Raw genomic sequence first — 67075 nt, 5'->3', positions numbered from 1 at the left:
GCTTTCTGACCAAAATTGGCTCCCGGTCTGATGATTGCCTCGAATTTAAAATTCTCATCCTTGTGTTCAAATCCCTCCATGACCTCGTCTCTCCCTATCTCTGTAACCTCTTCCAGCCCTACAACCCTGCTAGATCTCTGCATTCCTCCAATCCTGGCCTCCTGTGCATCCCCAATTTCCTTTGTCCCAACATTGGTGGCCCTCAGCTCCAGTACACCCTCCCTAAACCTCCCCGCCTCTCGACCTCTCCTCCTTTAAGATGCTCCTTAAAAGCTCCCTCTGTGACCCTCACCTGCCCTAATATCTGCTTATGTGGCTTGGTGTCAAATATTACATTAACGGCATTATATAAATGTAAGCTGTTTAAAAATTGCCCTGGTTGTTACATGCAGTGACATTGTGTTCCTGAAGGTTTCCTTTGCTCAGTATTTCTGGCGAGGTGGCAGAAAAGGGAAGACCGATAAAGGTCTTTAAGCAAGGTGTTTGATAGGGTAGATGTAGAGAAGATGTCGCCACAGGCGGGGGGAGACCAGAACTATGGGCCATAAATATAAGATAGTCACTAATGAATCCAATAGCAAATTCAGGAGAAGCTTCTTTACCCAGAGAGTGGTTAGAATGTGGAACTCGTTACCACGTGGCATAGTTGAGGTGACGAGCATAGATGCATTTAAAGGGAAGCTAGATAATCACGAGGGCCGAAGGATAGGCTGATAGGGTTAGATGAAGTAAGGAGGGAGGAGGCTTGTGTGACCATAAACACCGGCCTGGACCTGTTGGGCCGAACGGCCTGTTTCTGTGCTGTACATTCTATGTAATCGTAACCGTGTTCTCTTTGGATTGGTGGGAGCACTCTTGCCTTTGTGTCAGCAGGTCGCCAATTCCACCCCCCCTCCACTCCAAAGCTCAACACTTTCAGTATAGTAGTGAGGGAGTGCTGCATTGTCTGAGGTATCGTCTTTTGAATAAGACCAATGTCCTGTCTGCCTGGTCAGTAGATGTAAAAAAAAATCCTATGGCACAATTCAAAGAAGAGCAGAGAAGTTCTCCCAGCAACATTTATCCCTCAACCAAAACAAATTAACTAGTCATATATCTCTGCTGTTTGGGGAACTTGCTGTGTGTGTTTTTGCCTACATAACAAATGACTGCACTTCGGAAGTAATTAATTATCTGAAGCGCTTTGGGATGTCATGAGGATGTGAAAGATGCTATATAAATGCAAGTTCTTTCTGCTTTGTTTTTGAACATATTTATGATGTTGCTAGAAGTAGTGACCAGATCAAATCTTCATGATCACATTGACAATGTGCACATAGCAACCAGAGCCCCCCCTGCCAGCTGCAAAGAGCTAGAGGTATTTGTTGTAGCCTACTTTAGCCTGCAAGGGGCGAAGCGTAGACCATTACTGTGATTGACAGAGGAGGCTGCTGGAAACAGCTGAGGCTGTTCATGGGAAGGCAAAAGAAAAGGAGGACTGATTGTCGCATTCATTAATTGTAACCATATTCTTTTTGGATTGGTGGGAGCACTTTCACCTTTGTGAGCTTGGGGTGGGGGGTGGAATCCATGACCAACACTTTCAATGCAGTACTGAAGGAGTGCTTCATTGTCTGAGGTGTCGTCTTTTGGATAAAACGTTAAACCTGTATTCATGGATGGTAGCAAGGGCTAGGAAAGTACTAGGATTAGTATACCTTAGTAATAGCAATGCAGCTCCTGTAACTTCCACAGGAGAGTCATTGCTATTATTAAGGCTACATTAACCACTTTGATGTTAGCTCACTGCATTTTGTGTGTAGGTATCAACTGTTGTTGTCTTTTTCACAAGTACATATACCAATACTGGATGCAACAAACAATCTGCGTCCACCAGCACTTTACTGCAACAGTATCACTCCCTTGCGCTTACTCTGTATTCAAACAATTTCACTAAACTTGTTAGGCAAGATGTACCTTTCATTAGCCCATGTCAAATTACATTGCTCCCACCAATCCAAAAAGAATATGGTTACAATTAATGAATGCGACAATCAGTCCTCCTTTTCTTTTGCCTTCCCATGAACAGCCTTAGCTGTTTCCAGCAGCCTCCTCTGTCAATCACAGTAATGGTCTACGCTTCGCCCCTTGCAGGCTAAAGCAGGCTACAACAAATACCTCTAGCTCTTTGCAGCTGGCCGGGGGGGCGGGGGGTGAGCACGCGGGAAGAGGGGAAAGAAAACAAATTGCTCTGGTTGCTATGTGCACATTGTCTTTACTCCCACTAGATGCTTTGAATGTTTACTGTGGTAAGATGAAGGGAAGGGTCTATTTTAAGCAGGGCAGGGTTTCCTGCTGCTCTCAGTGCTGCATCCACTATTAAGATGGCAGAATAATTACATTAGAAGGCTTTGTCACTTCTGTCAAGAAAGTGGAAAGTCAGTTGTTGCCTTTGAGACAAATGATTTTGTGGACTGTGTGTGGGGTTCAAAACACCTTTAACAAAAGATATTTGAAGGAAAGGGTTAACTGCCCCATTTGGAAACCTGTAAACACAGTAATCTGGTAAACTGTGTTCTCGTAAATCCTGATTTTTCCATCGCTGACGGCATTGGAGAACATGATGTGGAGATACCGGTGATGGACTGGGGTTAACAATTGTAAACAATTTTACAACACCAAGTTATAGTCCAACAAATTTATTTTAAATTCCACAAGCTTTCGGAGGCTTCCTCCTTCGTCAGGTGAACGGTGTGGAAAAGTATTGGAGAAGTATGAGTTTCGGGATCGAAGACATTGTACTGCGGATAGATATCTAGATTATTAAATACATAAGCTAGATGGATAAGACTGAGCTTAAAGCAGTCAGGCCTTCAAAATGCATAGGATTTTGGAAGCACAGACTTTTCAATACAGCGGGGGGTAACGTAAGAAAAGGCGACAAGGACCTAATCAGGCTTCGGATCAGGAAAGCAATGATAGGTGTGAAAATAAGCATAGGCCTCTCACTCCTATCTGGTAATCTGTTCAAAAGAACTGGGATTTGTAAAATGTCAAACAGTGTTGCGCCCAACATTTGGTCGACTGGTATAAGGAATGGATTTGACGCCATTGGAGAAATCAAAATTGGAGATACAACAAACATTAAGAATGTCTGGGTACAGAAATGTAAGGAGCCTTTTACAAACCATTGTTCAAACGCATGGTCTTTTCTACATCAAAGGGTCTCCAGTCACATGATCAAAGCCTAAACTGTCAATCATTGAAGTATGTTAATGATTGAGGCATAGCAACGGGGAGCGATTGGACAAAAAGAATGACCCTCCCTAATCCTACGTCCTATTGGTAAAAAAACAATATAAAAAGACTTTGGGAGAAGGCGGCTCGCTCTGCTCTTCCCTTCTCTATCTCTACTCTTCACCACCCGGCAGTCACAAGGAATGCACACTGTAGTTGAACATCACGCAAGAAGACGAGGACATCGAGTTCTGAAGAGCTGATCAACCTCAGGCCCGATAAGCAAAATCCTTAGTTTAAAGGTTGTATGTGTATTAATGATTTGCCTGATGTCTGTATGAATTGTTAAGTCATTACATAACAACGTTGCGAATTATTAAGTGTATAGTGGGATTTTATAAAGGAAAGTCATTTGCTTCATGAATGCTCGTATGAATGATAACATCATTAAATAATTACTTTTGATTAAAAAAACTACCGTGAGTGAGGGTGACTTTCTTTGTTTGACTATTCGTTCAGGGTCCAAGAATCACACAAAATAAGGAATTCCCTTCATGTACAAAGGTTGGTACCACTATAAGGGTCTATACTATTGCATGAGCTCTATTAACCGTAACCTTGTCCTCCCATTTCTATTTTATAAGGGTTGAGAAAACTCTCCAGTTACAAACATTTGGCTCCTTTATTGGGTAACCACACGCTTGATTGGGTTGGCTGGCGACCTTATTCCTACATTGTTATGAGACACAACTTTCTGAGACTAAGTTGCACCTACACGCAACCCAGGAGAAAAATCATAGGGGCATTAAAAAAAGGTGCGTTTTTAAAATTTTCTTTGAACACTTTCGTTTGTTAATTATTAAAATATTGGAGATAGGAAGAATGGATGTTTGACCAGATGGGGTGTTTGGGGGCAGAACATCATGTGATAAAACCCCCAGGAATACGTCCAACCAAAGTTGGCAACCCTATTTAGGAGTAGGGTTGGCTTGTTGGGTTAGTGCTATTACAAGAGCCCTGTAGCATGCTGCTGTTATTCTCTTGCCAGCTAAGATATTGATCATTGTGAATGATGTTGAATATTAGCATAAGCTCTAGGACAAAGGGGCATAGGCTCAAAATAATGTGGCCCCTTAAAAGGGAAGCTATGTTTTCTATAATACATACTAACAGCTTTAAATCTGCACTCGTTATTTACATTGTACCAGTTTCACAATTACCAGCCGAATAATCCATGGCAGTGTTCTTTTTGGAAGATGCCCTTTATTGGAAAGAATACTCGCACATTACATTCAGCAAAAGGTACCGATAAATCTGTATATTTCATGCAATGAAAAGTATTGTAATTTGCAGTATGAAAGTGAGGAAAAAGCTTTTTATGGCAGTGCCTTTAGGGCTGGTTCTGGCACAAGAACGTCATTCAAGGCAGGTGCCAAGTAACCACTGAATTACACAGACCCCAAATTTCAAATCTTAGAAGCCTAGTTGGCTCCTCAGTTTTTTTACCATTCAAAAGATTCTCCCTGTGCTGTTATCTCTGCTTCAGTCTCTATGTGCTAAGTCCATACTGAACAAGTCCCACCTTTCCACATGGAAACTGTTATTAGTTTAATAAATCTAACCAGAGCGCACAGTGACTCAAAAACACTTGGTTAATATCATCTGATTTGAGCTACAGACATTTTTGATGGACCACCAAGTTTAATGAGTTGGCAACACACATAACCACCCATAAAACATTATAATTCCACCTTGCACAATTAATCATTGTGTAGAATTACATAAATAAACTAATCCATTAATGGCAATATAATTTTTTATTTATACACAATGTATAAATTGCAATTTCATTAACAAAATTGTGTGCATAATAAGCATGCATAAATGAGAAACTAGCACCTTACTGGTCATCGAGGGGCATATTTTTCTTTGTGTATAAATTTTGATGCTAAGGTACACGTGCATAAAAGGAAGCAACAGCAGTCGAAAATAACAGCAGACTTTTTATCCAAGTAGTGTTAGTAGCACTACTTAGAGTCTTGCACCCATCTTAAAAATGAGTTCATGGAAATTAGCAAAAACATTTTGTTAATGTTAAGGCCTTGTCAAAGGCCAATTGTGAGAAATCTAATGTAGCATGTATGCACTGGCCATTGCTGGGCATATCTTAGTGCATCAGGAGCAGGAGGAGAGGGCAATCCAGGAACCACATGGGAGTCGAGGAGGTGCTTCACTCACATAACAAACTACTCCAGATGGCGGATCATTCACACCAGAGTCAGCTACTTGGGCATGAATGGGGATCAGTGTGTGATAAGGTACAGACTCAGCAGGGTGGTTGTGACTCAGGCTCCACAAAGACCTTTGGGGACAGTCATCCGTCTGCAGTGCAGTAATAGTTTAAAGTCACCGCTGCCATAACATTTATGCCAGTGTCATTTCTGGATCCCACAGCGAACCTCATAGAATCATAGAATGATACAGCACAGGAGGAGGCCTTTTGGCCCATTGTGTCTATGCCGGCTCTTTGAAGAGCTATCTAATTAGTCCCACTTTCCTGCTCTTTCCCCATAGCTCTTCTCAGGAATCAGTTGCTTTGTAGCTCACATTGGTACTTCTAAGCCTGTTTTGTCATGCACTCACTACATACACTCCAGCAGTGAACAGCAGCAGCAACACAGCAGTGGAAGCTACGGTTTTGCCATATTGATGGCTTCCCCAAGCGGAAGATCAACATTAACATATAGCCATTCCTGTGCTTACCAACAATCCTATAGCATACCTAACTCGGAAAGGCTTTTTTTTCATCTATATCCAAATAATATAGCTCCACTGGAAAATAATACACATCAATGCACAGTTCTTGGGAGTAGTTTAATTCAGAGGCAATCAAACTTTACATGGCTCTTGAAGGAGAAGGAAAGAGAAGACTGGTTCTTCGAAGATATGGGCTGTGTAGTGCGATCATGGCTGATGACACCTCTGCACAACTCTTAGTATGGAACAGATGTTACAAGTCAAATGGGCAAACCAGGGTCCTCATTTCGGATATTAAAGCAACACATCAGATGATTATACTGGTCAATGGGAGTAAGGGGTTACAATAGAAGGTTGACAAAATTATAACAGTGTGCTATATGCTCACCGTGGACCTGAATGAAAAGCAGGAGCAAGCTATAGGAGACCAGAAGATTGACGGTGCACAGCAAACCAATCACTACAGCCAGGGGGACAGGCGGCGCATTATCTAGTTCTTCCAGAGAGCTCTGCAATTGGTCACCATGCCTTTCTATTAAGTATATCTAGAAGCGTGAGATTGCTAATTGCTTTACTGGTTTAGTCAATTTATCTTTGGACAACTAGTGCTTCCCTTTCTGCATAATAAGATAGTAATAGATTACAAGATGTATTAAAAGTGAAGTGACTTTATTGTGTTCCAATGCACTTTATGTTTGAATCCATGGGTTGTACATGTTCAATGTGCTTTTCTGTTGCATTTACCCATTTACTTCTACATGTGCCTGTGCATGTGATCTCTGCTTAAGTCTCCTCATACCCGAGGAAGGTGCAATGGTGGATATCCAGTCAGCTAAATGGTAAGTTGCAGAGGATTCAGAACCCCCACGACCAATATCTGCAACTTCTTTTGATATACCTGCCTCAGTGCCAGGAATCTCCTTTGTTCAAGTCACTGGGAGATTCATTGTGTAGTACTGTTACTTCAGATGCCATCTCTGAAAGAACAGCACTGACACTGAGATAAGCACTAACTGGGTATCCTTGTAATTATACATAGAAATACATAGAACTTACTACACAAAAACAGGCCATTCGGCTCAACCAGTCCATGTTGGCGTTTACCCTTCATGTGAGCAATAGTCTTAATCACGTTTACCCCGCCAATTTCCATATCTCTTTATCCCCTTTTCCTTCACCCACCTATCCAATCTAACCTTGAATGTTGACAATACTTCTCCATGATGCCACTGCTGACTCTGACTCCTTACCACATCCACTGACTCTCTGATCGTTGAACAGTGGGAAGCTCTGAGTTCTCTGAATCCCTCCCTCATGCTCATCTATTAACACTGCAACCAGCCATGGCTGCTTGGTCCCACCTATCCATGACCAGCTTCTAGTATCTTACTTATGGAGGCAAGTGACTGTGCAACATGATCCACATATTTTAACATCCTGCATTGAAAGAAGGCCTACTAAGGTTGGTATCCTGAGATAAATCAGGAGGGACGGGCAGCACACCAGACCTGATCACAATCATCAACCCTTTGAGACTAATCTCTGTTGATTCTGCGTCACCACTGCCCTGTGCTTCACTATGTACTTCCTCATCCACATTATTATTTGTCACAGCGTGTCCCGCTGGAGTTTCAATTGTGTAAGAGAATGGTTTTGCACTCTGCTCTCTTCTGCCTTCTAGCTGAGCTCCGGGCTACTTTCTTGATCCTTGCTGTGTGAAGAGAGCAAACTGGACACTACTGCCTGAAATTTCTTGTGGGGGTTAGAATCATAGAAAGGTTACAGCACGGAAGGAGGCCATTCGGCCCATCGAGTCCGCGCTGGCTCAATGCAAGAGCAATCCAGCTAGTCCCGCTCCCCCATCCTTTCCCCGTAGCCCTGCAAATTTTTTCCTTTCAAGTACTTATCCAGTTCCCTTTTGAAGGCCATGATTGAATCTGCCTCCACCACCCCCTCGGGCAGTGCATTCCAGATCCTAACCACTCGCTGTGTAAAAAAGTTTTACCTTATGTCACCTTTGGTTCTTCAGCCAATCACCTTAAATCTATGTCCTCTGGTTCTTGACCCTCCTGCCAATGGGAACAGTTTCTCTCTATCTACTCTGTCTAGACCCTCCATGATTTTGAATACCTCTATCAAATCTCCTCGCAACCATCTCTGTTCCAAGGAGAACAACCCCAGCTTCTCCAGTCTATCCACATAACTAAAGTCCCTCATCCCTGGAATCATTCTAGTAAATCTCTTCTGCACCCTCTCTAAGGCCTTCACATCTTTCCTAAAGTGCGGTGCCCAGAACTGGACACAATACTCAGTTGTGGCTGTACCAGTGTTTTATAAAGGTTCTTCCGATTGAGCGGAAGATTGGCGGAGACCCCTGAGAAATGGCGTAAACGGTGGGAGACTGGGGAACCCTCGTGGAAACTCTACCCGATATCTGTCAGGTATTGTGTTGTGTTATCATTATTCGAACGTTTAAGTACTTGTGCACAATCAGTGTGCGAGGATAAGTTGCTTAACCATTGGCATAAATCATGAGTAATACTGTAAAACTAATACAGATGAGGACTATGTTATGCCCATCCACAATAAAAAGCATACTTTCTCTCCAACATGTCGTCTAATTATCTTCGAATATGTCTAAGGTTTTCACCTTCACAATCTTAACAGGATAACCATTCTAGGTGTGATCATTCTTTGCATGAAGAAATATTTCCTGGCAGCTGTCCTAAAATTCCTTTTTACCATTTTTAACCTATGCCACCTGTTGCTATTGTATGAACACACCCTTACATAATACTATAGATTAAATTTATCTATGCCATTTAGCCTATTTTTTCGTCTTTTCTTGCAAATGAACCTTTTGACACCAACGATCACCCTAGTGGCTTCTCTGAACTACCTCAATGGGTTCAAACAACTCCCCTATGTCTTGGTGACCAAAACTGAACACAGTACTCAAGGTGCAATCTGACCAGGGCATTATACAGTTTCAGCATGATATCTTCTGATTTATAGTTAACTGACCTAGCAATATCCTTAAGCATATTATTCACTTTATTTATTGTAGTAAATTGACGTTTTAAGTGCTGAATCTACTATCAAAACCAGATTCCTTTCTGCTTCTCTTTCAGCTACATCCACACTGTCCGTAGTATCCTTCTGGCATTCGTTTTTCCTTTTAATGTGTAGTACCTTGCACTTGTCTGTATTGAATTTCAACTGTCACTGATTTACTCATTTACAGACTTTATCCAATTCCTTTTGTAGGTCCTCTGATTCAACTATCCCCCAACTTAATAACATGCAAATTTGCTGCTTTGAAGTTCATTCATTTTTTGTTATGCGTACAATTTTACTTTTACATCTATAAAACAACCACTTAGTTTAATCTCCTACTTAGTTTAATCTGCTCCTACTTCACAGAAATATTCTTACTTTATCACAGTCATGAAACTTCTTTCCAGACCTCCTTTTAGCTCCTCGCGGTAATCAAGCTTCTTTGCTTATTATTCTTGTGGGCTGCCCTACCTATAGAGGAACAGGAGTAGGCCATTCAGCCCCTCAAGCTTGTTCCGCCATTTAATTAGATCATGGCTGATCTGTACATCGACTCCATTTAACTTGCCTTTGATCTGTATCCCTTGGTACCTTTACCTAGTAAAAATATATCGATCTCATTCTTAAAAATTTCAATTGACCCAACAGCCACAGCCTTTTGAGGGATAGAATTCCAGATTTCCATTACCCTTTGCCTGAAAAAGTACTTCCTGATTTCCGGAATGGCCTAGCTCTAATTTGAAGATTGTGCCCCCTTGTTCTGGATTCCCCCACCAGAGGAAATAACTCCTCTGTATCTACCCTATCAAATTCTTTCATAACTTATTTTTTAAAACAAGAGGAAAATATCATACCTTGTGTTTTCTTGTTACTAGATTATTTGCAATCAAAATTAGTTTCTGTACAATTTAATTTTACTTCGGTAGAAGTGTGCATGGTTATCCTTGTTTAACACCTTGACTAGAAGGAGAAAAATCAAGACTAACACTTTATTTGAGGTTTTGCTTATTAGTGTCTATTAAGGAAGAAGAACTTGCATTTATATACTCCTTTCACAAACCCAGGATGTCCCAAAGCCATTCATAGCCAATGAAGTACTTTTGAAGTGTATTCACTGTTGTGATGTAGGGAAATATGTTAGCCAAGTTGCACACATCAAGGTCATTACAAACGGTAATGAGATAAATGACTAGATGTTGGTTGAAGAGTAAATATTGGCCTGGAGAACTCCCCTGCTCCTCTTCCTAATAGTGCCGGGCAATCTTTTACATCCACCTGAGAGGGCAGACGGGGCCACAGTTTAACATTTCATCCGAAAGATGGCACCTCTGACAGTGCAGCACTCCCTCAGTACTGCACTGAAGTGTCAGCATAGAGTATGTGCTCAAGTCTCTGGGTGGGCCTTGAACCCATGATCTTCATGATGTGGAGGAATGAGTGTTACCAGTGAGCCAAGATGGAACACCGATCTTTACATGTGGGACCTAGATTTCTACCCAGCTTAAACAAGGGGAACAAAGGCTTCCTCTTGTTCATAATGAGTGGATGATGCAAAATCTTTTTAAAAATCTGCTGCCTTTTGACTTCTTAGACTGAAGCTAAAGTCCAATCTAGGAACAGAAAATGAGATTTCCTCTTTCCGATAGCTCAAAAAAAATCCCAAGTAAAATTAGTTTGGGAAATTCAGTTTCCAAAAAGTAAACAAAATTTTCCTTGGTGACATGCTGGCACTAATATCTCAGCGGAGCTCACAAACTCAACGTATGGATAAATGAAAAATGAAAACATTGGAACACCAGGACATTGAAACACGACTGACGCCACTGCTTCTGGGCCTGACCTTAAAACACTTATCCTTCCATTGTTAAATCAAACTTGGAAAAATATTTAGTTCCCCAATACTGTTATTGCTCACTCTTAAAGAGCAGAAACTCACACAAAATTAATGAAGTCAAGCTGTGGTAGAGACTTCTGGGCTGGTCTGAGACACTTATAAATCAGTTGTTGCTTAAAGGCAAACAGCTGAGATTTTATAATCATTCCTGCTATTAATTCTCTGCAGTGAAAATTGGATAATATATACATGTGACTTATCATTGAGTGGTGTACACTGCATGCTAACATTTCAAATATTGTTAAATTGACCAAACAATGATTATAGAATAGTGTCTCACAGCAATTTCTTGTTACTTTTGTTCTGTCCTATTCATCAGTCATGGATCTAATGTCTTTCAGGAAAGGGCCAATATACCACTAGAAATGTAGAATCATAGAATGAATCAGCACAGAAGGAGGCCATTCAGCCCAACATGCTTGTACCTGCTCTTTGAAAGAGCCATCCAATTAGTCCCACTCCCCTGCTCATTCCCCATAACCCTGCAAATTTTTCCCCTTCAAATATTTATCCAACTCCCTTTTGAAAGTTATTATTGAATCTCCTTCCACCAATCTAGTAAATCTCCTCTGCAGCCTCTCTAAGGCCTTGATATTCTTCCTAAAATATGCCTCTATTTATAAAGCCAAGGATCTAGTATGCCTTTTTAACAGCCTTTTCAACTTGTCCTACCATCTTCAAAAACTTATGTACGTACACCCCAGGTCTCTCTGTTCCTGCACCCCCTTTAAAATTGTACCATTTAGTTTATATTGCCGCTCCTCATTCTTCCTACCAAAATGTATCACTTCACACTTCTCTACGTTAAATTTCATCTGCCATGTGTCTGCCCATTTCACTAGTCTGTCTATGTCCACTTGAAGTCTGTTACTATTTTGCTCACTGTTTACTACATTTCCAAGTTTCGTATCATCTGCAAACTTTGAAATTATTCCCTATATACCCAAGTCCAGGTCATTAATATGTATCAAAAAGAGCAGTTTTACTACTAATTCAATACTTGAACAGTGCTAACCCAAGATATGTGCGACTGTTGGTCATTAATATATTTTGTTTATTATTGCTTATATTTATTTTAATTCATTATCGAAGCAGTTTACCCTCAGGTGGGATCAAGGATAAAAATATTTTTTATTTTGCAGCAATCTAGGTGCAAACGAAGAGTTTATGCCCGTCCTGTTACTTGGTAGGGTCTTTCCTTCCTATAGTGGAGGTTACTGCCATATCTATAGGGAGGATTGGGGCAGTTGAAATCACAATGGGGCAGCCTGCTGAGTACCCATGTCCTGTCCCTTCATCTTTTAATATTATGAAGTGTTATTTTTATTAATTTTTTAGAAGTTAAATTCCTGTCTCCATCACAACAGGAGTCCAGACAATCAATAATGCATTTTATCCCCTAACAAAAAATGAGCTCAAATGGAATCTCACGAGGAAAGACGAGTCACCAAATCCAGTGGCCGTTCCTCCCGTGTGAGTTCCAATACAGGCACCCAAAGCTCTCAAAATGAGTAATTTCAACACACTGCGCAAGGAAAGGGTGGGGCTCCAATTCTTTTTCCTAATCAGGTGAAAATCTCAAACGCAACTAGCTGTTGTTGGACCGTTGCAGGAAGGATGGATATCAGAGCAGTTGTCAGAACGATATGACTGATTATAGGCCATAGCGTGGAACCAGAATCATTTTCTCCCTACATTTTGTTGTAAAGCAATCACATTTTTATAGGTCTGTTACAGTATTTCTTCATCTCTTCACCAAAAAATCTAATAAATTGCACATTCAACAGAAATATCTGAGGGAAAGATCTAGAATTACATGTACAATATGCCTGACCTTATCAGCACTATCTATGGATAATACAATATTCAAATATATGTATATATGGGTACTTGTGTACATACTGGCTGCAAACCAACTCAAAACCACATACACCTCTAATTCATCACAAACATTCTAATGTTCTATATATAATATAGACTGTGTGCTGGCTCCCCTTATTAATTGGACAAAAACCTTAACAAAATGCCAGAATATGCATAAGACTTTTCCTGCGTGTCATGTATATTTTATGTTAGTTTGCATTTCAAATATTATACATTCAAGATCCCTGCTGATCTGTGCAGTATGTTCATTGCGACACAACACCAATCATTGTTTGCACACTCTCTATTATAGCATATTTTGTAAAAGAAAACATTTTTGGAAGGATTTAGTCCAGTGTTGATATATGGGATTGTTTGTAGGTTTAGGGTTAACATGGGGACTCTTGGCTGTGCCTTCTGAACAGATAGTAGCATCAGATGATTCACCCCTTTGTTATCCTTGACCACCCTTTAATCTATAAATATAACCAATGCACCATTCAATATGAAGCAGTCAATGGGATGGCTGCTTCATAGCAGCTCTTTTTACAGATGCATTCATTTAATAAGCCAAGTTCATTTAGATTTGTAATTGGTTCTTCTGTTACCCTACTACAGATTTTCCAGTATCAAGCCGATGTGAATAAGTTGAGAAAGTATAGTGAAAAATAGTGTCTCAAATTTGAATTTCCCAAAACACCAGCATTAAAGAGTAAGAATTTAGTCACCATGCAAAATATTTACACAAGTGCTAAGAACATTGCAATGTTCCTTTGCTTTAATTCTTTCGGAGCTGGTGCCACATGGAGACGGGTTTCCTTAATGTTGCCAGCATTTGGTTCCAGTGAGTGACGCCCATCCCACTGCTCTCGGGCCCAATGATGACGTGTCCTATGTTCTCAGTTCTTCCATCTTCACAGCATTCAGCTACTGTCACTCTCAGGGACAATTCCTGTGCCACGAACAAAGCAATAGACGGGTCATTCAAACTCTCAAAAGATAAACAAGAATAGCAGCGTACAGTTATGATACGCCCCAGTGAAACCATTCGAAAATATCCTTAGATAAGGGCAGTGATTGTATAATTAATATAGTCCTCACTGCTGGTGTTAACGTGATTTACCCACTCCAAGCGGTGGATGGTCAAACCAATCTCTGCTGCTGCGATTCCTCCGGGCTGTACTGATCACTAAAATACGGACTGGTGTGGGTTGCAGCTTCCACTCAGTTCCTGTACTGGCCGAGAGAAGCGCCAGCAGAAAAAGTGTGTCTGCCAGCAAAGAGAGAATCGTGGGAGAGACCCACGGCAGCACCGAGGCTTCCTGGAGTCCTCATCGGGGATAACAATCGCCGATTGGTAAATACTGTACAGGGGATTAATCAGGTATGAAGAACTGCCTGAAATAGCCGGCGTGCTCAATACATTATAAGCGGCACCTTTGGAACTGACTCTTATGGTAATGGCAAGTGGTTAGCGCTTTTTGGCCGATGTAGGCGGCTGCCCACGATAAGCGTGGACAGTATATGTGGTGGGGACTGTACTGGTTAATTTATTATATATTCTTATGTTTCATTGTTAAACAGTGTCCAGCACTGGATCAGGGTACATTGACTTAAGAGATGAGGAACTCTGTGCCTCACTGCCATAGGAGTGAGTTTGGGAATTCACTGCAGGCACAGTAGTGGGCTTCAACCCTTCTGCAACACCATGCATTGAGACTCCAAACACTGTGCACATGTTGCCATCAGTAATTCTGTTCATAGCACTCATTTATGTGATACAGTTACTTACATTTTTAAAAAAATTATAAGCTGCATTGCGTTAGAACTAGGGAAAACAGAAAGTTACACTGGGATTGTACCTGGATGACAGATAATTAGCACCATCTTCACATTAAATCAGTTGATCGTGACACTCTCAGTATCATGATTGAGAAAAGGAACGATTCTCTCGACACCCAGCACCCATCAATCATATTTACAGCCTTCGAGAGCTCACAGGCCACACTGGGTACAACTTGTACAACTCTAACAGAAACATTATAAATCTGTTTAATCCAATTATTTTTTACGTCAGTCCCTATTTATTACGAAGCAAAGATTCATCTATATCGACTCAGCTGCAAGACAATGATACGATACCGAAGGTGTTGTGTGGAATATTAACAGTGATGGCTATTAAATAGAACCAAGGAAGATCGAAGTACCTACATCGATCAGTTTTGTGCTGCCGGTTATTTATGTTGAATGGCACTTATAGGAACCACATAGTTCTCCAATGATCAACGAGGATAACTTTTTTTGGCGGCATTGGCCCCAGTCCAATATTGAACGAAAGGGAAACCCCTCTGTCAGCTGTTGCACAATCAGTCCAGTTTAAACATTGGACTCTATGGGGACGCTGAAGGCCACATGGATAGTGTTTTCACTTAAGATAAGCGGCATGTTGGATTCTTACCTGCAGAACAATTGCAGGAACTGAAAATATCATGGCTTCATTGAAAACAGGATTGGGGTCATCTCTCTTCATCCCCGTCTTTTTCTTACTTATTTTCCTTGCATCTTGAAGGAGATAAACTTTCACAAATGGATCTGTTCAGAGCCGTAAAAAAGACAGGGAAGGAGACATTTATAAGGAAATTAAAATCCATTTGTCACACTTTTGCAGTACTGCACTTTCTTTATAATTATAGCCTATCGCTGTGGTAGAGGAAAAAATTCTGTCTCTGGTATCAACTTTATTACCAATTTGCTCATAATCTTCCATTGGATAATAGAACATATAAGACAAAACTGTTAAAGATTTCTGTATCCTTTCACTTTATTTTAAATTCAGCAAACCTAATTAAATAACATCCTGGTAATGCATTAATCTGGTAGTAAAGCTCTTTCTTAACTCTCCTTTTGTCAGAATGCCTCATACATCCAAGTATAAAAAGACATGGTTACAAAAGCAAAATAAAATCAGATCAATAGCTTATTGTTGATACCATTTATTACAATGCTGGAGTAGTTTTAAAAGAGAATTAAAGCCCAATGTACACTAGTTGAAAGCTGAAAATTAACTGAACAAGAGAAACACCAACGGGATCACCCACGCTACACACAGTGAATATCAACAGGATCAACATTACACACAGTGAATAATGACAGGATCAACATTACACACAGTGAATATCAACAGGATTAGCATTACACACAGTGAATATCAACAGGATCAGCATTACACACAATGAATAGTGACAGGATCAACATTACACACAATGAATAGTGACAGGATCAACATTACACACAATGAATAATGACAGGATCAACATTACACACAATGAGTAGTGACAGGATCAACATTACACACAATGAATAATGACAGGATCAACATTACACACAGTGAATAGTGACAGGATCAACATTACACACAATGAATAGTGACAGGATCAACATTACACACAATGAGTAGTGACAGGATCAACATTACACACAATGAGTAGTGACAGGATCAACATTACACACAATGAATAATGACAGGATCAACATTACACACAATGAGTAGTGACAGGATCAACATTACACACAATGAGTAGTGACAGGATCAACATTACACACAATGAGTAGTGACAGGATCAACATTACACACAATGAGTAGTGACAGGATCAACATTACACACAATGAGTAGTGACAGGATCAACATTATACACAATGAATAATGACAGGATCAACATTACACACAATGAGTAGTGACAGGATCAACATTACACACAATGAATAGTGACAGGATCAACATTACACACAATGAGTAGTGACAGGATCAACATTACACACAACGAGTAGTGACAGGATCAACATTACACACAATGAGTAGTGACAGGATCAACATTACACACAATGAGTAGTGATAGGATCAACATTACACACAATGAGTAGTGACAGGATCAACATTACACACAATGAGTAGTGATAGGATCAACATTACACACAATGAGTAGTGACAGGATCAAAATGTCACACAGTGAATGGTGACAGGATCAACATGTCACACAGTGAATGGTGACAGAATGAACCCAAACTACACACAGTGAATATTGCTAGGATCTACATTACACATAGTGCATAACAACAGGATCAAACCACACTACACACAGTGAATAGTGACAAGACTAACCCATGCTACACACAGTGAATAGTGACAAGATTAACCCATGCTACGCACAGTGAATAGTGACAAGATTAACCCATGCTACACACAGTGAATAGTGATAGGATCAGCATTACAAACAGTAAATACCAACAGGATCAACCCAAACTACACATAGTGAATACCAACAGGATCATGCATGCTACACACAGTGAATAATGACAGGATCAACCCATGTGACACACAGTGAATAGTGACAGGATCAACCCATGTGACACACAGTGAACAGTGACAGGATCAACCCACACTACACACAGTGAATAGTGACAGGATCAACCCACACTACACACAGTGACTAGTGATAGGAACAACCCACACTACACACAGTGAATAGTGACAGGATCAACCCACACTACACACAGTGAATAGTGACAGGATCAACCCACACTACACACAGTGAATAGTGACAGGATCAACCCACACTACACACAGTGAATAGTGACAGGATCAACCCACACTACACACAGTGAATAGTGACAGGAACAACCCACACTACACACAGTGAATAGTGACAGGATCAACCCACACTACACACAGTGACTAGTGACAGGAACAACCCACACTATACACAGTGAATAGTGACAGGATCAACCCACACTACACACAGTGAATAGTAACAGGATCAACCACACTACACACAGTGACTAGTGACAGGAACAACCCACACTACACACAGTGAATAGTGACAGGATCAACCCACACTACACACAGTGAATAGTGACAGGATCAACCCACACTACACACAGTGAATAGTGACGGGATCAACCCACACTATACACAGTGAATAGTGATAGGAACAACCCACACTCTTCACAGTGAATAGTGACAGGATCAACCCACACTACACACAGTGACTAGTGACAGGATCAACCCACACTATACACAGTGAATAGTGACAGGATCAACCCACACTACACACAGTGAATAGTGACAGGATCAACCCACACTACACACAGTGACTAGTGACAGGAACAACCCACACTACACACAGTGAATAGTGACAGGATCAACCCACACTACACACAGTGACTAGTGACAGGAACAACCCACACTACACACAGTGAATAGTGACAGGATCAACCCACACTACACACAGTGAATAGTGACAGGAACAACTCGCGTGACACACGGTCAATAGTGACAGGATTAAACCACATTATACAAATATAAATACCAACACATAGCACCTTTCACGACCTCTAGATGTCCCAAAGAGCTATGCAGCCAACGAAGTACTTTTGAAGTGTAGTCATTATTGTAATGTGGGAAACTTGGCAGAAAATTTGTGCACAGCAAACTCCCACAGACAGCAATGAGATAATGACCAGATAATCTGATTTAGTGATGTTAGTTGAGGGATAAATATTGGCCAGGACACTGGGGGGAAGTTCACTGCTCTTCTTCGAAATAATTTTATGGGATGTTTTACGTCCAGCTGAGAAGGACAGTCGGGGCCTCGGTTTAATGTCTCATCCGAAAAACGCTGCCTCTGACAGTGTAGCACTCCCTCAGTACTACACTAGAGTGTCAGGCTAGATTTTTGTGCTCAAGTCTCTGCAGTGAGACTTGAACCCATGACCTTCTGAAATTACCAACAGGATCAACACTACACCCAGAGAATACCAACAGGATCAACACTACACCCAGAGAATACCAACAGGATCAACACTACACCCAGAGAATACCAACAGGATCAACACTACACCCAGAGAATACCAACAGGATCAATACTACACCCTCAGAGAATACCAACAGGATCAATACTACACCCAGAGAATACCAACAGGATCAACACTACATCCAGAGAATACCAACAGGATCAACACTACACCCAGAGAATACCAATAGGATCAATACTACACCCAGAGAATACCAACAGGATCAATACTACACCCAGAGAATACCAACAGGATCAACACTACACCCAGAGAATACCAGCAGGATTAACACTACACCCAGAGAATACCAACAGGATCAACACTACACCCAGAGAATACCAACAGGATTAACATTACACCCAGAGAATACCAACAGGATCAACACTACACCCAGAGAATACCAGCAGGATCAACACTACACCCAGAGAATACCAACAGAATCCTAAGAACACGTGAAATAGGAGCAGGAGTAGGCCATACGGTCCCTCGAGCCTTCTCCACCATTCAATCAGATCATGGCTGATCTCCGGCCTCAACTCCTTTCCTGCTCGATCCCTATATCCCTTGATTCCCCAAGAGTCCAAAAATCTATCTATCTCAGCCTTGAAGATACTCAACGACCCAGCATCCACAGCCCTCTGGGGTAGAGAATTTCAAAGATTCACAACCCTCTGAGTGAAGAAATTCCTCCTCATCTCAGTCTTGAATGGTCGACCCTTTACCCTGCAACTATGCCCCCTAGTTCTAGACTCTCTAGCCAGGGGAAACAATCTCTCAGCATCTATCCTGTCAAGCCCCTCATAATTTTATATGATTCAATGAGATCACCTCTCATTCTTCTAAGCTCCAGAGAGTATAGGCCCATTCTACTCAACCTCTCCTCATAGGACAACCCTCTCATCCCAGGAATTAATCTAGTGAACCTTCGTTGTACCACCTCCAAGGCAAGTATATATTTCTTTAAATAAGGAGACCAAAACTGTACGCAGTACTCCAGGTGAGGTCTCACTAAAGCCCTGTAGAACTGTAGTAAAACTTCCTTATTCTTGTACTCCAACCCTCTTACAATAAAGGCCAACATGCCATTTGCCTTCCTAATTGCTTGCTGTACCTGCATACTAACTTTTTGTGTTTCTTGTACAAGGACACCCAAGTCTGTCTGAACACCAACATTTAATAGTTTCTCACCATTTAAAAAAATATTCTGTTTTTCTATTCTTCCTACCAAAGTGAATAACCTCACATTTCCCCACATTATACTCCATCTGCCACCTTCTTGCCCACTCACTTAACCTGTCTATATCCCTTTGCAGACTCTTTGTATCCTCCTCACAGCTTACTTTCCCACCTAGCTTTGTACTGTCAGCAAACTTGGATACATTACACTCGGTCCCTTTATTGACATTGACTTGACCATTCCAATGCTCTCCTGGCTGGTCTCCCATCTTCCACCCTCCATAAACTTGAGCTCATCCAAAACTCTGCTGCCCGCATCCTAACTCGTTCACCCATTACCCCTGTGCCCGCTGACCTACATTGGCTCCCGCTCCAGGAACACCTGGGTTTTAAAATTCTTATCCTTGTTTTCAAATCCCTCCATGGCCTCGCCCTCCCTATCTCTGTAACCTCCTCCAGCCCTACAACCTTCCGAGATCTCTGCGTTCCTCCAAATCTTGCTTCTTGCGCATCCCTGATTTTAATCGCTCCACCATTGGCGGCTGTGCCTTCAACTGCCTCGGCCCTAAGCTCTAGAATTCCCTCTCTAAACCTCTCCGCCTCTCCATCTCTCTCTCCTCCTTTAAGACGCTCCTTAAAACCTACTTCTTTGACCAAGCCCTGTTCTATTATCTCCTTATGTGTCTCGGTGTCAAATCTTGTTTGAAAATCGCTCCTGTGAAGCGCTTTGGGACTTTTTACTACGTTAAAGGTGCTATATTATTGCAAGTTGTTGTTATCAATTTACCAATTACACACCCATACTGCAAGTTGATTATAGGCCCAGAAATTGCTCGGAGCAGTGAACCAACAGTGCTCACCGCTCCTTAGATTTATGCGGTCTTTACTGGGTGCACTTCCTCTAATTTTAAAAGTTAAATTTTAGTTGTTTGGCAGTCACTAAGAATTACCATGCTGTTAAAACTTAGTTTAGACCTGTATTTTTAAATGTACCTGTTTTGTGGTGATATTAGTTACTTTCCAGCTGGGTAGATGATCAAGTTGGCGCTGGTCCATTGTTTCCACTGATTCCAGTCGGTGATATCCCTTTTATTCGAAGCTGTCAGATCGCCGGCAAACCAGGAAGAGCAAGTTCCGGATTTCCATGTTTCACTGCGCATGTGCGAATGCCGGAACTTGCTCCTCGATTTTGCTACTAACAAAAGAGAGCACTGTTGAACTCACTGTTCTTTTCTAAGCAATTTCTGGGCCAATGTCTTCCTGTATTTTAATGCATTATTCCTCAGTATTAACTAAACCCCCTAATTTGGTGCCAACTGCAAATTTTGATATTGTGGTTCCGACTCCCGAGTCTAAATCATTTATGTAAATTGTAGACAATAGTGGTCCCATCACTGATCCCTGTGAGAAACCACTTCCCACATTTTGCAAGTCTGAGTAACTACCTTTATCTCCTACTCTCTGTTTTTCTGTTTTGTAGCCAACTTGCTATCCATTCTGCTACTTGTCCCGACTCCACATACTCTGACCTTAGTCATAAGTCTACTATGTGGTACCTTATCAAAGACCTTTCGAAAATTCAAATATGTTACATCTACTACATTACCCTTGTCTACCCTTTCTGTTACTTCTTCAAAGAATTCAATAAAGTGATCAAGCATGACCTTCCCGTTTGAAATCAGTGCTGACTATTCTTTATTATATTTTCAGTTTCTAGATGTTTTTCTATTACATCTTCGAGTAAAGATTCTATTATCATTCCTACCACCGACGTTAAGCTAATTGGTCTATAGTTCCCTGGACTTGTTCTATCTCCCTTTTTATATATAGGAATCACATTAGCTGTCCGCCAGTCCTCTAGTACTATTCCCTTTTCTAATGAATTTTTATATATATGTAATAGTGCCTCTGCAATCTCTTCCCTAACGTCTTTTAATATGCGCACATGCAATCCATCTGGACCAGGGGTTTCATGCTTTCTAAGTTTGATTAGTTTATCAATTATCTCCACCCTTTCTATCTTAAATGTCTTTATATCCTTTTTGATCTCTTCTTCTAATGTCATGCCCATCATGTTAGTCTCCCTGGTAAATACTGAGGCAAAGTAATTATTTAATAATTCTGCCATTTCGTTGTCATTACTTGTGAATTTATCGTGTATATCCCTTAGTGGCCCTATCCCTCTACTGATTTTTCTTTTGTTATTTATATTCCTTGATAATTTAATTTGTTAGTTTCTCTTTGCTTTCCTAATTGTTTTTTTGACTTCTTTCCTAACCTTTTCGTATTCCCTTTTGTCATCCTCTCCTTTGTTGTCTGTGTACTTAGTCTATGCCTTTTTCTTTAGTTCCAATTTTACCCTTATTTTTTTATTCATCCATGGCGTGTCATTACTGGCTAGTTTGTTCTTGCTTTTTAGAGGGATATATTTCTCCTGGATTCAATTGATCACCGTTTTAAATGTTTCCCACTGCTGTTCTGTTTCTTTGTTTGTCAGTACATTTTTTCAATTTATTTTCCCCACTTCCATTCTTATCACCTTAAAATCAGCTTTTTTCCAGTTTATTACTTTGGTCTTTGTCTTACTTATGTCCTTCTCAATCTTTATCTTAAACATTATTATGTTGTGATCGTTATTGCCTCGATGTTCTTCTATGCTTACTTCCCTTATCTGTTCTGGTACATTTCCCATTACTAGATCCAGCAATGCTTCCTCTGTTGTTGGGCTTTTTACATACTGGGTAAGAAAGGAGTCCTGCACACATTGTAAAAACTCCATTCCCTGTACCCCTTTACCTATCTCTTCTTGCCAGTTTATTTGGGGGTAGTTAAAATCTCCCTTGATTATTATTCCATGTTCTTTACTCATTTCACATATTTGCTTACATATTTCTTCCTCCACCTCCTTTCCATTATTAGGTGGTCGGTAGTATACTCCTTATTAATGTGATCGATGCTTTCTTATTTTTTATTTCAATCCATATGGATTCTGTTTCTATCCTTCTGTTAGTGATGTCCCTTTTTTCTACTGCCATTATGTTATCTCCGATTAGTACAGCTATTCCACCTCCCAGTTCTTCCTTCCCTATCCTTTCTGATTATGTTATAACCTGTAATATTTAGTTCTCAGTCCTGTTCTTTATGTAGCCATGTTTCAGTTATTCCTACCACATCTGGTTCCTCACTACGGATTATCGCCTCCAGATCCCCCGTTTTATTTTAGCCGCTGTGTTCATTGCTGTTCAAGCAGTTTAATTTGTCTTTAATAGTTATTCCTATTAGTTTATTTTTAACAGTCCTTTTATCATTCTGTTTTGTTCCTTGACTGTTTATGTTATCTTTATTCCTTACCCTGGTCTGACCTTCACACTCATCTCCTGTTTCTTTTATCTTTGGGCTTTTTATGGAGAGATTAGTTCATTTCCAGCACGGGAGGAGAGCAAGTTCGCGCTGGTCCATTCATTCAGCTGGCAAGCTGTCCTCCCCGGGCAAATTTCAAACGAGCAGGTCAAATGGTAAAGCAATTTCCACGTTTGACTGCGCAGCTGCACTCGTTGGAACTAGCTCTTCCATTTGCCCTGAAACAACAGTTAGCCCTGTTAGCATTGCTGTTATTTTATGAGCAATTTCCAGGCCATTGTATCAGTGTTGCCATATCAAATTGTACCTGGGTTGATAGGAATTAGCAGGACATACTGAAAATTTCTATTTTCAGAGATACACTTACAAATACAACATCGACAATTAAAAACCAGGTAACTTGATTTTCCTGGAGATGGTTCAAAGCTGCTCATATTAATTTCAATCAGAGATTTTCTGGTGGCTGGATTGCAGTGGGAAACTGAAGATGAGAATTATCACTCAGCATTTACAATATTGAAAAGTATTTTAACATGCATATAATACATAAAAATTGACTGGGAATAACTGAAAAGGTGCACGCCTTACAGTTACTTTCTTAAAGTCCAGTTTATTGTACAATGCTTTTACAATAAAACTTAAATTTTAATGGAGCTCACATTATTCCCTTTTGGCTCAGCACCCATATGGAAATACAGGCTCCTGATTTTCCTTTATCTAGGCCTAATTACCTTGGGGGAAAAATTGGATAGGGGCCGTTCTTGGTCGTAGGTGGCATGATGTGCTCTTACCCCACGCCCAATGGCCCCTGTGCAGGCAGGACGCAAGTTTCGACCCACCCGAGGACTTACCTGCAATCAACGTTCCATTTCAGGCCTTGCATGTGGAATCAATGCAATTTGCACTTTCCTCCACCAGAGGGAGCTCAATCTCTTAAAGGGAGGATGTTTCTTAGAAATCTCTTAAAGGTAGCTGGTACCGGTTATTTGCTGAAAATAACAGTCTACTGTCTGCACGGAATCTGAACGGAGATCAGACATCGCACACGTAAAACACAGATGAGGGTCCCATCCCTATGTTTACACACTGATGAGATGTGTTAAAACATTGAATAAAGGTGCGCACTACTAAATCCCACATCCTCCAATCTGCCTGCCAGATCTCACCAATCTGCCGATCTGTGTTGGTACGACGCCTGCGAGAGTGCGTGCACCAAGGTTCCCTGCTGATGCACTAGGATCAGGAGGGACATCCTATATCCGCAGGGGGTGGGGTGGGGGTGGGGGCAAGAAGCCCTCCAGACATATAACCAAAAGGCAGTGGGACGCAGCCGAGGACAAAATCAATGCCAGGCGCACAGCATCGTGAACATGGATGCAGTGCAGGAAGAAGTTCAAAGCTTTGACATGAGTGGTCAAGGTGAGTGAGGTCAACAGTCAAGTAGCGCCTCCTACCAAATGCCCCCTGCACTACATTCCCCATCCCCCACATACCAACAAACTTACTCTTTCCATCAGTACTCGACTCTTCCAAACATATGCTTCCTCTCACCCTTACACATTGCCATTATTTCAAGCCGCCCACCCACAACTCACAGGTCACACACACTGGTAGCTATTCAACCATGACAGGCACATCACCCAGACACACATCCCGCTTTCTTGCAGGGGAAGGTGGCGCATATCAAGAGGCAACAAGTGGCATTTAGCCCCTCGAGCCTGTTCCACCATTCAATGAGATCATGGTGGACCTGTGACCTAACTCCATATACCCGCCTTAGCCCCATATCCCTTTATACCCTTGGTTCACAGAAAGCTATCAATCTCAGATTTAACATTCACAAGTGAGCTAGCATCAACTGCCGTCTGCAGAAGAGCGTTCCAAACGTCTCCCACCCTTCGCGTGTAGAAGCATTTCCAAACTTCACTCCTGCACGTCATGGCTCTAAATGTTAGACTATGTCCCTGCGTCCTAGTATTGAAGTCTAGGAGACCTCCAAAAACAGTTACAAAAGTCTTGGCAGCCAGAAACAATAACCCAGTCACTAACCTGTAAACCCTGCATGGTCCCTTTAAATAGCACTGGTGGGGGGTCCTCCATGCACTCTAAGACACGTTCAGATGGTCGGGAGTAAGACTATGCATTGAGTTGAGCGTTAAGTGCCAAAATTGTGTCTATCACTTTAAATCAGCGTTGCACACTGATTGAAGCCATTTTCTCACTACTTTACATGATTCCAGCGTTCGTTATCTGCGCCTGCGCTAACTCCTATACCGAGATGGCGTCTGGTGCACGTCACGCTGGAAACGTGTGTGCGCATCCAAGACGCCATCTTGGATGTCAGAGAGGCCGTGTAGGGCCGAAACAACAGGCACTACACGGCCTCTCTGACAATTTAGCGCCCCTTATCTTTCACTATCTCCTTGATAGAATATTTGACCAACTGCTGCGGCCAGAGGAGCAGCAACATTATCTACATTGAAATCCATCTGCCCTTATTAGCCTGCTCATTTAACTGGCCCCAACTCCTTTATCCTCGTCACCTGACTGTATCGCCTGGAGCGATCTGCCGAATTTACAATATGAGAACTATGTTATGCCACATTATTTATTAATATGCAATCAACAGGCAAGCCAGAACAGTCTTCAATCCAGTTAACTTTATTTGGCGACTAAATCCATGAGTCTTGATACCTTGTATGACTCGGTCTTTGTGTCTATGAGGGAATTACATACTTATCATCTTTATACGTGGCATTTTATCAATTCTTATAGAAATACAAGTAAATAATAACCACTGGATTTCTCTCATCTATCAAGGAGTCCTATTGATTTGTGAAGCATCAAGTACTGTGTCCAATCCTATGCCTTATGGCCTCTGGCATTTTGAGCATTTCCCCCATTACCAGCATTCACTGAATTAGTTGGTAATTCCCAGGTTCATCCCACCTCCTGCTTCACCTTACCGGATGTGGTCTTTCCTTTGTTCCAGATCAGGTTTTTGGCTTTGACCACCACCACTGTCAGCCGCTCTGCTGTAGGCAGGTAACTGAGGGAGAGCAGGATCTCCCCAACCGTGTCTGTCGCCTGTACAGACAAAAGTATGGTCAGTTCTCCATGCAACCAACCCAAAGGACCATGAGCATTAAGCACAGACAGAACTGTAATGTATGACAAACGATTTCAACCAGAACCATCGTTTTTCTTGTCAGAAGGTAATCCAGTTAGCTTTGCGGTGGAGCCACAATCCCCCCCCCCACACTGTGATCATTATATTTTTGTGGCCCTCAGCATGGTGACTATTATACCTCAGCTTCTGTAACTATGAAAGAATTACATCCCCTCACTGTCGGATCATTAATCTCAGTCCCTACAATTATGATAGTCATGTCCAACTCACTATCATAACGTTAAGGGATATCATAAAAGTAGGGAGCTCTTGCTGCAATTATATAGGGCTCTGGTGAGACCACACTTGGAGTACTGTACAGCCTTGGTCTCCTTACCTAAGGAAGGATATACTTGACTTAGAAGGGGTGCAATGAAGGTTCACTAGATTGATTTACTGGGATGAGAGGGTTCTCCTATGAGGAGAGATTGAGTAGAATGGGTCCATATTTCTGGAGTTTAGAAGAATGAGAGGTGATCTCATTGAAATGTGTAAAATTCTTAGAGGGCTTGACAGGATAGATATTGAGAGGCTGTTTCCCCTGGCTTGAGAGCCTAAAACTAGAGTTCATAGTCTCAAGATAAGGGGTCGGTCATTTAGGACCGAGATGAGGAAAAATTTCTCCACTCAGAGGATTGTGAGTCTTTGGAATTCCCTATGCCAGAGGGCTGTAGATGCTCAGTCGTTGAGGATATTCAAGACTGAGATTGATGGATATTTGGACACTAAGGGAATCAAGGGACAAGAGGATAGGGCGGGAAAGTGGAGTTGAGGTAGAAGATCAGCCATGATCTTATTGAATGGTGGAGCAGGCTCGAGGGGCCATATGGCCTACTCCTGCTCCTATTTCTTATGATTTTATGTTATACATCAATGTGCTTAATCATGATACAGTTTTACCTCAATCCTAATCATTATTAAATGGTTATACTTCTTGTAGATTGATTCATCCCTTAAGTGCTACTAGCTTAAGACATTTTCCAGCCTAAGTATATTAAATTGGTAAATAACCAGAAAATGTTAAGAATTATGAATGGAATCTGTGAGACATTTTAAAGAACCTCACACTGCACTGTAAAAAGTGCTTTACATGTTCCATTGCAAAAAGGAAGATGTCCTTGGTTTGTGGTTCTCTCACCTTATTGACATCCTGCAGGTAAAGCCAAGCATTAAAGGTTCTGCAGCTAAGATCCAGATCTGAGAGCTTCAGGTCTGCCAAACCTGTGCTGATGTTTCTGTCATCTTCGTCGATTCCAAATACAGAAAACCGTAGACTGTTCTCATCTAGAGCGGAGGGGTCCAGCGGAATGGAGAACTTCTCGTCAAAGAACACAGAGAACGCATTCCTCTGGATCTGCACGGAAGAAATGACGCAGCTTGAAATTATCCATACTTTAGGTCATGATCACAGTGAATCATGGATCAGTTAATCTGGGAAAATCTCGGCTCAGTCCCAGATCACAGAACATACTGTTTCAATGCCCACAAACTTTGCTCCAAATGAAAATTCAACACCACAGTGTTTATATGCTAATAGTGCACTGATCTCCACCCTTCAGGATTGAGCACAGCTTTCAAACAAAACCTATCAGTGTGGTGATTTTGACCTTTTTAACTGTAGGATATGCTCCTCGGCCTAAATTGAACGCAATTAGATTTATCTTCGCAGAACAAACCTTTATGGAGATTGAATGAAAATTCTTTCCTGCAATACATTCTCTCTCTTGCCACAGCACGTATAAATAATTAGCATAATCTGCCATTTTCATAGATTCTTGCTAACATTTTGCTGCATGCAAATGCGTTTTGCATTTTCCTTTTACAATTACAAATTTCCCTCATACATATATCTCCTGCTCTGCTATACTCTGCAGTAATGTTCACGTTATGCCTTTGGGTTCTCTTTTAAGTCACATACCTTCTTCATGGACTTCCTGCCAGGTCCACCAAGTCATGTTGACCTCATCTGTCCTTTATTTGTGCCGAGGTGGCCCGTTCACCAAAACTGTGCCAGCGTGACTCTGTTACTGTGCTTGTCGGCACATACAAGGGCATTGTCAGTAAATCAGATTTAGGGTATTCTTACATTATAGAGATGCCAAGGAGTGGCAAAACAGACATGGTCCACATGGGAATACTGTCACCCACTTGCCTTTTATTTCTTCAGCTACATCCTTCAGATGTGATCTCATTTGCTATTTAGCAGAGCAGCGATTCTGCAGGAAAATGTCAGATTCCATCTATCAAGGTACATCACCTCTGGCGCTAGTGAATGATTTGAAGCAGAAATAAGCCAATTTGAGCAATTCGTGACAATCTATGATAATTTCAGTCTACACCTTGTCATTAGCATCATATTATTAGAACAATGTCTTCACTGTGGTGTCATTTTCTTCTCCGAGGGAAAACCTTACCATTACACAAACGAAACAGTTGTTATTTTGATTGAAAAAAAACTACTATTTTGATTAAAGGTTCAGACTGGGAATTCTTTAAAAGAGATGATTTTGAACACACTGCAGCCAGTTTTAAAGGAGGCTGCTGGTGATAGATGGCACAAACCAGAGATTTTGAGTTATTTTCCCTGAGCAAAGACTTTTCTCAAATTAGTTCAATTAGGGAATTCTAAGGTTCCTTTGTCTTGATTATGGTCACAATAGAGCCATAGGAATGTTATAGTGACCAGGTTCCACATCGTTAGCAGCTGCCATGGGTTCAGTTCAACCGACCAAACCCACAGCCAGCAATATTTGACCCAAAATATTATCGGTTCTATGGCCAATCCTCATTCAGCATGCCTGGTATCTAACTCTACGGTATGGACCCCGGCAAGCCCTGAAGAATCTCCTGGGGCCAAAAATCCACGGCCCTTCTGGCACACCCGCGCCATAACTCCGGCAGAATTGCGCCAGAAAGGCCCCTGCCACTGGACTCAATAACTACCTCTCCACCACTGTGGCTGCATTACGTACGATCTACAGGATGCACAGTAGCAACTCACCGCGGTTACTTCGACAACACCTCCCTCTCCCTGAGACCTCTACGGCCAAGAAAGAGAATTGTGGCAATATTGTGGGAACACCACCACCTCCAAGTTTCCCTCCAAGTCACACACCAGCCTGACTTAAACATACGTTGCCAATCCTTCATTTCTGCTGGGTCAGAATCCTACAATTCCCTACCTAACACCATTGCGGGAGCACCGTCACAACAAGGACTGCATCAGTTCGAGGAGAAAGCCCATGGTCCATCACCTTCTCAAGGGCAACTAGGGATGGATAATAAATGTGGCCTTGCCTGCGACATCCACATCCCAAGAATAACTTTTTTAAGAAGCCAGGAGCATGGCATCTATATTTGACTGACCCTGACCCTGGAAGGTCGATTGGAGTCAGGGTGCATTTCTGTGATGATGATACTTCCCAATCAACAGGGGGAAGGGGTGGAGAGCCTAGGCCACGATGTCCTAATAAAAATGTTGAGACATACTCCTTTTCAAACGCTGTAATTGGGAAACATTCGGAAGGCAGCAAGCTCTCTCAGACAGTGTGAAATGCATTCCAAATAAGCGCTTGCAACTGAACACAGAAATCACTGAAGGAGAGGCACCGGTGACTTACAACTTCTGTTGCCTACTCCAGTCCCAAGTGGCAGCGTCGTGAAAGGTCATTAGGTTCCTTTTCATATCATCCATTCAATTTGCAGCACTGGTTGGAAGTATGCACGAAACACTGAAGGAATAATCAAACAGTGCCTGCAGGCTATTGGAAATCAGGACGTTCAGAAATAAGATTATTCAGAACTTACAAGGATTTGTTCCATGTCAAGAATGTGACAGTTGCAGGCAGCTGCATTGCATCTAATTTATGACGTACCTGACCGGGGAACGCTGGCTACAAAGTAGAAATATGGCTGTCAGGGAATTAACAGAGCTGTTACTTGATGAGGAGCAGTTCTGATTGGCAATCATTAAAAAGAGATTAGAACGGACCAGATAAGAACAATCAAATTATTCTGCAACTTGGAAAATACAACTCAGGCACACATTGCATTACAGCGAGTCACCAGCTGGACCATAGTACAGGAGATGAGCTGGAGATGAGTTAACTCATTCTACCTCCCTCTGAAGCTAGTTGGACAAGACCATCTACCCTTGCTTCTTGAATGTCTTCAGTGCTGTTCCCTCTGCGCATCACTAAATCCAATATGAGAATCAGGTTCCTAGAGCGATGAGCTTCACCGGGTCAAATAGCATTTTCTTATGTTCATATTTATCCCAGGAAAGATGGCAGTGGTGGAATATAACAGTGTCACCACTGCACCTCTTACTTGTGACAACGTGCTTGTGAGTCAGCAATCGGATGAGAGGATAGTGGCACAGGGTCGTGAGGATATTACACACTTTGATGATGCAGAGCAGAGAGGGCATTAGTTTATGTTACCACAAGTGTGTGGTGTCAGTCTTCACTCTGCATTGACATTCTCCCTGCCTTGTGCTGGTATCGTCTCGATTTTCCATCTTGAAACACACCAGAGGAAATGTATCGAATGGAAAGAGGCACCGATATCACTCGGGTGGCTGGTCTGCTGGCAGCTGGTAAGGAACGGCTGCCACAACACTTGGGCACTGCCACCACAGGTAACGGGGGTGGGGGGGAAAAAATACTTGATTCAGACGACAGACAATTTGGTGCTGGTAGGCAAGGTGTACAAGGAGCAGACACCGTTCATCTCAGAAACTCCAAAGGGATTTCCATGGGGCCCACCAGCAGCTTTCTTGGAGGAAAACACACACCGTCCCAGTGATATAGGCTATCTGTTCCAGATCATTGGTTTAACCACTGACTGTTGACTGTGCTGCTGAAACACTTGAGAGTAAAATCTACTCCAGGCTTGTGGGGGCTGAGATCTATCACAGTGATTCTGCTGCGTAGGCTTATGGCCACTCAAAATCAATATTCAACGGGAAATCAGCAGTCTAATTGAGAATTCCTATTACCACTGCAGCTAATAACCCAGCACACAGACTGGATGCATTTTCCATTCAAAGATGCTTCATATTATAAGGGGGAGGAGATTTCCTCCGCACTGCGCATGCAAACAAAGAACGCACTTACGATTTCCCTGTCAATAATGAATGGAAGAAACCTTCTTCCAGGTGGTAAATTTTAAGATTTCTTGAACCCAGTGAAGGAGATAGGAGGCACGTTCATTTCACCTGTGCAAGGGGTCTCACTGGCAATTAAAAGGGAAGCACGTTGAATGTAAAACACGTCTTTTCATATAACTTGTATCTTCAAGATTTATTCTCCTCCATGTTGTGAGAAATCACACACATCACATCACACGACAGTTGCTAAAGACACACCACACTGGGCCGCAGAGTTGCAAAGGAGTTGCTTTACAATGAAAACACACTCCCCCTTAAAAGAATGTTCCTTTTTAAATGCACCTAGCAACTATTTGAAGGTTGAATGGTGGAGTTAGCTAATGACTAAAAACTTTCTGAACCTCTCTATCTGTGGTGGCTACTTGTTATACTGATGACAGTGTTCAATATGTGAATATTCACTCTCTTTGCCTGTGAACCCAGACATAGAACAGAGTTACAATATCGCTGATCTATTGCTTCAGTTCCAATTAAAATCTAGGTAACCGATGGTAGGGATAATCCTAAATTGACTTCATTTTTTTTTGTAGGTTTTTGTTTGCCGATCCCAGATTTCATGATGGTGAGGGGCGGGGGGGGGCATCAAAGATGTACGTGACTACATCAATGACTTGCATGAAGAGACCGAATGTATGGTTGCTAAATTTGCTGATGACAAAAAGGTAGGTGGGAAAGTAAGTTGTGAAGAGGACATAAGGAGTCTGCAAAGGGATATAGATAGGTTAAGTGAGTGGGCAAAAATTTGGCAGATGGAGTATAATGTGGGAAAATGTGAACTTGTCCACTTTTGCAGGAGGGATAGAAAAGCAGTATATTATTTAAATGGAGAAAGATTGCAGAACTCTGAGGTACAGAGGGCTCTGGGTGTCCTAGTACATGGATCACAAAAAGGTAGTATGCAGGTACAGCAAGTGATTACGAAGGCAAATGGAATGTTGTCATTTATTGCAAGGGGAATGGAATATAAAAGTAGAGATGTTTTGCTACAGTTGTACAGGGCATTGGTGAGACCACATCTAGAATACTGTGTGCAGTTTTGGTCTCCTTATTTAAGAAAGGACATAATTGCTTTATAGGTGGTTCAGAGAAGGTTCACTCGACTGATTCCTGGGATGAGGGGGTTATCTTATGAGGAAAGGTTGGACAAGTTGGGCCTGTATACACTGGAGTTTAGAAGAGTGAGAGGTGATCTTATTGAAACATATCAGATCCTGAGGGGACTAGAAGGGGTAGATGCTGAGAGGATGTTTCCCCCTGTGGGAGAGACTAGAACTAGGGGCCACAGTTTAAAAATAAGGTGTCTCCCATTTAAGACGGAGATGAGGAGAAATTTTTTCTCTCAGAGGGTCGTGAGTCTGTGGAACTCCCTTCCCCAGAGAGCGGTGGAGGCAGGGTCATTGAATATTTTTAAGGCTGAGTTAGATAGATTCCTGATTAACAAGGGAGTTAAAGGTTATAGTAGGTAGAGGTTCATATGGTAGGGATAGGAATCTAGATTAATCCTGAACCTGATTCAGCATTTATCCCAAACCACTACTGCATGGATTGGTGCTGAAGAAGGCATATATTTATTTTGACTTATAACTTAAAATAATAACATGAAAACATCGGAGCAGAAAAAAGGCTTTTCGCCCCTCCGGCTTGTTATGTCATCCATGTCCTGTTTCTAAATGCATCTGACAATTTTTCGTCTTTTCGTACTTCCAAACCCACACAATGTTTGCATAACGGATTTTTTATATCGAGTTCAAGTATAATATTTATAATTTACTGTTGGTTCTTATATTGCTTCTTTCTTCAATCTCTGCTGCTGTTTCCTGGCTCTGGCTTTTGTTCATGTGGCTTCTGTCTCTCTATTGCTCCTCTTCTGCTATTTCTCAAGATCACAAGATAATTATGGATGTGGGAGGCCACTTGACCCACCTTAATTCATCCATCCAGAGTCACTCCCCCATTGCGGCATCTAATTGTTTCTTAAATGATTTCATGGTCATTGCTTCCACAAACTACCCTGGAGACCATTCACATGTTGATCACTCGAAGGGGGTAATTTTGACTTTGTGCGATAGTGCAAAACACTATCGATATCGATTCAGCCTCCCATTATACATCTCTCCCGATTTTCATTTTCACTTACTTCTGGGACTGCACTTATAGACTCATGAGTCCCTTCCTGAGAAATTAGCTTTCTTGTAGACAATTGTAAACAATTTTACAACACCAAGTTATAGTCCAGCAATTTTATTTTAAATTCACAAGCTTTCGGAGGCTTCCCCCTTCGTCAGGTGAACGATATTTTCACCTGACGAAGGGGGAAGCCTCCGAAAGCTTGTGAATTTAAAATAAAATTGCTGGACTATAACTTGGTGTTGTAAAATTGTTTACAATTGTCAACCCCAGTCCATCACCGGCATCTCCACATCATTCTTGTAGACAGTTATGTATTTCTTTTATATTCCAGTGATCCACAGAATTGAACCTTTTTGTTAAATAAAATGACATATTGTAGCTATACCAGCGATGAAATTCTATCACTGCCACTTAATTCAAAGCAAACAAAACTTTTATCTTAGCTAAGTCTATGTAAGGTGGTAACGATTGACACCCAGGTAAAGCACATCACAAAACAATCTAATCAAGGACCAGGTTGAACAGAAAAATAATAATCAATCACCAAGAACATATTGTCTAGTTATTATCATTACGGTGGCTTCTGTGATTGGTTGACTTCATCACATGGTCAGTGGAGTGCATGTTTTGTTCTATGGTGCCATTTTGTTCCCTATCCTGCAATACTTCTGGAAGCCCTCCCTCTACTTTTTCAGTCAGGCACTCAATAACCCAACCTGTTGTACTCTGTGTTACATGGAACGCACTAAGCCCAGCGAGAAAGATTTGATGTTTGCCCTCCAATGGAGCAGCAGAGCATGACTGACTGTTGCCTGATTTGAGGGGTCAAATCATCATCCACTGAAACCTCCCCTCCGCACAGTCAAACATAAAAGTATAAATTCATCCAACCTACCCGGGAAATCCCAACAATCTGCTCATCTGGCAACAAGCTGATGCGCACGAAGCAAGATTCAAAATTGACATCTTCTTTCTCGAGCAAATCTTTCCCTTGTACCAGAGTGACGTGCAAGGTGTTTGAGTTCATATCGTACTCCAAGCACATCTCAATCTGCCCTACAGTGAAGTCATGGCCAAAGTTATTACCAATGGATGATATGGAATTCAGTGAGTCTGTAGATACAGATTTTTTCATGGGTCCGTAGGATGTCAGCTCCACATCCTTAGTCATCAGTTCCAGAGTCCCGAGCTCGTTGATGTTTTCATAAGTTTCATCTATCTTGAGGCTCGACTGGTGACTGGGCAAACTTTTCTCTGTGGGCTTTTTATAACTTGAAGCTGCTGTTCTCTGAGGAGAGAAGGAGAAAAAAAAATCAACTCAAGTGCTGATGCATATTTCTATTTGCATTCAAGACAAGTCATTCTTTTGAACGTCTGATTTCACCTTCGGAAATTGGATTAATGGACCAGGTTGCTGCATCCAAACATTCACAGGTCTGTAACCATGAATAACACCGTGGATTTGTTGATTACTGAAACAGTGAAAGTCTTTGCAGTATGCAGTTCACTGTAGGTAAAGGTCCTACGTCAGAAATATTTTCAATAAGATTATTATCTCAAGTCTTCGAGCACAAGTTATGTCAGACTGCTTTGGTAAAAGGCAATCCATATTGTCCTTTTACAAAAATATTCTGTCATAACTTGGGTTCAAAGACATAATTGATTGAAAATGTTTCTGACATGGGATAAGGGTCTTTATCTACAGTAGAATCTGCTCTATTGTGATGCTCAGTCACACAGAAATAAGTTTGCACTGTTACTGTTGTCACCAGGCATTTAAAGGTCTGACATGCTATAAGGAAATTAGCAGGTGGCCCGATATGCTTTATGTTACTTTTGTGGTTTGGTAATTCAACCCCAGCCTATCCAATATGTCATCATACCTAATATTCTCCAGTCTGGCACCATCCTCGTAAATCTCCTCTGTACTCTCTCTAGTGCAATTACATCCTTCCTGTAATGGGGTGACTAGAACTGTGCACAGTACTCAAGCTGTGGCCTAACTAGTGTTTTATACAATTCCAGCATAACATCCCTGCTTTTATTTTCTATGCCTCGGCTAATAAAGGAAAGTATTCCATATGCCTTCTTAACCACCTTATCTACCTGTCTTGCTACCTTCAGGGATCTGTGGACATGCACTCCTTGGTCCCTCACTTCCTCTACTCCTCTCAGTATCATCCCATTTATTGTATATTCCCTTACCTTGTTTGCTCTCCCCAAATGCATTACCTCACACTTCTCCGTCCTGAACTCATCATTTAACCCTTTTAGCCCGGTATCATTCTGGTAAATCTGCGCTGCACCCTCTCCACGTATGTTTCTCTCATATGTAGCACTGCGCAAGGCCTTTGACTTCTTCCTTCCTGCTTCATCCTGTACCTGGAGCGTTCCCACTCTTGGTTATGCTGTCAGCACTAAGTGGAGGTCAGCCAATTCCTCATTGGGAAACTGGAGAATGAATCATCACAGGCAGTTCATGCACAGCTCCCAGTGAATGTCTACAGATTGGCCTTGACAGATACCCTTGGAACTGGTTCTCTGTCAACGCTCAGAAAGAACAGCACCGCTGGAGAACAATAAGGAAGTGGAGCAAATAAACAACTGAAATACATTTCTAAAATAAAGGAAAGAGAACTAACCCGAGACACACATGAGCAGTTCAGTAGAAGACACGTGTGAACATTCTTGCTTTATTCCATAGTTTACATGATTCAATGCCAAACCTTTGCTTATTGTGCCATCAAAGTCACTCAATCACATTACTAACAATCAGGAGAAAAGATTAAAGATTAGAGGCAGTCAATGCCAGTGACTGAGACCAAGAGGATTTCCAGACTCCTCTTTCCCCTTGACCCCAGCAAGAGTGGTGGAGACTGTAAATAAAGGAAAGTTGATTAATAAATCATTTGAGAATATTGGAGCACTAATCAACCACCTTAACATCCTTTGAGGCATTTTAAACTCTCTTTTTGCTAACATATTTCAGCTAAATATTAATTTATCGTACAGTGCATTGTTGTGTTAATGGGCCTCAATTTGTGGAGTATTCTCATTGGTGTGGAATTTATCCTACCCAGGGACGCCTGGATAACTCAGGCAATGCATTGTGTATTCATCACCTTAAGTATTCAGTATAGTGGCAACAGTACTGTAGAAAGGGCTGTAACAAGTCCAACAATATAGGGTTAAAATCTCTATAAAGATACTGATACAGATATCAACTTAGCCTGATAACTAAAGTTTACAGATTTATTTGTTCGGTTTTAAATGAATTCTAACCTTGATGGGGGATGATTGATTGGTCACATTGCCTGAAGCAAATCTTTGACCGTGATAAGTTAAAGAAGTTAAATAGGTACTTTGAAAAAGCTATCTAACTCCTCTGTTCTTTCCCTACAGTCCTGCAAATATTTCCTTTTCAAGTATATATCCAATTCCCTTTTGAAGGTTACTACATTACTACTAGGTACTTTAGAAAATATGTCAAGACCTTGGAGAGGCTGCACAGCAGATTTACCAGAATGATGCACTCTTAATTCAGGAATTGTCCCCTTGGATTGGAAAACTGCCAATGTCGCTCCATTATTTAAGAAGTGTGGGAGAGAGAAAGAAGGAAATTATAGACCTATTAGTCTAACATCTGTTGTGGAGCAGTTACTAGAATCTATCATTAAGGACAGAGTAACTGAGCACTTGTACAAACATGAACTGATCAGAGAGAGTCAGCATGATATGTAAAGGGTAAGTCATGTCTAATGAATCTAGTTGAATTTTTTGAGGAGGTAACTAACATGGTAGATAAGGGAGTGTCTATGGATGTTATTTATATGGACTTCCAGAAGGCATTTGATAAGGTTGCACACAAGACACTGTTATCAAAAATGAAAATGCATGCAATTGGAGGCAACCTATTGACTTGGGTGGGGAATTGGTTAGGAGGTAAGAGGCAGAGAGCAGGGATAATGGGTATGTACTTCAATTGGCAGAATGTGACTAGTGGTGTCCCCCGGGAATCTGTACTGGAACCTCAGCATTTCACTATAATTATCAATGACTTAGATGAAGGAATAGACAGCGGTATATCCAAGTTTGTTGACGATACTAAGTTAGGTGGCACAGTAAGCAGTGTAGATGGGAGCAGAAAGTTGCAAAGGGACTCAATAGATTAAGTGAGTGGGCAGAACTGTGGCAGATGAAGTGTGGATCCACTTTGGATCTAGGAAAGATAGATCAGAGTATTTTCTAAATGGCGTGAAGCTAGGAACTGTGGAGGAGCAGAGAGATTTAGGGGTCCATGTACAGAAATCACGAATTTAAAAGGCTGATAGGATGCTAGCCTTCACCTTAAGTGGGATGGAAGTTATACTATAGTTGTATAAAGCTCTGGTTAAACCGCAACTAGAGTGTTGCGTTCAGTTCTGGGCACTGCACCTCAGAAAGGATATACTGGCCTTGGAGCAGGTGCATTGCATATTCAACAGAATAATACCGGGGCTAAAAGGGTTAAATTATGAGGACAGGTCACATAGGCTAGGCTTGTATTCCATTGAGTATAGAAGACTAAGGGGTGATCTAATTGAGGAGTTCAAGGTGATTAAAGGATCTGATAGGGTAGATAGAGAGAAACTATTTCCTCTGGTGGGGGAGACCTGAACAAGGGGTCATAAACTTAAAATTAGAGCTAGGCTGTTCAGGGATGAAGTCATGAAGCACTTATTCATAGCAAGGGTAGTGGAAATTTGGAGCTCTTTTCCCCAAAAAGTTGTTGAGGCTAGGGGTCAATTGAAAATTTCAAAACTGAGATTGATAGATTTTTGTTAGGTAAGGGTATTAAGGGTTATGGAGCAAAGGCAGGTAAATGGATTTAAGATACAGATCAGCCATGATCTAATTGAAGGCTCGAGAGGCTGAATGTTCCTATGTTCCTATGATGCCAGGGATGACGGACTTCAGTTATGGGGAGAGACTAGAAAATCTTGGATTGTTCTCCTTAGAGCAGAGAAAGTTAAAGGGAGATTTAACAGAGGTGTTCAAAATTGTGAGGGGTTTGATAGAGTAAATAAGGAGAAACTGTTTTCGCTGACGGGAGGGTCAGTAACCAGAGGACACAGATTTAAGATAATTGGCAAAAGAACCAGAGCGGAGATGAGGAGAATTTTTTTACGCAGTGAGTTGTTATGATCTGCAATGCATTGTCTGAAAGGGTGGTGAAAGCAGATTCAATAGTAACTTTCAAAAGGGAATTAGGTGTATAAATTAGGAAAAAACTGCAGGGCTTTGGGGAAAGAGTGGGGGAGTGGGACTAATTGGATAGCTCTTTCAAAGAGCCGGCACAAGCACGATGGGCTGAATGGCCTCCTTCTGTGCTGTATGATTCTATGTTGATGTAGTAACCTGAACAAATAAGTTGCATGTCTTCGTATTAACAACATCCAAGTTCTAAATATATAAGAAATGTATGGTTACTATCTCTTGCATTACAATTTAAATTGCAAAGGATAACTGCCTAATACATACCATGAATGTTACTGTTACATTATGTCACGGTGTTAGTTTAATTATCTAGATCTGCGATTGACTGGCATTCTAGAGGGCCATAAATAAATGTTAACGGTGCTGGCAGGTGGCATTGCTGGTAAGAGGTGATGCACCAACTGCTTTAGTTCCTTCAATGGAGAACTAAATTGGTGGGCCTGTCACCGCTACAGTCGCATAACATTAAGGCTGCAGTGTTAAAATATGCTTATGTTGGTGTAATATTGACGGTGCCAATGAATCATAGAGCCAGGAATTTAACCCAGGTCCATGCAAATTATAAAATGATGTCGTTTTATGTTTGAATCACGTATTTCTGGGGACTGAGTTGCATAAATTATGCAAATCAGAAGGGAACCACAATAAACATATTCAGTGGCTGTGCGATTCATAATTTATACAATCAAATTTTCTTAACCGGATAGAGATTTGATATATTAAAAGATATTTATGGTTGCATAAAGTGCCTGGAAGCAGCGCACTAATTGCTTGGCCTCATTAAGATGCCACTTGCCGCGTTCCCGACCAAAATGGCCGGGAAATTGATAGGAAGCGGCTGCCTGACCGTTAAAATTGGGCGGCAGGAGGCCACTACCGGGAGCCCAGAGGAACCGTCCCCAACACAAGGTGAATGCTCCAGGAAGGGAATCCCGGTCGGTGGGGAGAAGCCTAGGACGGAGGAGAAGCTAACTTTCCTTATGGGGCCCAGACGAGCACTCCTCCTCCTGACCCATAAGGAAGCACAACATTTTTTTTAAACTTACCTTGCTGGGCCTTTTCTAGCCCTGGCTCCTGTTCCCAGCAGGTTTGGCCTGGCGGGGATGCCACATTTGCTCAGGCCTCAGGTTAAAATAGCAGAATGGGCCCCGATTAAACTGGCTTGGGGTGGGTGTCCTTGCCACCTGCCGTTTAAAATTGGCAATTGGCCATATCAGGGTGGCAAAGGAGTGGGTAAGCCCCCCCCCAATCAGTTTTAACTGCACCCCTGGCCTTCCCCCCACCCCTTGTTTCCTCCAGGCGGGGGGAGGTAAAATCGCCCCCCCTAAGGTCTCCTTGAATGAAATATTCAAAATAGTGCCCCCTTGCGAGAATTGTAGGCAGTTGTGCTGTTGTGCCTATGCTATCCCTTTAGAAACTGTATTGAGACTGTCTATACTCATTTAACAGGATACGTGCGGTTAGCAGAGAGAGAAGACTCCCATTCCATCAGCCTGGACTGAGCTCAAAATCTGTGACTCAAAGGTGAAAGGGAAGTGTGCTGACTCACTCACTGGATCACTAACTCAGTACCTTGTCACTGTTAATTATATCTATTTACATTGTACTGCCAATATTGTTACATAACTGTCTAGGCAGTAGACACTAGGATTTAGATTGTGAGCAGGCTGTATTTATTAATTCAGGTCTGTCACACAGTCGGGTTCAATTATTCTTCCCATTCGCCCGGCGCTGTCCCTGTTTTAATAAATTGTGTCAGCATTCACAATCTACCAGGTGCACCATTGACAAGCTCAAGGGACACACCGAATGAGCAGAAAGGCATCTGGAACGTTCGCTTTTTAACCAGCGATCGGGGGGGGGGGGGGGCAGGGAGGGGGGAAAGGAGGCGATTGGAGGCGGGGGGTGAGGACACGCAGGTAGTGGCCTAGAAGGAGCACTTCTGCTCCTTCCAACTCCACAAATACCTCACTCCTGTATGTTTGGGGCCTTTTTTTTGAGCGGCCTCCAGCGGTCCCTGTAAGGCCCGCTGCTTAGGCAGCTCAAAACCCGGAAATACTAGTCGGAGCTTGGGCATCACAAGTTCAAAAGGAAACGATGCCTATGCTCATTTCTCTCATCCGCCAGGGCCACCTAAAAATAAGCCCGATCTATTTAACCGTGACCCGAATGCTCATGGAGAGCAGGCGCGGGCCCCTGCTCTGTCAAATTGGTTATCGTTGCGCCCGCTTTAGGCCCATTAAACGGATGGAACGATGTTGAATTTAGACACCACTGTCCTGATTCACGTATGAGCCAGGAACTGGAGGGCTACTGGTGGCAACGGAATCATGAGTCACCATCTTCAGAGGAAGAGAGCTGAAAAGGTGCAAAAAGTGTGTGGGGGGAGAGGGAGGGGCGGAAATGTGACGGGGTGCCCACAATTGGCGAGGGAGTAATATCCTCATATCCCAGTAATGACATTATACAGATCCACGTACACAAGCCTTACCAGGAGAGCTCTGCCCCTGTTATGTTTGTTTAGTCTCTGAAAGGTACAAATGGGAAGTGTACCCGTATTCAGCCTGAGCCTGTTGCCACCAGCTCTGGGAAGAGTTTGCAGCATGACAAACATAACCAGTGATGGCAGCTGAAATCGAAAAGCAGTTGGAGTTGGCATTTGAATCGAAGCTCTCTGCCAATCATCCCAATTTCTACGATTAATGAAAACTAGATAGTAATATATATCACAGTTAGCTACAGGGCTAGTTGTAGCATTCCTGCCTCTGAGACTTCGGGCCCTGACAAGCGGAGACTGGAACGTCAGCTCTGAATACTGGGTCGATGCCCAGCAGGGGCACGTATGCCGATGGGTGCAGGTGGCCCTGCCCCCCACCCTCCCCCATCCCACGATAGCATTGATTGTTCGATATAGAGGTCTTAGAATCATACAGCACAGAAAGAGGCCATTCAGCCCGTCGTGCCTGTGCCGGCTCTTTGAAAGAGCTATCCAATTAGTCCCAATCCCCTGCCCTTTCCCCATAGCCCTGCAAATGTTTCCTTTTCAACTGTATATATCCAATTCCCTTTTGAAAGGTCAACGGAATGAAAATCAAGCAGATTCCATAAGGGCGGCCGATCCGCCCCACCAGATCACCGGCCATAAGGAGAGGATTTACCCTACGGTGTCTACCATTAATGGAGCATCAAAAGGCTTACCTTTTGCCTAACCTCAGAGTACGAAGTCCCGTACTTCTGTTCCAGGTATCTGTAATCGTAGTTTGGGAAGGGAGAGGGGGCAGGATAATTTCCAGATTTCCACAATTTCCATAGGTTGACTCCAACTATCATTAGGATAATCAGGACTCCAGTTCCATAGAGTCCCATTTCCCAGGACGATGGATTCTTGATCACTGTTGGAAGAAGCATTAAACCATTGCTGCGGTTAATAATGTATACATTCAAAGTACAGTAAAACCTTCGTTCACTCAGCTATAACTGAATGTTTGCAAAGGGATGTGAATAGAGGCTTATTAGGCCCTTACAAGGGCATGTTAGCAAGTGCATACCAACAGCACTGTGCCGACATAGCTGGGTGTATAGACTGAAGGACGGTGTTTACAAGAACGGATAATGTGCACAGGAGCCATGCATGAAGGGAGGTGTTTACAGCTCTCTATTTACAGATAAGTGGGATAGATGATGAACAATAGATATTTAAAGATTGGTGGTGTGATTGCTACAAAAGAATGGGTAAACAATAAGGGAGTTATGGACAGTGTAAAGAATATAAGACCTGAGGGTGCTGTGATAAAATCTGTAAAAATAAAACCAAATGGGTTTTAGCAGCAGACTGACTCCATCATTATTAGGAGTGAAACCAATATTCGCACGCTCCCAGCAAGAGGCCGCACTTGCAAGTTGAAAATTGGAGCTGTAGGGAGGTTGTCTTATCCCCTCCCCACCTCGCCTCCCTCCCCACCCCTCCCCCCTGAGTGCAGCTGAGAGCACTGAGTGTAAGATTGAGAATGATCCATTTTTGGCCATCGGCAAAGGCCAAATCTCAGGAATGTTTGAGAGCCCCATCTCAAACTAGGGGAGAGATGGGGCAACAAACATTTTATCCTTTTTGAAATGTTTAAGATCACTATTGAATTCTGACCTGGTTACTTGCCGGACACAATAAGTTAGGCGGTGTGGTTGATAATGAGAAGGAAAGCTGTAGACTGCAGGAAGATATCAATGGACTGGTCAGGTGGGTAGAAAAGTGGCAAATGGAATTCAATCCAGAGAATTGGCAAATGAAATTCAACTTGGAGAAGTGTGAGGTAATGCATCTGGGGAGGACAAACAAGGCAAGGGAATACACAATAAATGGTAGGATATTGAGAAGTGCAGAGGAACAGAGGGACCTTAGAGTGCATGTCCACAGATCCCTGAAGGTAGCAGGACAGGTAGATAAGGCAGTTAAGAAGGCATACGGGATACTTTCCTTTATTAGCCGAGGCATAGAATATAAGAGCGGGAGGTTATGCTAGATCTGTATAATACACTAGTTAGGCCACAGCTAGAGTACAGTTCTGGTCACCACATTACAGAAAAGATGTGATTGCACTAGAGAGGGTACAGAGGAGATTTATGAGGATGTTGCCAGGACTGGAGAATTTTAACTATGAGGAAACATTGGATAGGCTGGAGTTGTTTTCTTTGGAACAGAGGAGGCTGAGGGGAGATTTAATTGAGGTATATAAAATTATGAGGAGCATAGATACAGTGGATAGGAAGGACCTATTTCCCTTGGTAGAAGGATTAGAGGGGAATTGAGGAGAAATTTTTTCACCCAGAGGGTGATGGGAATCTGGAACTCACTGCCTGAAAGGGTGGTAGAGGCAGAAACCCTTATTGCATTTAAAAAGTACTTGGATATGCACTTCAAGCGTCTTAACCTACAGGGCTACGGACCAAGAACTGGAAAATGGGATTAGGCTGGATAGCTCTTTCTCGGCTGGCACAGACACAATGGGCCGAATGGCCTCCTGCTGTGCCGTAAATTTCTATGATTCTATTCTGTGATTCTGTAAGTGGGGAAGAGATTTTTACTACCCTTTGTGTCAAAAAGTGCTTCCTGATTTCGCTCCTGAATGATCTAGCTCTAATTTTAAGATTATGTCCCCTTGATCTTGATTCCTCCAACAGAGGAAATAGTTTTTCTGTATCTACCCTATCGAATCCTTTCAACATTTTGAACACCTCGATCAGATCACCCCTTAATCTTCTACGCTCAAGGGAATACAAGCCAAGTTTCGGGAGAAAAAAATTACCATTAATGTTAGAGACTGATTTCAAAATTGATATGACAGTAATATATTTGTTTTGTAAATGTTGCATTAAGGCCTGATGCATGCTAATTGATTCTGCTACTGTTGTTCAACCCACCTCATCGCAGTTAATGGGTTAATGAGGTGATTCCGCCACAATCCACACACAGCGCATTTTGGAAATAAAATGGACAGAAAATCATGGTCTGTGTGTCCACCATTTCCCGAGATGATCTCCCTATAAATGCCACTCACTACTGGAATAGTTGGATTGGATCACAGAATCACCCCTACAAAGCCATCTTTTATAAACACCGTGCAAACACAGTCCAGGGAATTAATTTAAATGAATGAGCTCAAAAAGGTCTTGGTGTGTTATTTCTGGACATAGGGAACTGTGACAATGTCAAAGAATTTGGTGGGCCTTCTTCTTGAACCATTGCAGTCCATGTGGTGAAGGTACACCTACAATGCTGTTAGGTAGGGAGTTCTGGGATTTTGACCCAGCGACGATGAAGGAATGGCGATATATTTCCAAGTCAGGATGGTTCCTATTCACCTGCTGCCCTAAACCTTCTAGTTGTTGGAGGTCGCAGGCTTGGGAGGTGCTGCTGAAGAAGCCTTGGCTGCAATGCATCCTGCAGATAGGACGCACTGCAGCCACAGTGGCGATGGTGGAGGGAGTGGATGTTTAAGCTGCTGGATGGGGTGCTGACTACATCCTGCAATTAGTCCTTAAACTTTCCTTTGACGAGTTCAGTTATGCCTAGTTCTGTAAGTGGTTGGGGTGGGTCAGGCAACTGTCTCTATCATTGTTCCTGTTGTACACAGTTCATGATTTGTCTCTGTTTACATTTAAATTTTCATCTGTGGCAGTGTTTATCTCTGTTGTGAGCAAGATTCAGGGTTTAAATGGATCACTTTGCCTTTTCTGGCGAAGTTTCCTATCCAGCTTACCCTGCCTCTTCACTCTATTGGCTGAAATTAACCAGTTTTTTTTCCTCTGAGACACTTGAGATGCCAGCACCAGCGGCTTCTCAGACTACGGTTTCTGTTATTTTAACACTGCTATTAACCAATTTGAAATAGGATGGTCGATGTCATTGAAGAGAGGAATGTCATTGCAAACACTGAGAACACACCAATACCATTTCCAGCTTCTTGAAGCACAACCAGCTTGTGTTTTTAATAACTCTCGGTTGAGTTTCTCTGGAGGTCTCTTTTGTGGACAAGGTAATAACCGAATGGCAGTAATGAATTTATCAATGATTTTGCTGATGGAAATTCTGCAACTGTCCAACAATCATATTGCCTGATCTGTTATGGCATTTTTTTTTTATTCGTTCATGAGATGTGGGCGTCGCTGGCGAGGCCAGCATTTATTGCCCATCCCTAATTGCCCTTGAGAAGGTGGTGGTGAGCCGCCTTCTTGAACCGCTGCAGTCCATGCAGTCCGCAGATGTAAAACTAATCACCCAAACGTACAGCATGCAAACTTTCTGCTCAGAGGTGATCATTTTGTTTCTGTGCCACTGGGAATATTGGGGAATAGCACATGGTAATTTTGCCTATTGTGTAACCTTTACATGCTGTGCTTGAATGGGATCCTGTCCTGCAAAACATGGCATCGCAAACCATTCCTTGGTGCAGAAAAGCAATGTCTCGGTGGCAATAGAGATGAAATCAACTTGTATCAAATTGTTTAATAGCAGGACAAGAATGGGCCTATGCTCTCTGGAGTTTAGAAGAATGAAAGGTGATCTCATTGAAACGTATAAAATTCTTAGAGGGCTTGACAGGGTAGATGTGGAGAGGCTGTTTCCCCTCGCTGTAGAGTTTAGAACTAGGGGGCATAGTCTCAGGATAAGGGATGGGCAATTTAGGACTGAGATGAGGATGAAATTCTTCACTCAGAGGGTGGTGAACCTTTGGAATTGTCTACCCCAGAGGGCTGTGGATGCTCAGTTGTTGAGTGTATTCAAGACTGAGATCAATAGATTTTTGGACTCTAAGGGAATCAAGAGATGGGGATTAGGCGGGAAAGTGGAGTTGAGGTCGAAGATCAGCCATGATCTTATTAAATGGAGGAGCAGGCTTGAGGGGCCATACGGCCTACTCCTGCTCCTATTTCTTATGTTCTTATGTTCTTATCCAGTCCTACCTCTGCTAGCAGTAGAAAGGAGAAAGAAGTAAAAGGATTGAGGAAAACTAAAAGAGGGGATAAGATGGAAATGAAAAGTTGGCGGGGGGGGGGGGGTTTCTATAATGAGTAGCCGATCCGCAACGCCATTTTAACAACTGGGCGACAAGTTGGAAATTGACCCCAGTGACTCTTGAGCTGTGTGTTATTCTCCCACTCCTCTCTGGAGAGGCAGATTGGCGTCTGATGATGTGAGTGGCAAATAAAATACCTATAAAACATGCTTCTCCAGCCTAACTGGGGCAGCTCTGGTGATGGGTTATACTTGAAATGTTAACTTATTGTTATGTTCTCATTATCATTCCTTTCAGGTATTGATGGATCTTCTGTGCTTATCCAGCATTTTCTGTTCTCACTTCAGATTTCAGCATTCACGGTTGTCTCATCACTCCATCAAATGAATAGGCTGTCTTCAGCATTTGGCACAGTCCTTTGCTCTCAGATGGCCATAAGCCCCTCGTGCACACGGCACACATCACACATACCTGTGTTACGTGAACCTGTTCCAAGTAGACTTCCTTGGTTAGTGTCACCAGCATAGATCAACTGCCCTAATCAACTGAGAAAATGGGGAACTAGTAGGGCCACGGAGAATAGGCCTTAAATTGTGAGATTTTTCCACCAAGAACAAATTCTATCAAACACATCGGACAAGCTGTTAACATAGGGAAGGAGAAAAAGGAGGGGGATGGCAGTATTGATTAAGGAGAATATTGCAGTGTTGGAGAGAGAGGATGTCCTTGAGGGGTCGAGGTCAGAATCTATTTGGTTAGAATTAAGAAACAATACTACTGGGTGTATTCTATAGGCCACCAATTAGTGGGAAGGATATAGAGGAGCAAATTTGCAGGGAAATTACAGAGAGGTGCAAGGACTATAGAGTAGTGATAATGGAAGAACTTCAACTATCCTAATATAGACTGGGATAGTAATAGTGTAAAGGGCAAAGAGGGGGAGGGTTTCCTGAAGTGTGTTACTATAGATCCATAGAAAAGATACAGCACAGAAGGGGGCCATTCGGCCCATCGTGTCCGCGCCGGCTTGAAGAACTAATCCCACTTTCCAGCACCCGGTCCATAGCCCTGCAGCTTACAGCACTTTAGGTGCAGGTCCAGGTACTTTTTAAAAGAGTTGAGGGTCCCTGCCTCTACCACCAATTCGGGCAGCAAATTCCATACACCCACCACCCTCTGGGTAAAAAAGTTTTTCCTCATGTCCCCTCTAATCCTTCCGCCAATCAGCTTAAATCTATGTCCTCTAGTTCTTGAACTCTCCACTAGGGGAAACAGGTACTTCCTGTCTACTCTATCTGGGCCCCTCATAATTTTGTACACCTCAATCAAGTCTCTCCTCAGCCTCCTCTGCTCCAAGGAAAACAACCCCAGCCTATCCAATCTCTCCTCGTAGCTGCAATTTTCAAGCCCTGGCAACATTCTTGTAAATCTTCTCTGCAATCTCTCCAGAGCAATTACGTCCTTCCTGTAATGCGGTGACCAGAACTGTGCACAATACTCCAGCTGTGGCCTTACCAGCGTTTTATAGAGTTCCACCATTACATCCCTGCTTTTGTATTCTATACCTCAGCTAATAACGGAGAGCATTCCATATGCCTTCTTCACAACCTTATCTACCTGTACTGCCACCTTCAGGGACCTTTGCACATGCGCACCAAGGTCTCTCACTTCCTCTACCCCCCTCAATATATTCCCGTTTACTGCATATTCCCTTTTATTGTTTGCCCTCCCTAAGTGCATTACCTCACACTTCTCCGGGTTGAACTCCATTTGCCACTTTTCCGCCCACTCCACCAACCCATTGATATCTTTTTGGAGTCTACATCTATCCTCTTCACTATCAACTACACGGCCAATTTTTGTGTCATCTGCAAATTTGCCAATCATGCCCCCAACATTCAAGTCCAAATCATTAATATATACCACAAACAGCAAGGGACCCAACACTGGGCCCTGTGGCACATCACTGGAAACGGATTTCCATTCGCAAAGACATCCATCGACTTTTACCATTTGTTTCCTGTCACTGAGCCAATTTTGGATCCAATTCGCCACATTTCCCTGTATCTCATGGGCTTTTACCTTTCTGACCTGTCTGCCATGTGGGACCTTGTCAAATGCCTTACTAAAATCCATGGAGACAACATCCACTGCACTACCCTCATCAATCTTCCTTGTCACTTCCACAAAGAATTCAATCAGATTTGTAAGGCATGACCTTCCCTGAACAAATCCATGCTGACTATCCCTGATTAAACCATGCCTTTCCAAGTGACAATTTATCCTATCTCTCAGTATTGATTCTAATAGTTTGCCCACCACCGAAGTAAGACTGACCGGCCTATAATTGTTCGGCCTTTCCCTCGTACCCTTTTTCAGGAGAACTTTCTTGATCAGTACGTGTCCGGCCCAGCGAGGAAGGAGGCATTGCTGGATCTGGTTCTGGGGAATGAGGTGGGTCAAGTGGAGCAAGTATCAGTGGGGGAACATTTAGGGAACAGTGATCATAATATCATAAGGTTTAGATTAGTTATGGAATAGGACAAGGAGCAATGTAGAGTAAAAATACTTATTTGGAGGAGGGCCAATTTCAGTGGGTTGAGAACGGTCCTGGCCCGGGTAAATTGGAATCAAAGACTGGCAGGCAAAACTGTAATCGAACAATAGGTGGCCTTTAAAGAGGAGATGGTTCAGATACAGTCTAGGTACATTCCCATGTGGGGGAAAGGTAGGGCAACCAAAGTCAGAGCCCCTTGGATGACGAAAGAGATAGAGGAAAAGTATGACAGATGTCAGGTTGATAATACAAGTGAGAACCAGGCTGAATATAGAAAGTACAGTGGAGAAGTGAAAAAGGAAATAAGAGGGGAAAAGAGACAGTATGAGAATAGACTGGTGGCTAACATAAAAGGGAATGCAAAAGTCTTCTATAGGTATTTAAATAGTAAGCGGGTTGTAAGAGGAAGGGTGGGGCCGATCAGGAACAAAAAAGATCTGTGCACCGCACTTTAGGAAGGATGTGGAGGCCTTAGAGAGGGTGCAGAAAAGATTTACTAGAATGGTTCCAGGGATGAGGAATTTCAGTTACGTGGATAGACTGAAGAAGCTGGAGTTGTTCTCCTTAGAATAGAGAAGGTTGAGAGGAGATTTGGTAGAAATGTTCAAAATCATGAAGGGTTTAGATAAAGTAAATAAAGGGTGGTGGAGGCAGTTTCAATCGTGGCTTTCAAAAAGGAATTGGATAAGTACTTGAAGGGAAAAAATTTGCAAGGCTACGAGGAAAGAGCGGGAGAATGGGACTAACTGGATTGCTCTTACAAAGATCCGGCATGGGTTCGATGGGCCGAATGGCCTCCTTCTGTGCTGTAATTATTATATGATTCTATGATCTATAGTGCTCTCCCCTGTAGTTTTCTTCTTTATTGATAGCTAACCAGGAAAAGCAGATCTCTGGGTTATAATTAAATAGAAAATCCTTTAATTGAAGTAAATAATTAATTGGCTTTTGGAAGAACAGTTATAATCATTTCCCCAGTGCAGTAAATAGGACTCTGTAAACACATCATTTGCTATGATGTTTTTGCTTTTTTTAAAATATTAGACTTCACAAGATCACACGATAAATGCAGACCCATCTTTACTCATCCATCCAGTCGATAAACCTTTAGTCCCCTTGAAAGACACTAAAGGATTTTGCCTCTTGGAGTTCTTATTCCAAGTACTGATTATGTGAAGAAATGTAAATACAAGATGACATTAACAAACTTGCAGAATGGGCGTGTAATTGGCAAATTAATTTCAATATAGAGAAGTGTGAGATGGTGCATTTTGGTAGGAGGAATAAGGAGGCCACATACTGCTTGGAAAATAAGAGTCTAAATGGGGTAGAGGTGCAAAGGGATCTAGGGGTACAGATTCCTAAATTATAAAAAGTAGCAATGCTGGTTAACAAAGCCATAAAAAGTGCATTTCTAGAGGAATAGAATTCAAAAACACAGACATAATGTTAAACTTATATAGAACCTTGGTTAGACCACACTTAGAGTACTGTGCACAATTCAGGTTTCCATATTACAAAAAAGATATAGAAGCATTGTAGAAAGTGCATAAAAGATTTACGAGGATGATATCAGAACTGAGAGGATACAGGAAAGACTGAACAGGGTGGGGCTGTTTTCTCTGGAAAAGACTGAGAAGTGACCCGATAGAGGTTCTATAAAATTATAAAGGGATTCGATAGCGTAGACATAGAGAAGATGTTTCTACTGGGGGATAGAAAGCTAGCGGCTATAAATATAAGATAGTCACTAATAAATCCAATAAGGAATTCAGAAGAAAATTCTTTACTCAGAGAGCAGTGAGTACATGGAATTCTCTACAACATGGAATGGTTGAGGCGAATAGCATAGAAGCATTTAAGGGGAAGCTGGATAGTACATGCGGAAGAAAGGAATAGAAGGATATGTTCATAGCGTGAAATGAAATAAGGAGGAAGGAGTCTTGCGGGGAGCATAAACACTAGCATAGACCTTTTGGGCCGAATGGCCTGTTTCTGTGCTGTGAAATTCTATGCAAATTCGCTTTTCACCAGTTTGAACCAATCTCCTTGTTCTACCGTCACGGCTCACCTTAAAGTAATGCTGTTTTCTATACCATTTGTGATTTCACATACTTTTATCAGGTCACCTCTTAGTTACTTTCAATCGAAGCTAAAAATCCCAATCTAGTCTAGTCTTACCTCACAGTTCAGTCGTCTGGCAGTCATAGCTCATCTCTGCACTGCCTCCAGGGCTTGAGAACGTTTCTCCTGTGTTTTGTCGAACAAAACCAGTCACAGTGGGAGCGAAATGGGCCTTCGTGGGTCGTGCAAAACGGGCGATACCAAAGCAGCAGCCCGTTTTACACCCCCACCCGACTTCCTTTGCAATTGACTTTGTTATGCGCTACCAAAGACCAAATTCACCCCTGATATCCAAGAGGGTGACAAATCTAATCTGGGAAACTAGGAGCCAGCAGTGGAAGCAGCGACATTATTAATAGAAGTTATTAAAGCAGAATCTGAAAGCTGCTGCTAGACCATCTAAAATGTAGGACATTCATTAAAGGGCTGTCTGAGGACCTCCTTGACATAATGGTACATTTTAAATCACTATAAAACATTTCATCAATTTAAAATGCACGGAATTTCTATCCCTAGAGGCATCGTTATCATTGCAAATGAGCAAAAACACATTAAAAAAAAACTTTCCTGGAGAACTTTTAACCAACTTAGTCAAATTTACATTTAAGACAATAATCAGAATTTTATTCCTGATCCTTACTAGTACCTACTGTATTGTACTGGTGTGGTCACATTCCAACTGTAGCACCAATGTGAAGTTTTACACCAATTCGCAAGTTATAGTGTAAGTGCAGCCTGAATCCAGCATCAGTGCCCAACCAGACACCAGACTGAAGACAGGGGAGACCACCAGCTGAGGCAGTCTCATTCTGCTTTTCACTTGGGAATCAGCTAGGGTCCGGGTGCCTGATTTACACTTCAAGTCTAGCGTGAGAGCAAAGCGGGTTTCACTTCTGCTCCGACGCTGAACTAGTGGAGTGTGAAAACACCCTCTAATCCCAGTCAGAACCACCTTGTTACAGTCAGAATATGGTGTACTCCTGGTCCCCTCCAGAGAGCCACATTATAACTCGTCCCTTTCGGAATTTAGTTTACTCCTACCCCATTGGAAGCTGCCTGAGTCAGCATTTAATCAATGAAACCTGCACAATTTCATTTCTTCTCTATTTATGCTGATTCCCTCTTGTTTGTCACTCTGTAAGGTAGATCTTGACTTTTTGCGACAGTGTAAAATGGACTATAGTGAGTTGGCAGCCTGTTTTAAATCTCTTCCAATTTTTGTTTCCCTTGAAGTCCATTGAGAAATGTAAAACGGGCTGCCGATTCGCTATCACCCGTTTTACGCAATTTGTGAGTTATTTGCTTTTATTTGTCTCTTTTTTCTCATTTCCCATCTCATTTGCTTCTTCTCTCCGACTTCCCTGGAAAAGAAAATCGGGCGGGGTGTAAATCGGACAGAGTATAAAACGGGCGAGTGTAAATCGGGCGGGGTGTAAATCGGACAGAGTATAAAACGGGCGAGTGTAAATCGGGCGGGGTGTAAATCGGGCGGGTGTAAATCGGGCGGGGGTGTAAATCCGGCGGGTGTAAATCGGGCGGGTGTAAATCGGGTGGGGTGTAAATCGGGGGGGTGTAAATCGGGCGGGTGTAAATCGAGCAGGGTGTAAATCGGGGGGTGTAAATCGGGCGGGTGTAAATCGGGCGGGGTGTAAATCGGGGGGTGTAAATCGGGCGGGTGTAAATCGGGCGGGGTGTAAATCGGGCCGGTGTAAATCAGGCGGGGGTGTAAATCCGGCAGGGTGTATATCGGGCGGAGTGTATATCGGGAGGAGTGTAAATCGGGAGGGGTGTAAATCGGGCGGGTGTAAATTGGGCGGGTGTAAATTGGGCAGGGTATAAATCGGGCAGGGTGTAAAACATTCGGGTGTAAATCAGGCAGGGTGTAAATTGGGCGGGGTGTAAATCAGGCAGGGTGTAAATCGGACAGGTGTAAATTGGATGGGTGTAAATCGGGCGGTGTGTAAATCAGGCAGGGTGTAAATCGGACGGGTGTAAATTGGGCGGGTGTAAATCGGGCTGGGTGTAAATTGGACAGAGTATAAAACGGGAGGGTGTAAATCGGGAGGGTGTAAATTGGGTGGAGTGTAAATCGGGCGGGGTGTGAATCGGGTGGGGTGTAAATCGGGCGGAGTGTAAATCGGACGGAGTATAAAACGGGCGAGTGTAAATCGGGCAGGTGTAAATCGGGCGGGTGTAAATCGGACGGAGTATAAAACGGGCGGGGTGTAAATCGGGCGGAGTGTAAATCGGGCGAGTGTAAATCGGGCGGGTGTAAATCGGACGGAGTATAAAACGGGCGGGGTGTAAATCGGGCGGGTGTAAAACGGGCGGGGTGTAAATCGGGCGGAGTGTAAATCGGGCGGAGTGTAAAACGGGCGGGGTGTAAATCGGGCGGAGTGTAAATCGGGCGGGTGTAAAACGGGCGGAGTGTAAAACGGGCGGGGTGTAAATCGGGCGGAGTGTAAATCGGGCGGGTGTAAAACGGGCGGGGTGTAAATCGGGCGGAGTGTAAATCGGGCGGAGTGTAAAACGGGCGGGTGTAAATCGGACGGAGTATAAAGTGGGCGGGGTGTAAATCAGGCGGGTGTAAAACGGGCGGGGTGTAAATCGGACGGAGTATAAAACGGGCGGGGTGTAAATCGGGCGGAGTGTAAATCGGGCGGAGTGTAAAACGGGGTGCCAATTCGCTATTGCCCGTTTTGCGCTGTTGCCAAAGTCGAATTTCACTTTCCAAACAGATGTCTTTGAGGATGTCAGATTGTATTCATGTCTCTTTATGATCCAAATGAATCATTCGGTTCAAGTACTGAAAGAGCAGTGGTGCTCGTTGGTGTTAATGGTTGCTTGCATTACTCACCACTTGTGTGATATTCTGCTGGGTTTCCTTCCATGGTGGACATGTGGCTTTTGGACTTGCCTGCAAATGAGAAACAGGGCGAGTGCAGAATTCATTCATTTCCACAGGAGTCAAACGGACAGAAGTCTAAAACCCTTCGATAAAGTTGAAGCATAAATCGAATTGCTTGTTAAGTTTATAATGAAGTTAAGTTATATAACACAGCTGTCCCTGTGAAGCCATCCTTCCCAGCATGCTGTGCAGGACGATGAAGGAATGGCCGCCTTTGCTGGTGAAAATAAGCCAAGATAAAAAAGTTGGATTTGCCACTTTCCCTTCCCCAGCCCACAGATCACAATTGGTTGAAGACTGCGTTCATGAGATCCTTTTATATTGAAGTCATGTTACCATGACAACCCGTCACTCTCCTGGGAAAAACAGCCAATTTTTTCATGAATATTTTATGAAACAGAGGAATCGACAAGTTGAAGTTCAAGCACTACAAGCGTGAGCTGAATGAATAAATCTAAACTTCACGTTTGGCTTTGGAGAGAGGGTTTGCAAATGGAGGTACTTCTTATTCATGTTCCGTGGCAGTGGTAAAATGAGATTACAGCATAGTTTCACCTTCACTAGGGTTTTTCAGGTCAGATAAACACATCAATAATAGATCACATTTTTCCCCTTCATTGGACTATCAGTGTTTAAACATAGACATTACTTCCACATATTACAGTCACTTCTCTCTTTGGTGCAGAGTAGCAGTGCCAACTCCCCCATAATCCCGACCCATTTTCCTCGGTCAGGGTTACTTAAAAATGCAGGGCGGCATCCCGGCAGGATTCCCACCACCGAAAGGGAGTCTGTTGCTGCAAGGAAGGGAAATGATGTGGTACTGCAGCAGAGATGCTGCTATAGCGCTAGAAAAATGTGCAGAAGAGCCCCATTGTTTTTGTAGGCCTTGGCACAGCCCAAAGCCTACAACAGCAAGCCCTGGGGCTCAATTAGAGGGAGAATAGGTCTTTACCATTGCTACCCTGGGCCTACCATCACCTACCCACCAGGCAGTCCCAGGAGTAGCAGTGAGAGGGGTGGGTGGTAGGCAAATGGGCTGGGGCTTCCCATGGGCATCTACATTCGATGGGAGGGAAGGGGCCGCTAGTGGTGGTTCCGGTGTGGGCCGGGGGAGGCAAATCTAGACTGGGGCACGGAGGTGGCGGGTAGGCCTCCTCTCCCTATTTTCCCACCATTTCCACCGTTATCCCACTCAATGTGGTGCAGGATAGCGGAGGAAAAGCAAGCCCACCACATCTTCAAACAGACCTTTGAAACTATTGAAAAATATTGCTGTTGAAAAAATGACGATGGCCAACCTGGTGAAGCTACAACTCAGGACTACATGCATGCTAAACAGCGGAAGCAACATGCTATAGACAGAGCTAAGCGATTCCACAACCAACGGGCAGATCAAAGCTCTGCAGTCCTGCCACATCCAGTCGTGAATGGTGGTGGACAATTAAACAACTAACGGGAGGAGGAGGCTCTGCAAACATCCCCATTCTCAATGATGGCGGAGTCCAGCACGTGAGTGCAAAAGACAAGGCTGAAGCGTTTGCAACCATCTTCAGCCAGAAGTGCCGAGTGGATGATCCATCTCAGCCTCCTCCCGATATCCCCACCATCACGGAAGCCAGTCTTCGGCCAATTCGATTCACTCCACGTGATGTCAAGAAACGGCTGAGTGCACTGGATACAGCAAAGGCTATGGGCCCCGACAACATCCCAGCTGTAGTGCTGAAGACTTGTGCTCCAGAACTAGCTGCGCCTCTAGCCAAGCTGCTCCAGTACAGCTACAACACTGGCATCTACCCGACAATGTGGAAAATTGCCCAGGTATGTCCTGTCCACAAAAAGCAGGACAAATCCAATCCGGCCAATTACCGCCCCATCAGTCTACTCTCAATCATCAGCAAAGTGATGGAAGGTGTCGTCGACAGTGCTATCAAGCGGCACTTACTCACCAATAACCTGCTCACCGATGCTCAGTTTGGGTTCCGCCAGGACCACTAGGCTCCAGACCTCATTACAGCCTTGGTCCAAACATGGACAAAAGAGCTGAATTCCAGAGGTGAGGTGAGAGTGACTGCCCTTGACATCAAGGCAGCATTTGACTGAGTGTGGCACCAAGGAGCCCTAGTAAAATTGAAGTCAATGGGAATCAGGGGGAAAACTCTCCAGTGGCTGGAGTCATACCTAGCACAAAGGAAGATGGTAGTGGTTGTTGGAGGCCAATCATCTCAGCCCCAGGGCATTGCTGCAGGAGTTCCTCAGGGCAGTGTCCTAGGCCCAACCATCTTCAGCTGCTTCATCAATGACCTTCCCTCCATCATAAGGTCAGAAATGGGGATGTTCGCTGATGACTGCACAGTGTTCAGTTCCATTCGCAACCCCTCAGATAATGAAGCAGTCCGAGCCCGCATGCAGCAAGACCTGGACAACATCCAGGCTTGGGCTCATAAGTGGCAAGTAACATTCGCGCCAGATAAGTGCCAGGCAATGACCATCTCCAACAAGAGAAAGTCTAACCACCTCCCCTTGACATTCAACGGCATTACCATCGCCGAATCCCCCACCATCAACATCCTGGGGGTCACCATTGACCAGAAACTGAACTGGACCAGCCATATAGATACTGTGGCTACAAGAGCAGGTCAGAGGCTGGGTGTTCTGCGGCGAGTGACTCACCTCCTGACTCCCCAAAGCCTTTCCACCATCTACAAGGCACAAGTCAGGAGTGTGATGGAATACTCTCCACTTGCCTGGATGAGTGCAGCTCCAACAACACTCAAGAAGCTCGACACCATCCAAGATAAAGCAGCCTGCTTGATTGGCACCCCATCCATCACCCTAAACATTCACTCCCTTCACCACCGGCGCACTGTGGCTGCAGTGTGTACCATCCACAGGATGCACTGCAGCAACTCGCCAAGGCTTCTTCGACAGCACCTCCCAAACCCGCGACCTCTACCACCTAGAAGGACAAGAGCAGCAGGCACATGGGAACAACACCACCTGCACGTTCCCCTCCAAGTCACACACCATCCCGACTTGGAAATATATTGCCGTTCCTTCATCGTCGCTGGGTCAAAATCCTGGAACTCCCTTCCTAACAGCACTGTGGGAGAACCGTCACCACACGGACTGCAGCGGTTCAAGAAGGCGGCTCACCACCACCTTCTCGAGGGCAATTAGGGATGGGCAACAAATGCTGGCCTCGCCAGCGACGCCCACATCCCGTGAACGAATAAAAAAAAAAAAATGTTACCGCCTGAAATTAGCCATCTCCAAGTTACTTTCTCTGTGTGTAAAAAATGCTGATTCCACTTCCCAAGTTACCACACCCCAGAGCTTATACAGGTCTCCTACTCAAATCTACAGCATGAGACAAGCAGACTGGCTTCATTTTAGGAATCATTATCAGTTATTTACATTTTACCACAAAAATATATTTACTTGCATGCTAAATGCTCTGTGTGCTTCGGAGGATGTGCGTGAGTGTGTGATGTGGAAAGGATATACACGGATATCCTGGAAGGAATGTGTGGGTGAATAGCTGTTCACTCTTGAAAATGTGCCGCCAGGGCTGTGGAGAGTTAATGCGTTTTATGAGTTAGCACTCCCAGCACAGAGCCTCACTCAACGGGAGAACAAAAATTAATTAAAGCTAATGCAAGGGCGCGAATTGGGCATGTTGGCATCAGTGCCCGAATATCCGGCCTGCCCGGCCTTTCAGCGGACCTCCAACTCAGCCTCAGAATACACGGACATGTTGTGCTGTGTAAATTTGTGTTGGTGATGGGAAGGGGATTCTGTAGAGTAGGGCAAGGCCTCATAGGCCTCGCTCCTTTCTAGACTTTGGAAAAGGTGTTTGTTGGCTTTGCCCATGCTTGTGTTTTCTTCAAGAACTGAAGACTCCGGAGACTTGGTTGTGGCAACTCAATAATGTTCTACCTACCTTAAAATGCCCTGCTGATCCAATTGTCGTCCCAGTGTTTCTGGAGACATAAAACCCTGCTTCTTGGTTCAGATGTCAGGCAGCAATCTCAGGACAATCGTAGGCGGGCATATCTGCTGTAGAGAAGATGTCACCATTATTATAATAGCATGCGGTTGTTTTTCACACAGAAAATTGTATGTGGCAACACACAGCAGATACTGCCATTTTGAAATACAACAGGTGCCAGGTTCTACAGGGGAAAAAGATATATATGGGCCTTAAAATTCCTCGGAAGCCTTGGGAGGGGTGGGGGTGGACGAGCACAGCTCTGGGGAGAGGCAGAACTTCTGCCCACCAACTGGTGGTGTTACTGACCCTGCCCGAAATTTAATTTTTATGGGCTGATGCCAACTGGAGTGTCCAGCTGACTGGCGAGAGGAGGAATTTTGCTGCAGCACCTTGTTGCAGTGTGTGCATGCATGTGGGGCTCTGGGAAGGAGGGGAAACATGTTCGACATGGCTGGTGTCTTTATTCTGGCAGTTTCAGCAATGCAATCGATTGGCCTGGCCCTCCCCTTCCACATCCCTAGCAATGCCATTGGCAGGGACTCACAGGTCTCCCTGGCACCCCATATTGCTACGGGCGTAAATGAGGAAACCACCCACCCCCTGCCATGATGTATTTCCCTCATTTGCATCTTATTATAATATACCTGCCCATTTGTGGGCCGCTGTATTGTGGACCCGCCCCCGAATGTGCCAGGATTTCCCATGGTGTATCCAAGGTCCGCCTCACTCCTACTGCCAGTCTCCCACAAAACTACCTCCATGCCCCAGGAATTTCTGGAACATGGTTCCTGGATCTGTAGGAACGTGAATATGACTCCTGTATCTCCAGTGTAAGTTACTCAGTTCAACACCAAGAATGCAAAGTGGAACATTGGTGACCTGAAGTAATTAACTAACCTCTGTCAGAAAGCCATGAGCTACAGTCCAAGTACTGTTGGTCATTAGCCATGACTGGATGAACTTCATCAATTCTTAGTTGGGCTGATACAGTAACATGCAAAAGAGAGTCATTGCGTAGCCTTCCAATCTCAGAGCAACACTGGCCTTATCGTGGAGATGTCTAGAGTCCAGACCTTCTTGCCTTCTTTCCTCTCCCTTGATTTCTGGACATTGTGTGGCTTTTAACAGACCATTTCATTCTAGCTAATATAAGTCAGCAAAGATGGGGTGATAGGCCAGCGGGACTTGGTGCGGCATAAGATACAGGCAGAAGAGTTTTGGGTGAACTGAAGTTTACAAATGGTATAGGAGAGCATTGGAATTGTCAAGTCTGGAGGTGACAAAGGCATGGTTGAGGCAGGGGCAGAGGTAAGAAATTATATGGAGGTTGAAGTAGGTGCTCTTTGTGATGGAGAGGATATGTAGTTGGAAGCTCAGCTCAAGGTCGAGTCGGACACAGAGACTGACAACTGTCTGATTCAAGCTGAGGCAGCGGCTGGGGAGAGGGATGGAATCTGTGGCAAGGGTACGGAGTTCATGGAAGGGCTGAAGATGATGGGTTTGGTCTCCCCAGTGTTTAGCTGGAGAAAATTGCAGCTCATCCAAGACTGAATGTTGGCTGAAGCAGTCTGACAGCACAGAGGCAATGGAGGGGTCGAGAGAGGTGGTGGAGTGATAGAGAACATAAGAACATAAGAAATTGGAGCAGGAGTAGGCCAATCGGCCCCTCGAGCCTGCTCCGCCATTCAATAAGATCATGGCTGATCTGATCCCAACCACAAATCTAAAGAACACAAGAAGTCGGAGCAGGACCCGGCCACACAGCCCCTGGGCCCTCTCCGCCACCCACAGGGCATTGACCGATCCGAACTCAGCTTCATGTCCAATTTCCTGCCCGCTCCCCATAACCCCTAATTCCCATTACTTCTAGGAAACTGTCTATTTCTGTTTTAAATTTATCTAATGATGTAGCTTCCACAGCTTCCTGGGGCAGCAAATTCCACAGACCTACCACCCTCTGAGTGAAGAAGTTTCTCCTCATCTCAGTTTTGAAAGAGCAGCCCCTTATTCTAAGATTATGCCCCCTAGTTCTAGTTTCACCCATCTTTGGGAACATCCTTACTGCATCCACCCGATCAAGACCCTTCACAATCTTATATGTTTCAATAAGATCGCCTCTCATTCTTCTGAACTCCAATGAGTATAGTCCCAATCTACTCAACCTCTCCTCATATGTCCGCCCCCTCATCCCCGGGATTAACCGAGTGAACCTTCTTTGTACTGCCTCGAGAGCAAGTATGTCTTTTCTTAAGTATGGAGACCAAAACTGTATGCAGTATTCCAGGTGCGGTCTCACCAATACCTTATATAACTGCAGCAATACCTCCTTGTTTTTATATTCTATCCCCCTAGCAATAAAAGCCAACATTCTGTTGGCTTTCTTGATCACCTGCTGCACCTGCATACCAACTTTTTGATTTTCTTGCACTAGGACCCCCAGATCCCTTTGTACTGCAGTACTTTCCAGTCTCTCGCCATTAAGAAAATAACTTGCTCTCTGATTTTTCCTGCCAAAGTGCATAACCTCACATTTTCCAATATTATATTGCATCTGCCAAATCTCCGCCCACTCACCCAGCCTGTCTATATCCCCTTGCAGGTTTTTTATGTCCTCCTCACTCTCTACTTTCCCTCCCATCTTTGTATCATCTGCAAATTTTGATATGTTGCACTCGGTCCCCTCCTCCAAATCGTTAATATAGATTGTAAAGAGTTGGGGACCCAGCACCGACCCCTGTGGAACACCACTGGTTACTGGTTGCCAGTCCGAAAATGAACCATTTATCCCAACTCTCTGCTTCCTGTTCGATAACCAATCCTCCACCCATGCCAGAATATTACCCCCAATCCCGTGATTTTTTATCTTAAGTAATAATCTTTTATGTGGCACCTTGTCGAATGCCTTCTGGAAGTCTAAATACACTATGTCCACTGGTTCCCCTTTATCCACCCTATACGTTATATCCTCGAAGAACTCAAGCAAATTTGTCAGACATGACTTCCCCTTCATAAAGCCATGCTGACTTTGTCCTATTAAATTATGCTTATCTAAATGTTCCGTTACTGTCTCCTTAATAATAGACTCCAAAATTTTACCCACCACAGATGTTAAGCTAACTGGCCTATAATTTCCAGTCTTCTGCCTACTACCCTTTTTAAATAACGGTGTTACATTAGCAGTTTTCCAATCTGCCGGGACCTCTCCTGAGTCCAGGGAATTTTGGAAAACTATCACCAAAGCATCCACAATCCCTACTGCCACTTCCCTCAAGACCCTAGGATGGAAGCCATCAGGTCCAGGGGATTTATCCGCCTTGAGTCCCATTATTTTACTGAGTACCATCTCCTGAGTGATTTTAATCGTATTTAGCTCCTCCCCCCCGAGAGTCCCCTGTTTGTCCAGTGTTGGGATATTCTTAGTGTCCTCTACTGTAAAGACTGAAACAAAATATTTGTTCAGCATTTTTGCCATCTCCATGTTTCCCACCATTAATTTCCCGGTCTCATCCTCTAAGGGACCTATGTTTGCCTTAGCCACCCTTTTTCTTTTTATATAACTATAGAAACTTTTGCTATCTGTTTTTATATTTTTTGCTAATTTCTTTTCATAATCTAACTTCCCTTTCTTAATCAATCCTTTAGTTACTTTTTGCTGTCTTTTGAAGAATTCCCAATCTTCTATCCTCCCACTAAGTTTGGCTACCTTATATGTCCTTGTTTTTAGTCGGATACTATCCTTGATTTCTTTACTTAGTCACGGATGGCTGTCATTTCTTTTACACCCTTTTTTCCTCAGTGGAATATATTTATTTTGAAAGTTGTAAAATAACTCCCTAAATGAGCACCACTGCTCATGTACCGTCTTACCCTTTAATCTATTTTCCCAGTCCACTTTAATCAATTCCGCTCTCATACCATCATAGTCTCCTTTATTCAAGCTCAGTACGCTTGTTTGAGAATCAACCTTCTCACCCTCTAATTGGATATGGAATTCAACCATGTTGTGGTCGCTCGTTCCAAGGGGATCCTTAACTAGGACATTATTAATTAATCCTGACTCATTACACAGGACCAGGTCCAAGGTTGCCTGCCCCCTTGTAGGATCAGTTACATACTGCTCAAGAAATCCATCCCTGATGCACTCAATGAACTCGTCCTCAAGGCTGCTCTGCCCAATTTGATTTGTCCAGTTAATATGATAATTAAAATCCCCCATAATTATGGCTGTTCCCTTATTACATGCCCCGACTATTTCCTGATTAATACTTCTTCCAGCAGAGTTGCAACTATTAGGAGGCCTATATACTACGCCCACTAATGTTTTTTTTCCCTTATTATTCCTTATCTCCACCCAAACTGTTTCATTATCTTGATGCTTTGTCCCAATATCATTTCTCTGTATTACAGTGATTCCTTCCTTTATTAACATAGCCACCCCACCTCCCCTTCCTTCCTGCCTGTCCTTCCTGATTGTTAAATACCCTGGCATATTTAATTCCCAGTCGTTGTCACCCTGCAGCCATGTTTCTGTAATGGCCACAAGATCATACCCATACGTAGTTATTTGTGCCGTTAACTCGTCCATTTTGTTACGAATGCTACGTGCATTCAGATAAAGAACTTTCAAATCTGTTTTGTGATGCTTAGTTCCTGCTTTTTCCTTTTTTAACACTTTACCTATTACTCCATACCTTCTGTCCCTTCCTGTTACGCTTTCCTCTCTCTCCCTGCTCAGGTTCCCAACCCCCTGCCACTTTAGTTTAAACCCTCCCCAACAGCACTAGCAAACACTCCTCCTAGGACAGCGGTCCCGGCCCTGCCCAGGTGCAGACCATCCGGTTTGTACTGGTCCCACCTCCCCCAGAACCGTTTCCAGTGTCCCAGGAATTTGAATCCCTCCCCCTTGCACCATTCCTCTAGCCACGTATTCATTTGAAATATCCTCCTATTTCTACTCTGACTAGCACGTGGCACTGGCAGCAATCCTGAGATTACTACCTTTGAGGTCCTATTTTTTAATTTACCTCCTAACTCCCTATATTCTGCTTTTAGGACCTCATCCCCTTTTTTACCTATATCGTTGGTGCCTATGTGCACCACGACAGCTGGCTGTTCGCCCTCCCCCTCCAAAATGTTCTGTAGCCGCTCCGAGACATCCTTGATCCTTGCACCAGGGAGGCAACACACCATCCTGGAGTCTCGGTTGCGGCCGCAGAAACGCCTGTCTATTCCCCTTACAATTGAGTCCCCAATCACTATAGCTCTGCCACTCTTTTTCCTCCCAGCCTGTGCAGCAGAGCTACCCGTGGTGCCAGGAAGTTGGCTGCTGCTGCCTTCCCCTGATAAGTCATCCCCCCCAACAGCATCCAAAGTGGCATATCTGTTTGAGAGGGGGATGGCCACAGGGGACCCCTGCACTACCTGCCTGCATCTCTTACTCTTCCTGGTGGTCACCCATTCACTTCCTGCCTGTATACCCTTTACCTGCGGTGTGACCAACTCGCTAAACGAGCTGGGTGTGATCAGCGTACATGTGGAACCTGACCTCATATATGTGGATCATATCACCAAGGGCCTACATATAGATGAGGATGAGAAGATGGTTAAGGATAATTCCTTGGGGAACATTGGAGATAATGGTTGGGGGGTGGGGGGTAGGGGGAAGAGAAGCCATCGCTGGAGATGCTCTCACTATGATCGGATAAGTAAGAGTGGGACCAAGCAAATGCAATCCAACTGATATGGACAATGGAGGAGGATAGTGTGGTCAGTGTCAAAGGGTGCAGAGAGTTCAAGGACGACAAGGAAGCATAATGCACTACAGTCACAGAAAATGTCATTCATGACTTTAGTTAGGAATGTTTTGGCGCTGAGGCAGGACACAAACCTCATTGAAGGGGTGCAAACAGGGATCCACAGGAGAGATGGGTGTGAATTTGGGAGGAGTCATCTTGTTCAAGGACAGTGTCTGCATCAGGCACCATTTCCCTATTTAAAACAGGTAACTTGATCATGTGCTGATTTAAGTAGCAGTTGTGCTGTATTCTTTTAGTTGCAATTCGATTGGCCGTTGGATTGTCCATTACTGACGCACTAGTGCTACAAAGAGTGAATTGAGAAAAATTACATAAGCAAACTACATGAACCATGCACTTTTATACTGAGACACTTCTCGGCCTGAATCACTCAATACTGAATGTCACGATTATGCCAGATGTAATCATCACAATGGCAGTTCTGTGATTCGAGTGATATTTTTGCATTGTGCTTATATAAACAGAATTCTGAAGCCATGTCTATTTAGAATTCTGAAGCCATGTCTATTTAGAAACATTTGCCTGAGGAAGGAGAAAATCTCCGAAAGCTTGTGAATTTAAAATAAAATTGCTGGACTATAACTTGGTGTTGTAAAATTGTTTACAATTGTCAACCCCAGTCCATCACCGGCATCTCCACATCATATTTAGAATGCAGCACACTTGTCTGAATGAGAGTTATTTCTAATGCATATTATACTTTTTCACGTGGCACAGAATCCTCCATGTGGTAAGTACATTCAAATGGAACACGGCCCTCAATATGGTGTCCACTGCTCATTTTACTGTCGGATTTTTCAAAAACAAAACAAAGTACTCAACTGCAATGGCAATGTGGGCCAGTAGGCATACTATTACACATGATGTGTTGTATTGGGATCACACTTGTCCCTTCATATTGAACTCCTGACTCATGATTGGTATACTATTTGGCCATTCCATGCTGCTCACTAACGCCAACTACTCACTGTGGCACCAGTCATTGATCCATTGGTCACCACAAAGTGCTGATAAACCCTGATTCCTCACTAACAGGCTGAGCCCTGGCAGATTTCAACCTGACGCTTCGTGATGCAATGCTGATTTGACCCTGCTCAATTACACAGAGATGATTTGACACTTCTCTAACACATTGCTAATTTGACACAGTTCACTTACAAAAGTGCTGATTTGTCACCATTCAATTACATAGAGTTGATTTGATACTGTTCACTTACACGGTGATGATTGCACACTGTTCACTTACACGGTGATGATTGGACACTGTTCACTCACACAGTGCTGATTTGACACTGTTCAGTTACACAGTGATGATTGGACACTGTTCAGTTACACAGTGATGATTGGACAATGTTCATTTACACGGTGATGATTGGACAATGTTCAGTTACACAGTGATGATTGGACACTGTTCAGTTACACAGTGATGATTGGACACTGTTCAGTTACAAGGTGATGATTGGACACTGTTCAGTTACACAGTGATGAATGGACACTGTTCACTTACACAGTGATGATTGGACACTGCTCAGTTACACAGTGATGATTGGACACTGTTCACTTACACAGTGATGATTGGACACTGTTCAGTTACACGGTGATGATTGGAAACTGTTCAGTTACACAGTGATGATTGGACACTGTTCAGTTACACAGTGATGATTGGACACTGTTCAGTTACACAGTGATGATTGGACACTGTTCACTTACACAGTGATGATTGGACACTGTTCAGTTACACAGTGATGATTGGACACTGTTCAGTTACACAGTGATGATTGGACACTGTTCATTTACACAGTGATGATTGGACACTGTTCAGTTACACGGTGATGATTGGACACTGTTCAGTTACACAGTGATGATAGGAGACTGTTCAGTTACACGGTGATGATTGGACACTGTTCACTTACACAGTGATGATTGGACACTGCTCAGTTACACAGTGATGATTGGACACTGTTCACTTACACAGTGATGATTGGACACTGTTCAGTTACACAGTGATGATTGGACACTGTTCAGTTACACAGTGATGATTGGACACTGTTCATTTACACAGTGATGATTGGACACTGTTCAGTTACACAGTGATGATTGGACACTGTTCAGTTACACAGTGATGATTGGACACTGTTCAGTTACACAGTGATGATTGGACACTGTTCATTTACACAGTGATGATTGGACACTGTTCAGTTACACAGTGATGATTGGACACTGTTCAGTTACACAGTGATGATAGGACAATGTTCATTTACACAGTGATGATTGGACAATGTTCAGTTACACAGTGATGATTGGACAATGTTCAGTTACACAGTGATGATTGGACAATGTTCAGTTACACAGTGATGATTGGACACTGTTCAGTTACACAGTGATGATTGGACACTGTTCAGTTGCACAGTGATGATTGGACACTGTTCAGTTACACGGTGATGATTGGACACTGTTCAGTTACACAGTGATGATTGGACAATGTTCACTGACACAGTGATGATTGGACACTGTTCAGTTACACAGTGATGATTGGACACTGTTCAGTTACACGGTGATGATTGGACAATGTTCAGTTACACGGTGATGATTGGACAATGTTCAGTTACACGGTGATGATTGGACAATGTTCAGTTACACAGTGATGATTGGACAATGTTCAGTTACACAGTGATGATTGGACAATGTTCAGTTGCACAGTGATGATTGGACAATGTTCATTTACACAGTGATGATTGGACACTGTTCAGTTACACGGTGATGATTGGACACTGTTCAGTTACACAGTGATGATTGGACAATGTTCAGTTACACGGTGATGATTGGACACTGTTCAGTTACACAGTGATGATTGGACAATGTTCAGTTACACAGTGATGATTGGACAATGTTCAGTTACACAGTGATGATTGGACAATGTTCAGTTACACGGTGATGATTGGACACTGTTCAGTTACACAGTGATGATTGGACAATGTTCAGTTACACGGTGATGATTGGACACTGTTCAGTTACACAGTGATGATTGGACACTGTTCAGTTACACGGTGATGATTGGACAATGTTCAGTTACACAGTGATGATTGGACAATGTTCAGTTACACAGTGATGATTGGACAATGTTCAGTTACACAGTGATGATTGGACAATGTTCAGTTACACAGTGATGATTGGACAATGTTCAGTTACACGGTGATGATTGGACAATGTTCAGTTACACGGTGATGATTGGACAATGTTCAGTTGCACAGTGATGATTGGACACT

The 67075-nt window shown here is 43.0% G+C and overlaps 1 protein-coding gene across 1 annotated transcript; it reads right to left on the bottom strand.

Moving 5' to 3' along the window:
- Positions 1 to 12968: 12968 nt before the first annotated feature.
- On the bottom strand, positions 12969 to 34814 carry syt12 (synaptotagmin XII). The gene is made up of 5 exons (XM_067993469.1): positions 34539 to 34814; positions 27482 to 27697; positions 26141 to 26261; positions 15246 to 15379; positions 12969 to 13739 (listed from the first exon to the last, which is right to left on the bottom strand). Exons 1-5 carry the CDS (start codon positions 34812 to 34814, stop codon positions 13566 to 13568), a joined length of 921 nt encoding a protein of 306 aa, XP_067849570.1. The 3' UTR covers positions 12969 to 13565.
- Between the last annotated feature and the right edge of the window lie 32261 nt (positions 34815 to 67075).

The sequence above is a fragment of the Heptranchias perlo genome, chromosome 12 (assembly GCF_035084215.1).
Source record: "Heptranchias perlo isolate sHepPer1 chromosome 12, sHepPer1.hap1, whole genome shotgun sequence".
In the NCBI taxonomy this organism is placed as follows: domain Eukaryota; kingdom Metazoa; phylum Chordata; class Chondrichthyes; order Hexanchiformes; family Hexanchidae; genus Heptranchias; species Heptranchias perlo.
The sequence above is the reverse complement of the archived record's forward strand: the minus strand, read 5'-3'. Positions and strand labels throughout refer to the sequence as shown.

Coding starts and splice junctions, on each gene's coding strand:
- syt12 (XM_067993469.1), bottom strand. CDS start 34,814: ATGACTAAGGATGTGGAGCTGACATCCTACGGACCCATGAAAAAATCT. Junction 27,698..34,538: donor AGATTGTTGGGATTTCCCGG/GTAGGTTGGATG, acceptor TCTTCCGTGCAG/ATCCAGAGGAATGCGTTCTC. Junction 13,740..15,245: donor TTCCTGCAATTGTTCTGCAG/GTAAGAATCCAA, acceptor TTCGTGGCACAG/GAATTGTCCCTGAGAGTGAC.